Source organism: Aythya ferina (assembly GCF_964211825.1).
Source record: "Aythya ferina genome assembly, chromosome: 1".
NCBI lineage: Eukaryota > Metazoa > Chordata > Aves > Anseriformes > Anatidae > Aythya > Aythya ferina.
The window spans coordinates 55,232,014-55,303,546 of NC_140296.1; the positions used below are offsets into that span (position 1 = coordinate 55,232,014).

At 44.4% G+C, this 71,533-nt stretch overlaps 1 protein-coding gene and 2 long non-coding RNA genes across 3 annotated transcripts; 2 read left to right on the top strand and 1 right to left on the bottom strand.

The window, feature by feature from the left end:
• Nucleotides 1–1,469: 1,469 nt before the first annotated feature.
• On the top strand, nt 1,470–31,896 carry RAP2A (RAP2A, member of RAS oncogene family). The gene is made up of 2 exons (XM_084521580.1): nt 1,470–1,793; nt 27,884–31,896. Exons 1-2 carry the CDS (start codon nt 1,480–1,482, stop codon nt 28,119–28,121), a joined length of 552 nt encoding a protein of 183 aa, XP_084377706.1. The 5' UTR covers nt 1,470–1,479; the 3' UTR covers nt 28,122–31,896.
• A 3,730-nt stretch (nt 31,897–35,626) lies between these two features.
• Nucleotides 35,627–40,589, bottom strand: LOC311437838. The gene is made up of 2 exons (XR_014693750.1): nt 40,471–40,589; nt 35,627–35,942 (listed from the first exon to the last, which is right to left on the bottom strand). It is a non-coding gene; the product is annotated as an uncharacterized lncRNA (long non-coding RNA).
• Nucleotides 40,590–65,306: 24,717 nt separating this feature from the next.
• On the top strand, nt 65,307–68,844 carry LOC311430302. The gene is made up of 2 exons (XR_014688682.1): nt 65,307–65,831; nt 67,423–68,844. It is a non-coding gene; the product is annotated as an uncharacterized lncRNA (long non-coding RNA).
• Nucleotides 68,845–71,533: the final 2,689 nt, after the last annotated feature.

Sequence of the window (71,533 nt, forward strand, 5' to 3'; positions counted from 1 at the left end):
TCTTTCTTCCAGACGGGCTGAAGCTACAGGCATCCTGCTAAGATAAGTTTGTTTTGAAGCTTTGTGGATCGAGAAGAAACGCACAGAAGACAGGCTATGACAGCAGAAGGCCAGAAAGGTGGAAGCTCTGCATATGGCAAGCATGTAACCAAAAGACTCAGCGAGGGGACAAGGTTCAGCAGAGCCTCAGAAATATATTTGCTGCCACCAAAAACTCCACGTTAAGCTTGGAAATAGGTCAGAAATAGGAAGTAGAACCGGACCCGCCTGGAAAGCAGGCTGGGAGCAGGCGCCTTACCCAAGATGAAGGGTTGATAAAGCAAAGGGGAGAACAGCACAGTGAGGAGCCCAACCCGGGAGGGAGCTGCTTTGCTGGCAGCTTTCAGGAACTACCTGACTGGCTCTGGCTCCAAAGGGGCATAAGCCTTGAAGGGAAACAAAGCCTTTTCTCTGTATATTCAGTTGTTTTGGCCAGTGATGATGAGGAGAACAAAAATTAAGGGTTAAGGAGGCACACGGTGCAAAGACACACATACAAATGCATCTCTATGAACTGACGCTGGATCCCACGAGAAGTTATGTCCCCTCATCAGGCGTTTTCCTTTCAGATATTGTTAATTTGTAATTATTCCCCTCAGGCTGCCCCCCAGCCCCCGCTGGGGGTGTGACACACACCCCCGTGCGAGCCCACACCACCACCACCACCACCACGAAGGACACTCAAGCAGGACCGTTTCAATACACTTTTTATTAATCGTATTTTACATCAGAACACGCTTCAAACGCCGGCCTGAAGTCCCGGCACCCCCCAACGGGGGCACCAACAGGCGCCAACAGGCACCAACGGCTGCCAACCGTCTTCCCCCCCACCCCGGGCTCCTCTGACAGACACTTCCGGCCGCGCCGCCGCCCCGCCCCTCGGCTTCCCATTGGCTCTCACCTCCCGGCGCGTGACGGCGGCGCGCCCGCTGATTGGCCGCGGCGCGCGGCGCGTGTCCGCGGAGCGGGCCCGCCGAGCGGCCGGGCGGAGGGGCGGGGCGGGGCGGGGCCGCTGTCACCAGGGCGACAGCGCCAGAAGGCCGGGCGTCACGTGGGCGCCGGCCGCGCCCTCCCATTGGCCGAGCGGGCGGGGAGGGGGGAGAGGGAGAGGGGGGGAGAGGGTGGGGGCTCGAACTCAAAAGGCCGGGGGAGGCGCCACGTGACTCCCTCCCCCTACCAACCCGCGCGCTGCCGCCGCCGCCGCCGCCGATTGGCTGTTGCCATGGCGACCGGGGCAGGAGGGGGCGTGGCCTGCGCCCCGCCCCAGCCGAGGCGCGCCGCGGCCCCGGCGGCCGGGAGGAGGCGCGGCGGGAGGGGGCGGCGGCGGATGGCGGGGGGGTGAGGGGCGGCCGGCGGGGCGGCGGGAGGAGGAGGAGGAGGAGGGAGGTGGTGGAGGAGGAGGAGGAGGAGGAGGAGGTGGTGGTGGAGGTCGGCGGGAGGATGCGCGAGTACAAGGTGGTGGTGCTGGGCTCGGGCGGGGTGGGGAAGTCGGCGCTCACGGTGCAGTTCGTGACGGGGACGTTCATCGAGAAGTACGACCCCACCATCGAGGACTTCTACCGCAAGGAGATCGAGGTGGACGCGTCGCCCTCCGTGCTGGAGATCCTGGACACGGCCGGCACCGAGCAGTTCGCCTCCATGCGGGACCTCTACATCAAGAACGGGCAGGGCTTCATCCTGGTCTACAGCCTGGTCAACCAGCAGAGCTTCCAGGACATCCGACCCATGCGCGACCAGATCATCCGCGTCAAGAGGTGACGAGGCGCGGCCCTTCCCCGACGCCAGCCCCGCGGGGCGGCTGCACGACCCCTCGCAGGACGGGGATGGGGCCCCAGCTGCCCTGCCAGGGGGTTTTTGGGGCGCTGTCCCACCCTACACGCGCGTATCAGGGTGGGTGGGGGTGTCCCGCGCTCCCTAGGCACGTAGGTATTGCCCTCGGCATCCCACCGGGCTGTGCCTCGCTGAGGAGGTGGTGGCCGTGAGGTTCAGGCCTTGCAGGCGCCGCTGGGTATCCCAAATATCGCCCTGCTGCTGCAGGGTGAAACACTGGTACGTGATGCTCAGGTCCCGGCCAGGCCCCCGCAGCCTGCAGGGCTGACATCGCAGCGACCCTTCGAGCTGCAAAAATGCTGCCCGCAGCTCATCCCCACGTCTCTTCCCCGCCATGGAGAGGGATTGGGGTTGTGCCACACACCCAGTTTTATCAGAGGCTCAGCCACCTGAAAGGCAAACCCCTGTAAATAGCCCCCGCCGGACCGCAGCCATGGGGTTTGCAGCCCGCCGTGCAGTGCTGGCAGGGGCTGACGGGCTGGTGGCAGGAGCTGCTGCTCCAGACCGAGGCCCCAAAAGATGGGTTTTGAAACTGGGGAGCAGGGTGAGCAGGGGAAAGGCGAGGGAGGAGGCGAAGCTCGGATATTTTCAGAGACTCGCAACTTCCTCACAGCAGGCGTTTCTTAATATATGTCCTAACTTTGTAACGGGGGGGGGGGGGGGGGTCTGAAGGCTGATGTAACAAAGTTATCTTGAACTTAGTAGGGAAAATGCATTTTCTGTATCCTCACAATCCTCATCATTCACATGTGCCTTATAGCAGACCAGTTTTTCTCCTGCTAGTTAAGGTGGACTTTGGTAAATGCCTTTGGTTTGCCCGTGTTTAATCGCTGCTCTGCATTCAGTCAGTGCCTGAACGCGAGCTGCAGCTCTCTCAGCGTGCTCCGTGCCTCGCAGCGGAGCGTCTGCCTCCAGACCCGAGCTGCCAGCCTGTAGGTAGGTGAAGCAGAACAGAAAGCAACTCACACTTGCAGGGTTATATTGACTCAGCACTGCTCAGGGTGGGTCTGCACGCCGCTCGTCGCTTGCTGCTGTCATGGCTCTTACTGCAAGACTTCAACTTCTGGCTGGCAGCGAGCTACTTTGTGAGAGACACCCGAGCAGTATTTTAATGCTAAATTTCTCTTATGCAAAGCAATCCAAAAGCAGCTGAAATCCAGGTTCTGGCCAGTCCTGATTTATTTATTTTTTTTAATTGAGGTGCAGTTGAAAGGAATATAATATCGACGTGCCATACTAAAGAGTGAATTACAAGATCTCAGCAAGTGTACCAGGTCTTCCTTGGTCAACTTACCTTGTCTTCTGTTTGTGGGGTCTGCTGTTTTGTTTTGCCACTTGATGCAAGTTCAAAGGCAGCATCTGAGACCTGATATGCCGTTCGTTTAACCAGTAAGAAGGATGCAAGCGTAACTGGAAGAATGCAGAGGTACAGATATGTACCTCTGCAGGGAGTTCTAAGTTATCATTTACAGCTGCACAAATGCATTAATGAGAGAGAAATAATCACAGTCTCATTTACTTAGGTGTTTTGGAGGAGATGTGCCTGAAAACTGCCAGTGTTTGCTTATATGGGTACAAAACCGTGATATAAAAGTCTCTGAACTTTGATTGTACCTGGAAACTGATTGACCAGGTCCCCAGCTGCTGGGTACCTTTGCATTTTGCATGTCCTTACTATTTTTACTTTTTCTGATGGAAGAATTCCCATGCTCTTACATAATTAGAGATAATTAGAGGATAGTTGTAGTTACTGTCCCAAGAAGTAGAAAAGCTGGGGGGAAATTCCCTCTGCAGGCTGAGAGATGCGGGCTTGAGTTTTCTGCTTCCCTGGCCTGGCCACCACATACCAGGCCAAATTAAGCTAAGGGAGCTCTTCATTCCTCCCGAGGAAGTTGATTAACTTCACAGGAATGAGTGACATGTTTACATGGCCAAAAGAGAGGGGAAAAAGTGGACCTTTACTTAGCTCTGAAGCCAGTCCGTAGAGGCTGTCCAACAGATAGCTGTTGTCAGGTTAGCTTCTGTTCTCATTAAACGGCTATTTAATATTAAAAAAAAAATGCATGAATTTCCTCAGAAACAGGCCCGAAATCCAGGTCGCCCAGTTTGCAGAGGAGTCTCCTAGTGGCACGACTATAAAGTCAGGATTTCTTTTGTACTGCGTGGTGTGGGAGCCTTGCAGCCCTGTCAGGCGTGGTGCACGGCTTTCACAAGAAGAGCAGGGGACGGCTCCGCAGCCTTCAAGCAGGTAATTAAAGTTCCTTCCTGGAAAATGCTGCTTGAAATGTAAACCACCTGCTTTTCCAAGGAAAGGCAGCGTTTTTTGTCTGGCTTTCTCTGGGAACAACTCAGGGCACTTCACCCTTGGTGGAGGAGCCCTGTCAGTGCTCAGGTGCGTCTCCAGCAGTGCTGAGCAGGCAGGTGAGGAGAAGGGAGAGGTTTTAGAAGCGCTGTGGGCTGGAGTTTCCCACCTTTACACGTGCTGCCAGCTTTGGATGCACAAAGCAGGGGATGCCTTGTGCTGCTGGGTGAGGGGTGGAATCAGGAGATTCCTAAGTTCCCTTTAGCCTTTTTGTGTACAGAACCTGAGTGCTGCTTTCCTGGCTGCTGGTGAGAAACACAAAACATTATCTGTGCGTTTGTAGGTACTGCAGTTCCGAGACCTCCTCTCCTCCCAGAATGGATTAACAGGTTTGGCAGCAAAGAGCTCTTCAGCTTTTGCTGCGGACTGAACTGTTTCCTGGAGAAACTTTTTACTGGTGAGAACAAGACTGACCTGGATGAGCGGGCCCATGCTGGTGAAGGTCTGCAGTGTAGCGAGAGCAGAAGCTGTCAGATGAAACAGATCGGTGGTGATACACCCCAGTTAGATAGCGAGATTCGCAAAGAAACAGCGAGGATGTAGATGAAGAAGTGTGGAATAGTGGTTTGTTGGTTTTGGGGGGGGGGGGTTGTTTGGTTGTTTGTTTGTTTCGGAGTGGAGTTGGATAACTTCTAACACGGTTGTGTTTGTCTGTTGTGTGATTAGAAAGCTCTCTGAAGCCAACCTCCTGATACTTACCATATACTGAATTTCAATTTTGGATGTGACTTTGCCAGTGTTTTATTCCCATGAGGTATGCTTAAGCATCGTCGACTGTGTCCTCTAGGCACTTGTGTAGCTTTCCTTCATGAAACTTCTCAATCTGGACATATTAAGGATTGTTGGACGTTTTTAGGAGAACCCCGTGAAATAGAAAAGTGTTGTTTTTCCAGCAGAATCTAAAGCACAGAGGGGAAATTCTTCCAGACTCAATTTGCCGTTCTTCACTTGTTGTGGTTTCTGTAGACCGGTGTTTTAAAGACAGGACTGTTGGGCTCATCTTTCGGAGAATCCGCCAGATTTTACTTCAGGCAGTGCTTTTGGGAAACGCTTTATTTCAAGTAGTGGGAAAACAGGTAAATATAAAACTTCTAAATAACCTATTGCCTAATTTCTCTAGGAAGCAAAGACGAGAAAACATTAATTTTGACTGAAAGTGCAGGCTAACCAGTATAGGTATATTGCAATGAAATATCACAGAAATGTGGCTGAGTTGAGTGTTCTTCATGGCAATGCTTACCATCAGGATGAGAATCTGCCTCCCAGTCTAGGGATTCTCTGTGGCAATTCAAAACACGCGAGAGAAGCAATTATTGAAACGTATTAATTGTGAAATCAGCATCTCGAGTCAATGATGATTGATGTTTTTAGTGTCTTAATGGTGATTAAGTCTGCAAAACTATACTTGAAGTTACAAATTGCTCAAATGTCTAGTTTAAAAATGTTGTTTTCCTAGTGCTGTGAAAATTAAATATTTTTTTACTCCAAGATCACTTAGCACATTAGGGTCCAGTTCCTTATTAAATCTCAATATGATCATACATGACTGTCAATAGAGTTGGGAAAGGATTAAATAGTTGGATTTATTCTTTAGCTCTTCAACCTGGTTTAAAGAGTTCTTACAGCAGTGAATTTACCAGTGTCACAGAATTGTTTGGGTTGGAAGGCACCTCAGGAGGTCATCTGGGCAAGGGTTCCAGGTTTTATGTATTTTTCATCTCTTTTTAAGAAACTGCTAGTCTAATTTTAAGAACCATGTAGAGCAGTATTCAAGAAATGCAGCTTCAACACTTGTGACGAGTATGGCTCAAGCCTTCCAGGAAGAAATAGCAAAAGCAGTTGAAGTGAAACTTGGAAAATATTATTCCTTCTAAAGTACTGTACGCAAAAGTGGAGGGACTTTGACAGATGCTCTCCATGTAGGATGGTAGAAATACGAAGAGACTGAAATCCTTCAGTCCTTTTTTAGCAAGAGGTGGGTTGTTTGTGTTGTTTTTTTTTTTTTGTTTTCATTTTTTCTTCCAGTAATCGTGACACAGTGGATTGATTACTCATCTCTCAGTGAGAAAGGCAGGGCAGGTAATGAGCACGGTCCACATCCTCCGTTGCATGGCTTGCCAAGCTGCCAGGCCTTCCTTGTGTGCTTGTCAGGTGAAACTTAGCGCTTCATTGCAAGGATGGATTAACAGACTTTAAAATCCCATCAAACAGGTGGACCTACTTCTGAGGAAATGCAGCAAACTGGGTGGGATTTGGACACGCTGCAAGCTTCAGACATTGTGTTAAAATATCACCAAGTGTAAAAGAAGACCAACACTGACCCTTTGCCTCTCTTTTTTCCCCCCTATTGGAGGGGATGCTACAGATGGCTGTTTCTCAGGTGAGAATCTCATGGAGTGAGAAGAAAATGCAAATATTTTATGTATCTGTGGAGATGTAAAGTGGTAAACACAAGTTGGCAGTCTTACCAAGTTGACCCTTTATGTAACACCACGTTTTTCAGCTCTTCAGACATTTCTTATGTCTTACTGGTGAGCTGATACATTGACTATCCCCTAGAAAGTCTTTAGAATGGAAAGAGTACCTGTTTGCAGGGAACAGGACTAAATAAGTTTTACAGTAACGTCTTAAACTTTAGTTTCCCTTTGTAGTTTTCAAACAACTTTGCCAGACTTCTTTCTGGCTCTTTAGAATGTAGATTTTTTAATTTATTTTTTTAGTCAATCTACCTTTGTTTTAATATGAAGTTAATGAAATAATTCTGTCAGACAAAATTATAGGTTTCTTGATTTAACTGCGGAATTCGTACATAGACAATCCCCTAAAAAAAAAAAAAATCTCTGACAGTGTGCAATTTTAAGCCATAGAAGATTATTTTAAAATTGCTCAGCTTGGTCTTAAAGTCAAATATTTCAAAGTGTTCATGCATCTTTGGAACATACCACCTTTAATGTTTTCCTGTAGAAGCTTTTTAACCGAATTCCATACTTGCAGAGTTCTCTTGATTCTTCTTTCCCTGCTCCCTTTCTTGATGATCTGAAGTATTCATGCTACTTTGAGTTACTTTCTGTGGAAGCTGTGAAAATTTGAGACAATGCCTTTAACTAGAGTCTTCTAATGTTTAAATTTTTTTTTGTCTGCTTCCATCCTTACCAGCTAATCATATAGGTGGATATTTTCCAAGATTTATTTATTTTCCATTGTAAGGTAAAATGATGTGACAGTTTGCATATATGGGCACTGAAAACAAATCACAGAATCATCCATCAGGAGTCATTTAGGTTGGAAAAGACCCCTAAGACCATCAAGTCCAACCGTTAACCTAGCACTGCCAAGACTACCACTAAACCATATCCCTAAGCAACGCATCTACACCTCTTTTGAATACCTCCAGGGATGGTGACTCAACCATTTCCCTGGGCCCTCCTGCTTTTTACCTGTTCTTTTTAGACTTACTGAAATGCGTGCTCCTTTTGTATGCACGTTCAGTTTAGTTTGTGCTAGTTTAGAGAACGGCATTTCTTTTCATTTTTATTTTTTTTAGAGTCATGCCTGTGTCACTCAGCATCATTTTCTCTCTTCAGGTCTTAATTGCTGCTGCAGCTCGTGTTGTTGCAGAGGTGCGTGAATACATGTGGATAGCTAAAATTGTCAAACAGTAGAACAGCATGTGGCAAGATTTCTTAAGTTTGTTTTCAGTGCTACTTGATCACGTCTGCATAGTAAAAATGCAGTTTAATATGTTAAAGAGCAAATATAATAGTGACTTCAATGGCTTTCATAGTTTAGAACAGTAATACTTGGAGTTTGTACGTTAATGCTTGGGGCTCAATATTTTCTATCTTGCTCTTAATTGTGCTTAATTAGGGTTTTGACAGATTTTGCAATGATTACTTGGAAAATTCTATCCAAAAAGTCACTGCTTACCAGATTTTCTGTTTTCCCTTTGATATGTAGAGGACAATAATTCTCTAAATACTTTTTTTTTTTTTTTTATATAGCCAGCACAGTTGGCAGTAACTTGTGTGTTTTCTTTCAAAATAACCATGATTGTCTGCTCTTCAGTTGGCTAGTGTGTGTAAGAAACAAATTTTGTTGTTTGGGTCATAAATAAAACATTCAGAATAACAGTAGGTTTCCTTAAAACTCTTCTGTTAGCAGGCAAACTCTTTGGACTGAGACTTCAATTGTCATTCTATTTTTAAGAGTTTTTAAATGAATAAAATTTGAAATGTCTGAGCGAGTGGCTGTGCCAAAAATCATTAAATCCATTCCTTTTCTAGTTTTTCACTTAATTCACTTCAAGATTTCTTTTGCAACTAAGAACAAACCTGTGGTTACTGGTTATTTCATCTCAGAAATATTGCGGGTGTTGTTTAAAACACTTCTTCCTTTTTTTTTTTTTCCTCCCCTCCTTGTAAATTGTGTAGGTGGTATGTGATGATAACGTTTTGAGAGAGAATTGGGAAGCAATTGGGACTGCAGCGCTAAATTATCTTGGCACGTAGTGACTTGCACAAAGATTTATGTGATTAAGGTAACAAGAGCTATAGCTATCTGCTTCTTCATGTCCTCTTATTCATTAGCTTCCTGCTTATTTTTTTTTCTTGGCTGGAGGTTTCCAGTACAGGAGTGGTCTTCAGTTTTTGCTGCATTAAGGCAAACGGTATAGTCTAGGTACAGTTACAGCGACGGATACAACTCAAGTGCTTTTCTTTGTGGATGGGTTGTGTTTTAGCAGCTGTGTTGTCTTAAATCCTAGTCTAGACGAGAGAATTAAAGGTGTGATAGGAGCATGTTATCCTTTCCCAACAGTAACGTCATGGGGCTAGCTCAATTAGTTGGTGCAGTGGTGACGGTGTTTAATTCTTGTCTTGGTTAGATGAAAGGCTAGACTAGATGAAAGATCTAGCGAAGGACAAAAAAGGGAAAAATGTTTTCAGAGTTGACTAGCTTGTTTTTGAAACACTGCTCCGGTCACATAGACAGAACTTTAACATCTTTTAAGTTGTACTTGTTGTCTTCTGCAAAAAATCAGGGTAACGAGGAGACGTGACTAAAGCATTTTAAAGTATTGGAATGTAATCGATGAGGATCGTTGTTTGTGCTAAAATAATTCTGGAAAGTAAGGGTTGGTTGGTTAGTGGTTTTGTGTTGTTTCCACCCCCCCCACCCTTATGTCTTCCCCTTACTGTTCTGGTTAACAGGTAGCCAGCCACCTTAACTAAAGATGAATGGTGTCTGAGATTGTGGTTGAGTTGATACTCACGTGGCAATTTAATTTGAACTGGAAATGAATTGGATCCCTGTGAATTGGATAAGGGCACTGAACTTGAAGTGCGCTGAGCGTTGTGAAGAAAAGCTTCAGTCCTGGGTTTCTGATGAGTTGCAAGAAAAGATGCTTTCAAGAAATAGCCACATAGATCACGTCTGGGCTATAAGGGAGCCTGCTGTGACAAGCTAGTTTTGGTTTTGCTAGGAGAATGTTTGTGCTGTTTGCCCTCTTACTCCTAATACATTTCACAGCATAGAGGATAAGCCAAGACTGATCAACCTACTTTCCTTGGAGTAGATCTGCTTGCAGTTTCTCACATTGCTAAAACATCTTTAACTGCTTTGCAAAATCTTACTTAAAGCATTTTATAAATATGCAAAAAAAATCCTGTATGCTTTTTCTTTCAGAAAGACATGAACTTGGTAAGAACCATTTAGAAATGCATAAATCTGTTCTGAAGATGTGCTTTTCTTCTGAAATTTCCTCTTCATGTTTTAAATTTGAGAATTTCATTGTTTTTGTCAGAATAAAATAATGGATGTGAAGAGTTGTTTTTACACTATTTCCCTAAAAAATTATAAAAGGTACAGGGGGAAATCTGTTGTTTTTTGTTTGTTTGTTTTTTCACCCATCTGTGTTTTACTTGGACGTGACGTGGAGTCCTGCAGGTGTGTGTTTTGTGAACCACAGGACAGCAGTCCTATTTGTATACTGCCACTATAATGTATTTTATGAAGATAAGTTTTTTTTCAGTCTGTGTATTTTCTACTGCCAAAAAGACTCAATGTTGTTAAGGGCTTTCCTAGTGGTAATCTCCAGGTTCGCATTTTTGCTCCTCTTTCACTGTAGTAATTTTACTGAAAACCGGTCAAGAGGTGGTGGGCTTTTTGTTTCGGTGCTGGTAGTGATTTTTTTAATTAGGAGTTCAGCCTTTTTGAAAATAATTTGGAAGGATGGTCACCTTGCATGGCTTCTTCTGGAGCATTCTCTCAGATGCCTTTGATAGCCTCAAAAAAATAAATAAAAATCTCCTAACTAGTCTGAGTGCCTCAGAGTCTGACCAAACCCGGGCTCTCTGTCTCACTGCTTAAGGAAGGCATCTGCTCTGCCTGCCTCAAAAGCAGTCAGATTCCTTGTGGCTGACATGCAGGTTACTCCCTACGATGCCTGGAAGAGAGGAGCATGAGTCACCTTCTGCTGGGTTAGCGCTGCGAGCCGCAACCAGAAGCCAGGCAGCAACTTGGAGTGAATTCTCCCATCGCTTTTCCTTGCGTGTTGATAAGGTTTTGTGGGGAGAGGGAATCGATGTAGTACAGCTTAAACCTCTTTCATCAGCTGTGGGGTCTTTAACAGATAACCTCCTCAGTATGCAGCAGGGGACTTGGGGGCAAAGAGGGGATGGCTTCATTTTTGTACTAAGCGTACAGGATGCTGTCCGAAGCAGAATGGATGCAGCGAATCTTGGCTTTCATTTTCTGAACATGCTATGCACTGGAGATGCTTTCCCCCCCCCCTTCCTTTTTTTTTTTTTTTTTTTTTTTTTTTACATTCAGTTTCAGCCTTCTCTTTTCTCACTTTCATTGAGAAATAGGGAGGAACTTAAATGGGAAATGGCTCTTGCAAAAGAGCTTTAGGAGTCTGCTGTGCTCTGAGGTGTGTGGTCCTCTTGCAGCAAACTCCTTGAGCTATCTCCTTACTCATGTAGTATCCCACCTCTTCAGAGGCAGGCTCTCTCACTAATTAAAACACTTAAAAAGTCTAATAGTGAGGAAATAAATGGGAACCACTGTGCAGTAATGGAGCAACAGTTGAGCTTTGCCTGAAATGTTGCAGTCACCTGGGTGAGTGAAGTCTTCTGGTGACTGTTCAGTGTTTGGGATATTGATTTTGCATTTTGCAGTGACTTTTCTATATAAACAGTATCAGGGGATCTCTGGGTTTCAGTCCCTGGTATTTTTCCTTAGGTCACTGTCCATACTACCTTGTACACCTCATCTTTTTTCTGTTGTTCCCTTGGAAATTGTGAGTTTACCTTCAAGTGTTTACGTATGCCTTGATAGTGGCTCATCTTCAACAGGAGGGTTGAAGAGTGTTGTTTTTTTCCCTCAGCTTTGCTTGTAGCATAGTGGTTATGGCAGCCTTCTGTGAAAGGCAGGTGACAAACTCCCGACTGATGAACATGCATGTCCAATGAGTGAAACAGCATTGCCACTACTTCTTATTCCCATGGTTTTGCATGGAAGTGATATCTGCTGTGTTTTTTATCGAGTGTTTTAGCATTGTCACGTTCGTAGACGCACAGAGGAGCGTTCAGTGAATTAGGCCTCCCGAGGGGCTGAGCTGCCTGCGTGCCTAATCTACAAATCCCACGAGAGCTGAGGAGTGTGACCCTGTTGCGGTTCCAGCACATGGCTCGGCTGGGCTAGCACAGTTTTAAAGCAGCTATATTGCTTTGGCAAAAAAATAGCCTGAGATATATGCTGCTTGTCAGGAGCTGAAGCAGGTTGGCAGCGGGTCTGTGGAGCAGTCTCTCGGACATGGCCACCTAAATCCTTCTGGAGGCCTAGTGTGCTACCTACCTCAGGCCTAGCGGTGTTTGCCACCAAAATGGTTTTCCTCATTCACCTCCTTATTTTTCAGTTCTGTTTCATGTTTTGAATTGTTTTGAGCAGTGAAATTCCACCACATGATTGTGTGATCGCTCTTAGTATGGACAAGCAAGTAGACCAGAGGCTTGATGATCATAAGGCCCACGGCATGGGCTTGACAGTTCCTTTACCTGGAGCTGATCAGCTAGCCTGTGGTGCTTTATTATGCTTCAGAACTGCATGGGACCCTTTCCTGGCTGAGGTTTCATTGGGTTTAAGTATTAATAAACCCAGAATGCCATGACCCAGAGACTTGCCAATGCAAAATGGGGAAGCCTTTCTCTTTGGACAGCCGAGAGTTCTTTCTCTCCTTCTAAAATTGTGTTTCCACTATGTGTCAGTCACTAGGATAAACTTCATTGCTTCCATGAGAATATATTTAACCGTTCTCAGATGTCTTCCTTCTCTAAAAGCAAGTTTTATGCACAGGTTGCTGATTAATAAACTGTATTTGGAGTAGAATCTACTTGGGTGGCTATCCTTGAACAAACAGTTGTCTGAGGGATGGTAGACTCTTTAGTAGGAAGGAACTGGGTGAGCAGATGATATCAAGATAGCCTGTTGAGAGCCCACAGCTTTTAAAGTCAAATATCAAATCTGAGGAAAGTTGGTAGACTAGTCTTCACATGTGTCTCTTTGTATTTCCCCTAGCTTGGATATTGGCAGCCTCACTTAACATTAAAAGCTGTGGATTCTTAGCAGGCTGTCTGTCATCTGCTTCTCCAGTAGTTATAGGTTGGCCGTGTGAGATAAGCAATGGCCTTCTGCTCTTTGATCCTCAATCACATTGCAGAAAATGTAGCTAATTTAGCTGGATCCAGATATTCCTAAATTTTATTCAAATTGTGGAGAAGCTAATCCCCCTGTTCTCAGTGGGGTGAACATCTGGTTATGTCGTGATGGGATTAGGTTTGAGGAACACTGGGCTGCCTTTAATAATAATATCATGGATTGGATCGTAATTTTTCCTATGCTATTTGAATGGATATCTAATGATCTCTATCTGGCACTAGGTACGTTATAGACTTTCCAGCTGGGTTTGTGGAGCCTCCGTCACTTGCTGAAGTATCACTGTGCTGTTATGTAGCTGCTGCAAATCCCTGAAGAATCTGTTTACCATCTAGCAGCTTTTAGTCAAACCTCCTCTAACCCTTTTACTTCTAGCACTCTCTGTAACCAGATTTCATAGCAACCACATTCAGATGCTGAATCTGCTCATCAGATGAGTCTGTCAGCAACCGTTGGCAAGAAATGCTGTTCCTGTTACCACTCCAAGTACCAGTTTTTACTTAAAGATCTGCAGCTATTGTGGAAATAGCCCTGCTGCCTCCAGGCCTTACACTTTGTGTTCTGCATTGACCTCTGATTCAGCAAACAGGAGGATTGCTGGACTTGCTCTGCACCTGTGCTGGGGTGGTTTTCAAGAACCACAGTGAGCAAATGCAGTCCTCGGACAGCCTCCTGATGGGCTGGAGCTAAGGCTCTTTGCATCTTTTTCACTTGCACTGTCAGTTACATTTGTAATTCCCCGGTGTTCAGCTACAGGGCAACGGTAACAGTTTTATCTGGGACACATGAGGTGAATGAATATGTAACTAAAACTGGGGTCCTGTTTCAAAGGAAGGAAGTGACTGACACTGGGAGATGTTACAAACCCCCAGTCATCCTCCTGAAGTGGACATGTTCAAATACATTTATCTGCTAAGCATTCTGTCACAAGAAGCTCATGATTAGCATTGTGATGATCTGATCTGATGATGGAAATGTTTGTCTTCTTTCCCCTTATGTAATTCTTTGATTAAACAAATTCACATAATTCTGTTTTTACCTACCAAAATTGACCAAAATTTCACAACTCTGTTCTGAAAAAGCAAATGAGTTGTGCAGAAAGTTGAGGTCAGGATACTTGAACTTAGAAGGTCAGGATTGCTATGGATAAGGAAGAAGGAGGGAGGGTGTCATACATGCCATGTACTGCAGGGATTACTGATGTATCCCCTAGTGCTACCCCATATTCCTTACATGAACTCTCAAGAACTTGATCACTTAATATAATTTGCCGTTTATTGCAGGATGTTGTATATTTATTTTTTATCCTGTTCCAATTGTAGCAACTGTATTTGGCTGAAGTATACCCAAAATAAAAAGTTGTGTTTTTTTTTTTTTAACATTGACATAAGCATAGTCAAGAAAGAGGACAAGTCACCTACAGGTGGCAAATCACTGAACTCAAAAGATGTTGAATTCTCCTGCAGCTGGCTTTTATTCCAAAAAAAAAAAAGTGACTACAGTCGTGGTAGCTCAGTCTTCTGGAGGGGGACAATGGAAAGCTCAGTCTTGGATGAAAGCTGAAAAGGCTCACCTTGAAAGTCACTTATTATTCTAAAATTAAGCAATTGTATTGCCTTCCTAGCTGGGATAATTGGGCCGGTAATTGAAGTCTACATTCTTCTCCCAGAGATGATCAAAACACCTTCCTTTGAAAGACTTCGTCTGTCAGCAAGAAACGCGGTTAGATTAAAAGGACTGGGAACAGCCTGGGCTTCACACCCCCACGCACACCTTCATATTAATTGAAGTGGCCTTTCTGCATAGGACAACTTAATGTGGAAAAAATAATTAGTGGACTATTTTCAGGAAATTCTGGTTACCAATTAGTGATTCAACAAAGAAGGTGTTATGGACACTGGGTGTGTGGTTCCTTCAAATATAGACTCTTTCTTAAAAGAAATCCAACTTTTTTCAAATGACTTCTTAGCATTTTGAGTGTTAAGTACACAAACTGCCATCCTTCCTGGATGAAAATTTCATCACCGAATTACTTTCTGAACAAGTTTAGTTGAGCCAGTATAAAGCCACATTGTTTGATCCCACTTCAGATAAATGTAATCATTTTCCTCACTAATTTAAGCAATACTGAGAGTGGTGTCCATGTCGGAATTTGTGACATCTTAAATGGTTGAGGTTGGCTTGGCTTCTTTTTCTTTCCTGTGAAAAAAATTCTCTCTGTCTGAACAGTATGGTCTTTTGCTGAAAAGTCTTTTCTTTCTTTTCCTTCCCGTTTCATGCAGATGCACGAGTTCTCACCAAGAGCTAGCAAAACATATCCTTTTTGTCAACCAAGCTACCACCTATTTGACTGCAGCATCCCACAAACTGGCTGTGCCAGCAGCCGTGGGCTCTGACTCTTCTGGGGAAGACACCAGGGGCTGTCTTCATAGATGATAAAACATCTGTCCATCATGTTAGTAAAACGTGTCTGGGAAAAGGCAGCTTTTATTCCTTTATAACCTAGGCCAGACCCAAAGAAATTAACATTTGTACATGAGTTGAAACATAAATAACATCTGGGCTGTTGAGTATGCCCAAGTTCCTCATTCTGGCTGACGTCATTTTTAATACTTACACAAATATTGGATTTGAGATATACATAAGGAAGAAAGTATTTACATTTTACTATTCTATGTACCTGATACCTTATATCTGGTATCGTTTTATAGGTATTAATTTCTTCCTAGGAAAGTTCTGGATGCTGGGATGGTTGAACTTTTTGTTCAATGTCTTCCAACATATTCAGGATGCTGATTTAGAATAACATAATTCGTGAGGTATTTTTTTGTAATGGGTACTTGTCTTTACGTAGGAAGAATAAGTTCCTGAGAAACTTATTTCAGAGGTTTATACTCAACATAGAAGAGAGGTTATTAGTTAATCATACTTGGTATTCTCAGCATAGCAGTAGTGTGCTGGGAGGCACTACCTTATACCTGGTGAACCAAAGCATTTTTAAAAAACGAAACCAAAAAAAAAAACCCACAAGATTTTTGGAAGGTCATAATTTATATATTATTAATCTTTAGATATGGAAACAGTTTCACTTAACTGGCTGATGTGCATTTTATTTCTGGAGTTAAGGAGCTGAATTGTTAAACACAGAGGCCACTTCTGAAAACTGTGGAGAAGAAACATTCTTGGTGCTCTGTTCATCCAAAGCAGTCGGACTGAACATTCAAATTATTTAAACCAAGCTTATGGTAATTAAATAAGTTACTCTTTAAGGTGAGGGCTACCAACTTTCTGTGGTCATGGCAGAATGGTTTTCTTTCTCAAGTCAGGAGTCAGAGTTTCTGGTAGAAACTCAGCAGGAGGGAAGAGGCTTCCAGAGCATCTGCTAATGAAGCAGTTGGACCTGTAACCCAGAAGTTCTTGGGCTTCTTTTGCTGAAGACAAATTTTACATTGGTGAAAGAGGCCTTGAATATAATCAAAAGGATATGAAATCATAATACTGCTTCTAAAGTAAAAGACAAAATGATAAAAGTCAGATTTCTGTCTCCTGTCTGGGTTCAGTATTCTTGTGTTGCCACTCACTTAGAGTTTCTGCAAAATAGCCCATCTTACAAATAATACCCAGAGTTGTCATATAATACTACAGTTGTGAGGAAAATCTGTCTCAGCAGAGCATTTTTGCGAAGTTTTCTTAGAAGCAGTGTAGGGTATTTTTATTAGCTTGAAGGACATTAAGCTGTATTATTCTGTGGTTACTAGGGTAACAAGGAAGCCTCTGCTTCGTGCGAGGCTCTCAAATTCTCTTCAGGCTGTGCCACGTCACATACGCTCTGGTATCCATCTGCCTGAGCTTCTTCTACGTGGGGACTGATGGGAGAACAGAAATTGATGCCAGGTTGGTTGCTGCTTAATTCAGTTTTTATTTTTTTCTGAAGCTTTAGGTGACTTGGAGCTAAGTTCATCGCAAAAGGTCAAGTTCTTTAAAAGTAAATAAGTAAAAGGCACTGTGGAAATTCAGTTTATAGCCACATGCAGTGCCTGATTGTACAGACGATGCAGATAGTAGCAATCAAATTGTCAGAGGTGAATTTAAGCCTACCCAGGGACACAGGTGTTTGAGATCAGACTTCGTGATCGTTTGGGGTCCCTTACAACCCAGGCTGTTCTGTGCTATCTGTGAGTTTTGTGATCCTGCAGCTATTTCTAAAGGAATATGTCAGCAGCCCTGAGTTACTGGAGAAGGCTCTTAGCTTGATGTTGAGAAGAAGCTGTGTGGCTCTCCTAAATTCTGATCCTTCAGAAGCAGGTGATGCTACTAAAAAGGTTTTGAATTAATTGTTAGGCCTGTTCTTAAAGACTGTAAAAGTGTAATTTTAACGAGCTAGAGAAAATCCTATTAGAACAGTTATTTAAATAAGTTTTGTAGTTGGATTCTTATCAGTGATTATGAGTTGGTTCAAGGAATATAAGAGCGTTTTCAATTTGAAGAGTGAAACAAGGCCTTAAGGGAACCGTGGTCTTTTGACCCTTTTAAAGGGCTTATGCATTTGAATATGCTAGCCCAAGTTTTTACTTTGTGTATTCACTAATGAGTTCCCCTTTCTATAGATTTAACAAGGATAAAGAGGTTGAAGTCGCCATTAACTTATGGAAGGAGCTCTAGTTAATTTTGTAAAATCTCATTAAGTCGCTTTGCTTTCATAGTGATAAGATATACGCCTACCTTGAGTTGTGTAGGTATGGTTGTCAGTTCCTCAACATAAACTAGTAGTTGCACATATTTGTATAGCTTGGAGATTTACAGATCTGAGGGTGGTTGAGGGAAAGAGTACTAGGCGGAAGGAAAAACTGGAGCTTTAGGTACAGCATTGACCAAATCTATAGGAAAGTAGACCTGCCATCACCCACATACATTTTTTTTGCTAGATTCTGTGCTTTGCAGAAGGGCTAGATGTTGATTCTGCTTTTCCAGGTGGGATACTAACAAAATTTTGGTCTCAAAGGTTTTTCTTTAACCTAACTACAGACATACACTTTGCTATATCTGAAGTGGTACCAATCTATTTGGCATCTTTCCTTCCCCCTGCTTGTCAGTGCTTCCTCGTGCAGAAAGTTTACAGTACCTTTTATAACATTACAGTAATCCATCTGAAGGTTTGCATTTCAAAAGGTACAGTTCTGAGAGAAGCTTCTTGTGACAAAGCGTGTATTGCTAGATAAATGGTAGCACCTGCTAGGGTCACGATCTCATAAATTAGAAGTGTGAAAAAAATAGGCTCTGTAAACTTGCTGTATGATGTTCAAGGGGCCTGCATGCATTTTTTTATTGCCTTTGCAAAGTGTTGTATTCAGTCCCACGTTGTCGGAGTAGGTAGGCTTCTTGACCTTGTGCAAGTTTTGTATGGAGACGCGAGGAGGAGGACAAATCCTTCAGTGTCAGTGTTTTAAGATACCATGAGCTCTGCTGTTTGCTCCAGCCTGCGCAGCTGAAGTGAGGTAGCAACCCTGGCTTCCTCCCCACTCTGGTGTTTGTTCTTTGCTCCTGCTCTGAGGCACACCTCATCTAAAGGCTCTACTATCTCTGCTGGCAAGCTTGGCGTTGGCACTGAATCTGTCTTCATGTACACATTCGGGATGCTTGTAAAGAAAAACTGAAGGTTTGTGCAGTTATGTAGCAGGTTGCTGAGAACAGCTGGGGTGCAGGTGACCAAGGATGGAAGGCCTCAACAGTGGTGACATACCTTAGGCTCTCTGAGGTGAAGGCTGATGGCAGTTCTTCCAGGTGGAGAACAGAGATACAGAGTTTAAAGGACTTGTGAGAAATCACTCAGGAAGTCTTTTAGCAGGGTTTGGTACTGAACCCACATCGTGCTGGCACTCCTCTCACTTAATGTGTTTTATCCCCTGACACCTTGTAGAAAATTTAATTCTAAGTGGCTACGTCTGGAAGACTTTAAAATAAAAATCAAATATCAGTGGTAGACTCTGTAGTATTTTCTGTTCTTTTTAACTGTAGTATCTTCTGCGTGTTGTACATGTGGTATGCACCAAAACCCTTGACACATCCAGTCATGCCCATTGAGATAAACATTACTATATTACCATGGCATATGGCCTGAAAATACTTAAGGTCAGAAAACTAATACAGTCATTAAGAGTAATTTTCAATTATGGATACAAAGTTCAAAGACATCAGCATGCAGCCTAATTTTCAAGATGCTGAGCCATTGCTACAGGTAGTAGCTGTACTCTTTATTTATTTTAAACTAGATGGTTAGTTTTAGAGTTTCTGCAGTTTTTGAGCGAGAGCTTTGTACTTAAGCAACCCTACTGTGCCTTATCTGTTCGGAGCCTTTGTGATGACTTGACTTCTTTCAACACAAACTGAGTATGAGACAGGAGCTAAGTGAAAGTGATGCACCTGTGAGAACCTCAGGTTTGTAGGACATCCTGATTTTTCCTGCTGCTTTGGAAGTATCATGTTAGAAACAAGAGAACTAGTCACGAAGAAAAAGGTCAGGTAAAAACACTTGCCTTGCCTTTTAAGCTCATGGTTATTGGTGCTATCAGATGAGACCTTTGAGTGGTATAGAGAGGGGATGCAAGGACTGAAATACTATACATGTATGCATGTGTTCACAGCAAGCCTTTTCAGTGTTGGTAATTGATTTCAGCATTAGATACGAATTGGAATGATAGATACTTAGGGAAAGGGATACTCTTTAAGGTGAAGGTCTACCTTTTATTTGCAAAGGCTATCGAGTGCCTGAAAGGGTGAGACCTGGTGTTACTTGGGTCATAGGCTCCCTGTTGTCATCCCAGTGCAAAAAGGGCTGTTTGTCTGCCTCTTGCCGTGCCAGAACCTTTCTTTGAGGGGAACTGGTAATGCCATTGGATGCAGTTTAAACATGGATGGGCTTCTGTGAACTTGCTGAGGAACAGGTCTCCCAAGGAACTTGAAGATCAGTAATTTCTCTTTAGGACTGGCTTGGTACGTTAAAGTGGATGGTGATCTCTTCTCACATGGGGCGTGCTGGCAAGCTATTGAATTTTCAGGTAGTCTTGCTCTTCTATATAAGCAGGTGATGGAGCTGCCGGCAGAGACTTTATCTGCAGTGACCCGTAGAAGCAGGCTGAACGTCTGGAAGGAGGTTGTCATTGCACTGTTCCCACGTGAGATCTTAGATGTGGAAAATCCTCTGTAAATGAGAATTTACCTCTGACGTGACTGGAAGTACCCTGGAAAATTCTTCAGTGCCTTTCATACATAGATAACACACATCATCTGTTGCAGCAAAGGAATGTAGGTTTATGAGGTGGTGTACACCTTTGAGTACATGTAAAGGATAATATCATCCAGCATTCGTGTCCCTAGCAAGTTCTCAGCTGTAAGCTACCAAGAAATAACACGTTCAAGTAAGAAGTGCTTGTAGGAACAGTTGGGAAGCAAATATATTTGTGTGTGTGTGTGAATACATATGTGAATTTGTGTGTGTGTACACGTAAACATGTATGTATGTATATATAGGGCTTCATTGCACTGGGTTTTGTTGTTGTTTCTTGGGCTTTTGGTTGGAAGACAACTATTTCCTCTAATACTACCTAGGCACAGTACCAAAGGTGAGCCTGTCGGACAATTTCAGTGAAACTAGGATTGGCCGAGACTTCAGTTAGACCTTGAAACCAAACTGGAAAGTGTAAGTGGACTACAACAACCAGTGAACTGAATTGGCCTTTAAAGTATTTAATTTAAGCTGAGGTGATTATTACCAGCAGGTTTCATGTACAAGAGCAAGGATAGTTTCTGAAGTCTTCTCAGGAGCAATGTGGTGTGGTGGTTATTTATTATACTAATATTATTCTTCAAGTCATTTTACAATTATTATTTAATTTGATGTCCTATGAGTAAGTACAATTAACCGGACAGTTATCCTCAGCCTACCCATCTGCGGAGTTTGTTTCCCGAAGGCTATATAGGGAGTTCATGTCAAAGCCTCGAATGAAACGTTAGATCCCTCGTCCCGCAATTAGGCCATACGCTGTTCTGTACAGCAAAATAATTCATGACTCAGGCACCTAATTGCAGTGGGACTTCCAATAAGCTCTTTAACATCTACTCATTTAGAAAAAACGATTTTAAGACTTTTTTTTTTTTTTTTTTTAGTTGGGAGTTGTTGCTTAACTAATTAAATCCTTACACAATCTAGCTTACAAAACTGAATATTAAATGCAATTAATTGGCAGACTGGAATGACTCGTTTGTATCATGGTGGTGTGGGTTTTACAGCTGTTGGGTATGGATTTACCCGAGAAGCTGCAATAATTTTCATGTTGCAAAGAGCAAAATGTGGAAAGTTTAAACTTTGCAAAAACCTACTTATTTTTGTGTGTATATATATGTATATATATATTTCTCTTGACACATTTGATCTATGTATACAGGTACAGGCACATCTTCATTGGTGTGTATTTGTTGAATTCCACAGGGAAAAGATAGAGCCCTACAGACAGGGCACGTGCTGTTGATTTAACCCATAATGTTAATTTTATTTTTAAAACTACCAAAATGTAAGAAATTGGGGTCTGGAAAAAGTGAAACATCCTTTCAACCTAAATTTCTTAAGGTGAGGTAGTAATGTAGTAAAGAAGTGCCTGTATATATATATACACATAATAAAAGTGTAGAATAGATACCTCTTTTTCTCCCGTTGCTTTGGTTCAAGAATTGAAAGCTTTAAATAAACATTTCAGCTTGCATGTTTGCACTTGATGATTCTGTAGCTTTGCTTCTTCTCGTCCTCGTGTCTGAGAGGCTCAGCACCAGACTGGAGAACACTCTGTCTCTTTTCTTATTCTCTGCAGCTGAAGTGATTTGTAACTATGGAGGATTTTACATTAAATATCCAAGAAACTGTGTTAAAGGGCTAGAAACAGTCTTGATAGTTAAACTCAGAATAAATTCTTTCCCTAGTTGAGGAAACTTCAAGTTAAGACAGACTTCACTGCAGGCAATCAAAGTTTGCAAGCTGCATTACGAAATAATGTTTAGTAATAGATGCATATGAATTTATAAACAATCTAATGGATTTAACTGCTATTTTTGGTACTTCATATTTCCCAGAACTATTCTACTGTGTCTTTTGGCAAGATTGTTATCATAATTTTTTGGAAGTCTGAAGCGAAGAATACTTATTTTCCTGACATTCTGATAATGTTTGTATCATCATTTTCCCTTGTATCCTTACCACTTTACAGGCTTTCCTTTTTGAGCTACTATGAAAAGTGTCAGAAGCACCCTCAGAAAAGCAGGAGGGAATAAACTGTGTGTAAAAGAAGACGATAAAGGTGGTTTCAAACCAAAGATTCCTCTGATGATTAGGAAATGTTACCATGGATAGATACCTTTGCATTTCAGTGGTCACAGTGTTTAATGTATAAAGCTAGAAATCCATACATCTTTCCATAAACTTCAAAAGGAATTAAGGTAGTCATAAAAATAGTCTTTAAGAACACATCTTTTTTTCTCTTAATTTGTATTTTATTATACAGAAAGCTTCTGCATTTTGGTTCAACATGTCCAGCTCTGGTATGGAGCTCAGGCAAAAATCCTAGAAAAGATGCAGCGTTTCCTGAATGGGAACTAAAAAGCAGGAACCCCTTTGCACTTTTTGTCTTCTCCTGTTCTGGTCCAGTGCTCTACTTATTTATTTTCCTGTTCTAGGGATACGGGGCAATCTCTAGTACAGTTTAAGGGAGTCAGATCTGTTTATCAGCATCGTGGAGTATATTTTTAAATTCTTAATTTTTTTTTCTTCATTTTATTTATTATTCTTCATTTTATTCTATTTTTGCTTCACGTCATCTTTTTCATCTTTCTCCAGTGACAGCTTCAACCAGAAATCTGAAAAGTACCTTGTAAATGTAAAAGAAATTCAGATGTGATGTTTGTACTGCCCATGTTTTTCTCTCTGAGTAAGACTGGAGGTAGAAAAAATGTGAGGTAGAAATCTATGCAGGTCATTTACATACCATTCATCTAGAGACTTTCTAAATGTTTAACAAGTTAATTAAGCTGTTACTCAAAGTATACATATTAATCTAAACAGAAATGCGGGTGGACGTGCCATGTGAGGTAAGATAAAATGTAGAAACTGTTTATCACTATGTCATGTAAGGCTGTGTGGTCAGCGGTGCATAGCTGAGCTGCATTAAACATTTAAAGTCTGTGTATTTACTGATCTTGTGTGGCTGTGGTGTCCATCCTCAGGAAAACTGGGGGGATTTACCATGGCCTGCTGGTCCCAGAAGCTTGTAAAGATGGATATCAGGGTAGTCTTTTAGCATTGAATAAAGTTATCTGAGACTGGTAAGTACATATTGGTTATCTTTTAAGGAGCAAGGGCTGAATCTTGCCAGAGTGACATTCTAGATATGATGGTATTTGACTCTGCACTGGTGTCCTTCACGGGGCTGTAAATGATCTCAGTCAGGTTTATATCTTCAGGAGCTGCCGCTGCTCTGTACCCATCAGATTGGAGCCTAAGATAGTGAGATCATTTCAGCAGGGTGAAGTACCTTGTTCTTTAAACACGTTCTGCAAACACGTGTAATTGGTCTTGCAAAAATTTCCTCCTGAGGTCCTGAAAAGTCAAGTCTTCCCGTGCTACATTGGAGTATATTTCTTTCAAGCTCTGCTGTGATGTTTGCCCTGGAATACATACTTCACCGCACCGAGACAGAGGAAACTGGCAGCAGCAGTCCTTATTTTCAGGTGGCCCTCAGCCTTTTCATTAGGAAAGATCAGCGCTGCTCGGAGCTTTTCAGCGGTGCTGAGAAAATTGGATTTTTCTGCTCCAGGAACGAGGGGCAGGAACGTGCTCTTTCTCCACCGTGACGGGGACAGGCAGGGGGAAGCAGGCCATGCCGAAAGGCAAGACCTCTGCACAGCTCCCGTGGTGGATAGCTGCCCTCTCACACATCCAGGAATGGCAGCAACAGCAATTTGGTTGTGTTTTGTTGTGTTGTTTTTTTTTTTTCCAGGCTCAGGTATAGGTAGTGGGTTTTTAGCCTCTCTTGCTCTGCTGATACACAATTTGATAGGTATATGCTGAGGCAGAATTGGCTGAAAGCTGAGGCAGAATTTGATGGAATAAAAAGCACGCTGGCTGTTTCAGGAGCGTATTTGTGAGTGGGTTAGATCCAGCTTGAAGCTTTTGGAAGGATTTGTGATATCCTAGGCTTGATTTTTGTGGTTATATGGGAAGGATCTGCATTGCTGCTCGGGTGCCAGATAACCTAATAACAGCTCTTTATTTTATTTTTTTTCCTTTCATAAAGAAGCTGTTTTCCTATTGGGTCACTGAAATCCGCAGGGTGAAAAGCCTGGGGGGGGAATAGATGTTCATCTTCCCTTCAAATTTCATTAAAATCCCATGGTTCTGCTGCATCTGACAAATCTCCCTTTCTCACAGCGGGCCCGTGCTGCTGCCCACCACCTCAGCGGTGTGCCAAAACCAGGGCAGGCCGAAGTCGTGTGTGGGGGGGACCTCTGAGAGCAAGTAGAAATAGCCTCCTGTGGGATCAGCTGCCACTGTGAGGAGGGAATGGGAGCGGGGAGCTCCTCCATGCTCAGCAGAAACAAATCTGCCTGGGTGCTGAGCGAGGCAGGAAATCTGGCAGCTCTGGGAGACAAGCATGGAGAGCCAGCCTGACCCTCAGATCTCGTAGAGACGTTTAGTCAATAGCCAGCTTTAGGGTTTCTAGGTTTTCTGCGGTGTGTTACCAGAACCCTAAAGCTGGGAAGTACTCTTCAGAGACCTGTAGGGCCTTTGATGATAGCAGGGGCTGACATGGAGCCACGTAGCTTCTGCAGAGGCCTGCTAGGTCAGGTGTGGCACGGCCCAGCGCACGGTGGTCCATCATCGTCCTGATCTACAAAGAATATAAGGCACAGACATCTCTGTGATACTGAGTAATACTGAACTGGAGCTGATCAGCCCACACTGCAGCCAGTCTTCTGCTTGGTGTCCATGGACTATTTGTGGTATTCCAGTTTGCATTCATCTAGATGATGGATGACAACTTTTGTGTGTAGAAAGACAGGTAAAGACTCTTTTCATACAGAATATACGTATACATTGTGTATATATATGTATAAAACCAGAATATAATCAGAATTAATACATTCAGTGTACCTTTTAAAATATATGTATACTTCACATAAAGTAGTTGCTCTGTAAATTTGACTGTTCAAAGGTGAGGTAATACAGATGTGTGTTTTGCAAGAGCAACCTTATTTTTGCCCTTTGAGGAAGTATTTGAGTAAAACAACGTGAGGGTTTTGCAGAAACATTTTTCGTACAACTCAATGTTACATAGTGGTCATCAGATAAATCCAGATTATGAGGTAAATACGGCTGTTGACTGTAGGATTCTCATCTCATGTTACACAGTGAAGGTAGGTAGTGAATAGGGCAAACACAAGCCCTGAAGGCAGGGGAAAAAAAAGCAATACAGAAAGGTGATTCAATCTGTTCCATGTAATAGTTCTTAGATAGTCCTGTGCAGATAAATTCAGTTAAGTTTTTTATATCTATCCCATCAGCTCATCAATTCCTCTTTTGTCATCTAGCATGAAGCTTCATAATTTCTGTCCCCCTATTTCCCAGATGCTAAGCACTCATAGAAAACTGAATATCCTTGGATATTTAGTTGCACAGCTTTTCTAGGGTTCTCAAACCATTCAAAGCACTAACATGTTTTATTTGAACTATCTGTAAATCTGCAACAAGTGTGTGGGCTTTTCTTCCCTCTGTGTTTCTCAACAAATTGAAGTGATCTTGCAGAACAAGAAGAGAGGTGATCCTGTGTTTTAATTCTGGCTCAGCTACTTCTTTGCTGAATGCTTCTCAAGCAACTACTCTGAATTTCTCACGTTTTCCCACTTGTAAAATTGAGAAGAGAGAGAATATCTATGGAAGCTGGAAGAAAAAGGTTTGCATTTGGGGCCCTCAGATATTCAAGACATATAGTGAAGGTGCAGCTGTTTCCACTTCCATTAAAGGTTTTTAATGCTGTACAGCAAATAAAATAAGACACATGCACGTGGATAGTAAAGATTAAAAAAAAAAAACTGAATTGCTGTCTTATCTGTTCAACACCATCCATCTTATGTAATTAAAGACTATGCCATCATGTGCTGAAACGCAGGAGGACAGATTTCAAGATGCTTGTGTGTATTTTGGTATTTAATTAATGGCAACTTAGCTCTTATAAGAGTTCCAAAGGTATCATTGTGCTAAATACTGTGCATCTAGAGAGTCAGAAATGGATTGCGGCTGTTCAGGTCATAAACAAGGATAGGATAAATGGTGAAAAAGTGAGGGGAATCCTCTACAGTTCCTGACCACAGCCTTAGACTCTGGATTAAGTGATGTTCTCGGAGAAGAGACATTATAAAGCTTAGAATTTCACGTGCATCTTATGACATAGTTGGACCAATTTCAGATACTGAGTTGGGGTGAGAAGTTCCTGTACTTTTATCCTTTGACTCTGGGATCGAGTTGACAGGAATACGTAGATTCCCTGTTTCTGTGCAGAGTCTCGACAGCTGAATTTCATCACCATTGCTGGGTCACACCAAGCTGTGGAACCACACGCACCAGCTCCGCTCTGCTGCCCTGCCTGGGAGGCAGAAAGAAGAGAGGGATAAATAAGTCATTATAGGTGGCTTTAGGACAGTAACATCTTAAACTGCTGCACTTGTTAACAATGAATGTCTTGGCTCAAATTGTTTGACTCAGAACAGCACTGCTGAGCTAATACAAAGTAGAAAATGAGGTTTAAATTAGGAGGGAACCAACCATCTTGTTTCTCTTAGATGTTAGTTTAGTTCAAGTGTTAAAAACCATAATCTTTTTTTCTCTTAGTCCTCGTTGCTTTTATGAGAAAACCAGTGTAAAAGCATTTTGGAAATAGGCCCAGTGTTTTCTTCTCTGTTGTGTCAAATATGTAAATTTAAAACCTGACTAAAGACTTGCTGAGATCCATGTTTAAAGAAGGGTTTTATGCATGTGAGGATGGGGGGGGGGGGGGGGGGGGGGGGGGGAAGAAAAAAAAAGAAGAAAAAAACAAGACAGGCATTTTAATTAAAATAATATTAATAATAAAAATGGCAAGGATCCCCTCACAAAGAGGTTCAAAGTAATAAATTCCTTCAAAGCTTATATGATCTGTTGTGTTGTCCAAGTTGGTGATGAAGCAGAACTGTGATAGCATTGCCTGGTACTTAATTTTCTTTTCAGCTTGTGTAACTCATATAACGATGTGAATGCTGCAGGGAAAAGCTGTATCTTCTGCGTTAGCTAATGCCTGTTTTTATATAATACTTCTGTGTGTAGACAGGACTTGTAGGGGGCTGCCTGGAATTCCAAATGAATTTACTGGCACTTTGGAGTTCTCCCATTTATTGTTCACCCAAGATTTCCATGTGCATTAACTGAAGGTAGATGTACCTTTGAAAAGGGGGAGTGATGCATCTTCCTTATCGCAAGCGAGAAATGCAATGTGAAACCTGTTCAGGAAGAAGGAAGATGTAATGTCGGAGAGAGGGTAGTACCACGGTCCTGTTCTTGTGCCCTAACTGAGATTAACAACGTAGAAAAGCTAATAGTGGGCAGGTTTCCTGGTGATGAAGAACATTCAGAGGAGGAAGAACTCTCTTGAATTTTAAGGAAGTTTTGGGGGAAAGAGACGGGCAACAAATGGTGCAAAACATGCAAAGCATTTTTTTCCAATGTAGAGCGTTCACATTGTCCAAACGCCTTTCTTGTTGGGCCTATACTGTTCGTAAATAGATGTTTGCATCTTCAAATGTTGTTTCTTTTGAAGTATAACGATTGCTGCTTTCTTTTTGTTTGGTTGTGTTTTTTTTTAACTGCAGGTATGAGAAAGTGCCAGTAATTCTGGTTGGTAATAAAGTGGACCTGGAAAGCGAGCGAGAAGTGTCGTCGAACGAAGGCAGAGCCTTAGCCGAAGAATGGGGCTGCCCTTTTATGGAGACCTCTGCTAAAAGTAAAACAATGGTGGATGAGCTCTTTGCGGAAATTGTTAGACAAATGAACTATGCAGCACAGCCAGACAAAGATGATCCATGCTGTTCTGCATGTAATATACAATAGCATTAAAAATGACCTAACCTGGACTTGATTTGCAGAAATTTTGTAAGGTGGTAAAACTGTCTACTTCACTTCCTGGTTTGTGGGTCACTTGAAATACATCTGTAGTGAAGTAGCATCATTAACTCAGAGCTGAGCATTGGAAGTCAATCACTGACTCTGGATATATAATTGGGTTAAATGACCACATCTCACCCGTTTTTCCCTTTGAGCACCTGCAGTTTTATGGCATAGCCAGTTGATCTACAGGGTCATTCCAGTTGAGCGGACGCGCGTTGTCACGTCACACGGCAACAACAGTCACCGTTTCCGAAGAAGTTAGAAACCCTTTGGAAATGGGAAACAGAAGCAGTGGAGAAAATTATCTCTGAAGACCATTGGCATCTAGCAGGAGCGCAAAAGGAGAGCCAAGTCTTTCAAATCGCTGTGCTTCAGGTGTGTGCTATCACTTGTGGCCAAGTTCTTTCAGTCAAATGTGTTGATTTCACCTGAACTTCTGACAGTGTTAGAGGAAGAGGTTACCAGAGACCTATATAAGTTCGGATTTTTTTCAAAAAGTGATGCTATTATTTCAACACTTTATCCCACATCTTGAAACAGAAGACATTGCCATCGGTGTGTGAAACGAGAGGCAAGATCCGAAAAGAAGTGGCAGGTGAAGAAACAGTACGGCATGGGAATGTTTTGAATCTTTTGTTTTGCTGCTCAGAAATGGAGGATCGCTTCAGGTTTTGGTCTGCAAAAAGCCAAACAAACCCTCTGTTTACAAAGCAGGAAGCATCTTTATTTATCACTTTACTGAACCAGGAGGAAGCAACTGTGATGAAAAAAATTGCTGAGCCTTACTAACAAGGAACACTTTAATAGTTTAACTAGTACCATCTTGTAAGGAAAATTAAGCCATGTTGCATCCATATGTTCCCTTCTGCAGAAACCTCATGGGACAGTATGAACATCCTGCATTTTTAAGTTTGTTGAAGACAACAGTTTTTCTTGCCTTGAAGGGCTATGTTCTCTGGTGTGATCCCTAACTAACCTTTGAAAATCACGTTTGCTCTTTCGTAGCTTTAATATTGAAAACGCAAATTGGATAACCACCTGAAATCATTTGGTTCAGAGGTGAAATAGTTGCAGTTATAATTCCTTAGGTGAGCGTGGAAATGGCTCTTTAATTGCCTGACACACTATTCAAAGGTTTCCCCAATTATTGGAGTGTTAAATGGTGGGAGCAAATGTTTTATTTTGAAAGGATGCTCGAGCTCTGGCTTGCTAGTTTCATAGCAGTGAAGTATTTATCATTTGCATGACTAATGGCACAGAAATACCTATTCTGAAGTCTTACAATCAAAGTATAGAAAAGTTTTCAATCACAATGTTTAGATTTTAAATGCTGGAGAGATTGTCTTGAGCTGGATCTTTTATAGGTAAAATTGGCCATAAAAATACAGTCACTGAGCCTGTGGTCTAAATAACACCATGCATTCATTAGTTTTTCAATCTTGTGCAGTAACAGTGTAGTTCCTTGTGTTTCAACGAGTGCAAACAGGGGTGCTGGGGTGTGCGTGTGTGTTGAGTGTGTACGTGTGTGTGTATATGGCCCTTAGAAATGCTGTAATTGGAGTTAGGTTCGAGAGTTTTGCCTCCATCTGCAGAACTGCCTAAAATGCTCTCATCTTCTACACAGGAAACTGAAGTGCAACACGCTTTGCAGATTTGTCATACGTGTTCTTAACGTTTTAACTTGTAGTTCGGTGGATGGTGAACAAAGGAGATCATGTTGACGGAAGAGAACTGGCCATCTCTGCCCTTAATCTTTCAAAACCTTTCCACCGCCAACGTCTGGAAGGGCATTAGATGTCACACAAAATGACGCCTTACTCGAAAGTTCATGTAGCCCTTTTCCCTCCCCTACCCCCCCCCAATGTCTACCTTACGGAGCTTTTGTTACCGCGCTTTGTTCTTTCTCTTCGAGAGGTATTCACACCATTTATTTCTGGCATCTGAATGCCCGTTTTGGGGTGCTCCGAATCGCCCTCCTAGAGGCACCTACCTCTTTCCATTGACTATATAGCAAACGTAGGCTTTTAGTTTGGGTCCACAGCTTCTATGCCTAAACTAGATGGTATGAATGTTCTCTTCCCCCCCGCCTGCCGTGGCAGCCACCGTGCTGAAGCAAGATCAATTCAACAGCTGAAGTCTTGCTTTAGTGACAGTTTTTAGGAAATCTAGACTGGGAAATGGATTATTGGGCAGCACAAATTGCCAAATAGCTTGTCGGCATGAGATCCACTGTATAAGCACTCAAAAAAAAAAATCAAAACTGTTTAATTGGAAGTGCAAAGTGCACGTTATGCAACATTATTTACGGAGGTATTAAAAATCTTACCTTGGAAATTGTTAATTGACCACAAAATGGCATAAAGTACAATATGTGGAGTTCATATTGTAAAATGGATCTAACGCAGGAAAAATGGCACAGTACAATTCCTTACAGAAAATATCAGTGACGATATTTTCCCAGTCTTGCTTTTTTCAGTACACTTTCACATCTTCAAGAACCTAGGCTGTGTTTGCCACCGTACCGTACTGCGGGGGGGAAAGCGTAAGTGTTGTGTTTTTTTTTCGTGTAATTCCGAGGAAGTAGTTATGCACTATTTGTATTTCCACTAACGTGAAGGTAGTGGAGCTTGAATCAATGACAGTTGCACTTGACAAGAGATTTTTTCCAAAATCCAGGGGTAGCAGAAACGCAGCTGAGTGAGCCACACGGCGCTTTTGTGGCCGCCCCGTGGGAGTCATTGGTCGGTGTTTAATTTGTGCCCTGATCGGATTACCAATTATAGTATTGGAAAGTTTCTTATAACATGCCTTAAAACGTTATGATTTGTTCCAAAGACCCGCTTTTTCCTTTGGCTGTTCTTGTAGAGCTTTGTCCTTTTCTACAAAGACAGCATTTCTCCTGTTTTATTGTGGTTTTGTTGTTTTGTTTTGTTTTGTTTTTATATATATATAACGTTGCAACTTTTATTCTTTTAAGCGATGATAGTGATAGCAACTGTTTCCTCTTTCCCTTAAAATGCACACAAGAAACTGGTCCAAGCAAACAAACAAAACGGGAATCAGATCTCGAGTATTACACGTGGTTGCTTTTGTTGTTGTTGTTGGTTTTCGCCCCCCCTTCAAAGCATCAAACCAATTTGATGACTTCTGTTCTGGTTCTAGCCTCTCCCTAACCCCAGTGCTACAGTTGCCATTACTTTTCTGTGGGAAAACTACTGGTATTTGCTTTCCTGTATAGAATGTTGCCTAAAGATGTCAGCCATTTGGTTGGGGGGGAGTTGTGCATGTTTGTTTTTTATTTTTTTATTTTTATTTTTATTTTTTTGCCAGTGTGCTGTCCAAGCACTGGCTAGGCTTTAATTGTGAAACTCCGCGACAAAAGCAAACGTTGGACAACTGCAGGAGGCTTTATCTGCATTGTTGTGCATCTGTTAATTCTTGATCAGGGTTTGAAGAAAGACTGAAGTGGGTGCTGGAACCAGGCGTAACGCTGTTGATTTGGAGTTTCCCAGAGGTGAATTAATGTATTTCACAGATAATTGTTGAGCTCTAATACAACTGGCAACATAAAATGGGGCAACAGTTTGTTTTGTAACAATGTCAGTTGTTTAAACCTTGATGTTTCAAATAAAACAAGAATTGTACATAGAACTCAATGCAAACTCAGCAGTTGTATTTGGAGTTAAATTATTTTAACAAATAAATTTATTTAATGAAACTGCCCTTGGATTTTCTGTACTGTCCATTTTGGTTTGGTCATAAAGTTCATCCAAAGCTAATAACAAGAGCTGCCCAGTCATTTCAAACATGCTGTCAATTATTCGGGGATTCAGCGTAGCATTTTTTTGCCAAAATGCTCTTCTAGTACAAATTAAGAAGCAATAAGAAAGGATATATTTTCATTTTAACAGATGGATGCATGTTGTGATTTAAGTTAATGCTTGATAATGAACCAAAGCAAAGGTTTGGGGTTTTCTTGTTTGTTTTCTTAGAGGAATATACACTCACAACAATCATCAAGACTTGGTATTTGATAAGATACATATCTTGTTATGGCAGAAGGATGATAGTTCCTGTAAAACAGATTAAAACAATGCATGAACTTGGTCAATATATGATACAATCAATATCCAGTGGTACTTTTATAACACTGAGGATTACAAAGGGTTACAAAAGGGATCGTTCCCTATATCAGCTGTTCAATTGATGAGTGTTTTTGCAGGCTTTCATTGCAGCACAAAAGGAGTCAGCGTTAGAAAGAACTTCAAACACAATTAGCATTGCAGAGATAAATGAACAGTTGAGCTAATGCTAACAGGATTATTCTAGCTAATTGGCATTGATCAGCAGTTACATTTTGGTCATGCCAGTATCACTAAAATACGCTGTTCTCAGTAATGATGGGTGCTTGATGCTCTCTTGCTTTCATGTCATGTGTGCCATAAGGAACACGAAGCCTGAGGCTGGCACATCTTAAAAGCTCCTGGTTCTATGGATAGTATAGAGGGCTGGCACACACTGCTGTTTTTGTGCTTCTGATACACCAATTCATTCTGTGAAACAGTTCCAGGGGAGCTTGCGTGGACAGGTTCTTGCCGTACTGCTCATTTATTAATATTTTTTCTTTTTGCCCAAGAAGATACCTATACAGAGACAACAGGAATTCATTGGGCTCTTCTAAAGAGTTCAAAAAAAGTTGGTGAAACATGCTCTTTACAAACACAACTAGAAATCTTTGAACGTTTTACTTTTATGCCTTCCCTGAATCCTCTTTATTTCATTTTTTTACTTTTAGCTTGTGCAGGAAGCTAGCTGCCTCTGCGAAAGGTTTGTAAAATGTTTTGATTGGAAATAAATGTCTTATCTATCTTGCACAGGTATCAGTCTTACTGGATCTAGCTGCACTACTTTCTGTCTTCTCACACTGCAGATAGAAAGTACTGCATGAGTCTAACATAGTGCTAAGATTTTTTTATTTTTATTTTTTTCTTTGCCTCAGCTCCCACATTACGTTCATCATGTGGCCTCTTAACATTTTTAAACAGCACTTTTGCTTGAAGAATGACCATAAAAGCCCTGTCTGAGTGGCTGGACTGCCTAGCAGCCTTCAGAGCTGTTGCTGTGCAAGCTTTGCTAGACTTTGTGCCTATTTGCCTAGCGAAACCAACACGGCGTGGAAGCAGGAACTGGCGTTCCTCTAGCTCTGTCTGGGCACGGAGCAGGCACAGCCCACGCTGACTTTCAGACAGGAGGCTGCGTTCAGAGGCTGGGTTGCAAGTGGGTGGCAGGGGAGCAATATTCCTGTGAACCAGACACCGTGTGGTACTGGAATCACTAAAACAGCAAATCTTCATCCTGCTCTGATAGAGGTGTTTGTTTTTTTTTTTCTGTGTACTTACAAGCACGCACGTTTTGGTTTGACTTGAATATGAAACAGCTTGGGGATCACTGAGAATTTATTGCAAACTTTCCACGGTACGGTGCCCACATGTGAAGGCAACCGGGTAAGATGCCTGCCTGCTCTTCCAAGGAGCGCGTCTGAGGTCCTGCAGCCACAGAGGAATCCTGCTGAAGGATGGAAAAGTGAGGTGGTTGGATGGGAGCGGAGATGGATCTGCCTGGAGGTGAACATATACAGCTGAAAGATTGTTAATAATGAAGGTCGATGGAGAGAGTGGTAAGCACAAGGGGAGAAGTACAGCCTGTATGGCTGACCAAGTCTGTAAGTATTCCTGCACTAACACAGTAACGTAAAGGCAGCTCCATCAGAGAATTGTATCTCAAAAAGCAGCATTCTACAACAAATTTCTTCTATCTGAAAGAGAGATAAAGCTGCCTTGATACAGTAATGGGAAATATTCTACATAAATGGATTTTTCATTCTTGTAGAGTCCTTGTACAGTTCAATAACCAAAGGAAAAATGTTATCCTCAAATACCTGAGACGTGTCACCTTATCTTTCCTGTTGTATAACAGTTTAGAAAAATAAAACACACCTCCTACAGCTGAGAACATACCAAAAAAAATAATAAAAATGCTATAATCCAGTATATTAAGTAAAATGGTTCAGTTGTTTCTCAGGATAAAACAAAGGAAGATGCATCATCATTCTGCATATGCAAAATTCTTTAAAATAGTTCAAGATCTGGCACCTTTCTGGTTTGAACCATAGGGAAATTACCCTAAAACCACTGTCTTGGGACATATTTATAAGCTGCTGAGGGGGCGGGGTACACTTTAGTCAGTACAAAGCAAGTTAGAAGTTGGCATCCAGAGTCTTCAGCTGCCGCAGGCAATGCTTTTGGCCCTTTGTAGTTCATTTATAGTAACTTCTGGGCGCAAGGCACCTTGCACAGTGCATGTGAGCGTTCATCCTGGAATGGAAACTGCTGAGCGAAGCAATTTCTTCCCACTCTTTTTCAGTGCTTGGAGCAAGCGATGTCGCAAGTCTTTCTGCTGCTGGTAGCATAAAGCTGCTTCTCCTTGGAGGAAGAGGGAGGGAAGGATTGAAGGCAAGGAGCAGGCGGCCTCGTACTAGCTGGGATGAAGGATCTGCAGAGAAGCTGCTAGGGAGGGCGGTATGTATTTATATGCAGTGGGTGGGAGCTGAGAAATAGAGTGGGAAAGAGTAGGATGACACCGTTCAGCAGGGAGGATTCCCAGCCGTACATCTTAACGTATCTTGCTGAAGAAGCAGAAATTGGGCTTGCTGACAGTGAGGTCCCCTAGGAAAGGTTTGGGGGTGGACTTCACTAGCCCCAGGGGTAGGGGCCTGGTCTGAGGATGCGAACATAACCTGCCTCATGGCTCATGACCAACCCTAGGACAGGAAAAGCTTTCAAACAGCTTTTGCTCTCCTAAATTAAGTCTTGCTCTCTTAAATTAAGGCAATGATAAATTAACCTTTACAGTATTTCCGTATGAGATTTTGATTACGGGAACACAAGTAATTGATCAATCAAAGAAGATGGGGTTCTGCAAAGCAGAAAGGATGACACACAAGTGTCTGACTGATAGCAAGTGAACGAATGAGGACTTTCAATGCAAAACAGAGCAATGCTCTTCTCAAATTCTCCACGAAGCCTCAGGAGTTGTGCTGGTGCTGCTGTAATGGGGTAGGAGTCTGTAAAGGCCTGTGTGTTTCTCTCAGTCAATTTTAGCTGAAGTTCACATTGTTTCCTGTGTGGCTCTACTGTAGATTTGTTCCAGGGAGGGTGACCTTGTTGATTTTCTATTACGGTTTGTGTTTTAAGATGGAAGGAGATAAAACCTCTGCTGGTTCTGCTTAATTTACCAGGGAAAGATGCAGCTGTGAAGATTCAAGATTTTCCAGAAGTCTTCCTAAGAGGTGGCAACTTCTCATAAGATAAACTCAAGCACCCATTCTTGATGAAGGTGGTATTTGCAGTTATTTCTGGGAACTTGCTTACTCAAACAGTTAAAGACCATTAAGTGTGGGCGTGCACTTGCAGCATGTTGTTTACTTGCTCCACTATGCATGATGGTTTACTCAGATTATCCCTGATTTCTGCCTTTAAAGAGGGAGTTGATCCATCAGGTGGGCATCCTTCACTCAGGAGGACAACATCCACTTGGAGACACACTTTGAGATAACTGGGGAGGGGGCTTTCATGTCTGCTTCAGATCTAAATCAAAATGCTTATTTTCTGGTTCACTTTTCACATTTACAGAAAGTCTGAAGAGTAATAATATTTTCTCCCCATCAAGTGGTGGCAACTCCAGTCTTAGAGCTCTTTGGGTTGTCTAGAAAAAAAAATGGCAAAAACATCATATTTGTCAGTATAGACAAAGAATAGCAACAGGGCTACCTCTGCCACTGGATGAACATCTCTTTCCCAGGTTCAGCGTTTTTTCCTATGTGGAAAGCAGTTTTTTTCCGTTAGAGACATTCTTCCCTTCTTCCCCTATACATTCACTTTTTTTTTTTCTTTTTATTTCTTGTCTTGACTTTGCACTTCGCAGCCACGCTTAAGCAAATTGTTCTGGAAGCAAACGCTGATGGCAGAAACTGCTTATCCCCTGCTCTCAGAAATGAACAGAGAGCCTATGGATCACTGAAACTATACATAGAGCTTGCTTGCTTATAAATGGCAACGTTTTCCAAGAACTGAAGACCCCTCTTTTGGAAAAGTTTGTAATGCTGCCTCCTGTTAAGATTTTCCATTTTTTCTTATTTTTGGCATCTTGGTCTAAAATTTAAAAAAATACCCGCACCACCAAAAAATAAAAATAAAAAATAAAAACCAAACAAACAATATAGAAAATAAAGCTTATTCCCATTTCCTCATCCTGGTATCTGCAACAAAGTTTCTGCTACTGTTTGTCTCCTATAAATTTGAATAAAGAGGAAAGAAAGGGGTAGGCTTACAGGGGTTTCTGACTGCTCATTGACTTTGGATGGCAATATCAAAATTATCCATAAAGATCTCTGATCAAGTATAGAAAGATTATGAAAGCAGGTTTTCACTGGGCTTAAGGGTGGTAATAAAATTGTTTTCTCCCCCACATGCAAGTCTCCCTGCAAAGAAATGCATTAACAACTTATGTCTACCACACAGTAATTGTGCTGGGTGATGAGTGGCACCCTCCAACAGTGGTGCTGCGAGCACCAAGAAAGCTGGATTAGCATTGCAGCAGCTGCTAGATTCACCGTCTTTAGCAAAGCTTTGCTGCAGACCACAGCTGGGACTTAGTAAGTTTAGAAATACACAGCTATTTTAATTGCCTATGTAATCACCTAAACCTGCATTTTCCTTACAACCCTGAGCTGCTCTCCATCCTTCAGGTGCTGTCCATCACAGAGGAGGGCTGGGTGTGAGGTGTCCATCACAAACTGCAGAACAGTGTACACTGAATAATCACTCCTGACCAGCCACACATCACTATGGGCCTAAACTACTTTCAGACTACCACATTTCTTCTGCATGGGCGAGTCTTAGCCAGAGCTGTCTGTATCACACCTTGTGGTGTATGCAGTAATTGACTGATCCAAAGATCACCAGGTCGCTCTTTTTACTCTGTGTAAGAAATGTCTGAGATCAGCCCTCTTAGACTAATTAAGCAGAGATCCCCCTCTAATCCCCTTAGAGCAGACCTCCCATTGCCCTGGCTTTGTGTGGACAGACTCTGTAGCAGCTCTGTCCATTATGTGATTGATGAAGCAACCACGCACTGGCTGAGGTAAACATGCTGCCAAAGGTGGATCTGTGGGATAATAGAGTCCATAGCATTGGATGTTAGGATGCTTGATGCAGTAATTTTGCTGAGTTGCACCAAAAGCAAAGTGCCTTGATGACCCAGAGCGCAGTGCCCTGCTTCTGTTGGCCTCTAGCACTGTGAAGTGCAAGTGATACTGCACTGTGGGAGTATTTCACAGCATATCCTGAGTTGGAAGGGATCTACAGGGATCATGCAGTCCAGCTCCTCATTCCACACAGGACAACCCCAAAATCAGCCAATGTGTCTGAGAGCATTGTCCAAGTTCTCCTTGAACTCTGACAGGCTCAGTGCCTTGACCCTTTCCCTGGAAGTCTGTCCCAGTGCCCGACCACCCTCTGGGTGCAGACCCTTTCCCCAGCCCCCAGCCTGACCCTCCCCTGTCCCAGCTCCATGCCGTCCCCTCAGGTCCTGTCGCTGTCCCCAGAGAGCAGAGCTCAGCGCCTGCCCCTCCGCTCCCCTCCTGAGGGAGCTGCAGGCCGCCATGAGGCCTCCCCTCAGCCTGCTCTGCTCAGAGCTGAACAAACCCAGGGGCCTGAGCCCCTTTTCATACATCTTGGCCTCTAGGCCTTTCACCACCACTCATGACCGGCTTTCTTAAGGGTGTGCTCCTCCTGTGCCTCCCCCTGACAAAATCCATGCACTGCTGCCAAAACTCAAGCCATAGGCCACAATGCTTGGCCATGCTTGGACCCTGTCCCTCAGCACACCTGCTGTACACCCAAGCCAGATCTGAAGCATCCTGTGTCCTTCAGGAAAGCATCAAGCAAGATGCAGAAATCAGTTCTCTGCCCGAAGGTTTTCAGGACTTGCCCACCCACAAGTCACCGAAGGCACAGAAGATGACAGAAAACCTTGTATCAGGGTAGCACACAGGATGTTTTCCCTCCTTCTCAGCATCTCTCTACCAGTGTATCTCAGGTTCCTCAAAGGATGGGGGCATTTCCCTCAATGTGCACAACTTACTGGCATCACTTGCAGATCGCTCGGTGTCGGCTGTTCCAGTGCTGACCACAGTAACTAGCTTCGAGTGCAGAACAGGAGGTTTTCCTGCAGCTAACTGAAGGGCCATGAAGACCAGAGGGCTTTCTGAGACTCCTACAGAAGAGCTAAATTAAAAATCGAGCAAAACTTGGCATGGCTCCCCGCCTGGTGATTGCAGTGCAGCAGCGTTTAACATGCTCTTGCCAGGCCTGGTGAGCCGCTGATGGTAAAAGCAGGCTTTTGAAGGCCTATCTTGAAAGCCTGTCAAAAAGTAAAATAACCTTGGTAATGTATGTTTTTAAGAAGGTAGTAGTTGATCCTCAGTTAAAGCAAGGTTAGTTTCCAGCCAAGAAGACTGATTTTTTCCAACTTCTTTCTTCTGTGCTGCTATTGTAAAAGGTCTTTGGAAAAAATGAGCAGTTGGCTGAATGTCTCAAAGGTTAGTTAAATTCAGGGCCCTCAGGTCAAAGTATCTCAGGTGGCTTGTCCTTCCTTTCAAGCTTCTTTTTCCTGTTAGGGCAGGGAGACACCTCTGCATGCATATTGTGCTCAAGCCTGGGAATAAGAAATCCTTTTCTCTGCTGATACTTTGATCCATCGGTAATTTATCTGGACACACACACAAACTTTATCACCATCCTTTTGTTTTAATGGCCCAACAGTCTCTTGAAGGGAAATACATCTAAAAACACAGTTTTTTTTGACTTCTCGTTACTGATATTCTAGTCTATGTTGATATCATGCTCTCGAGCAATGATCTTTAAACTCTTAAGTAAAATGAGTGCCTCATTTCATGCCCATGGGAAGTCTCAGAGGGAGTTACTCATCCAAAGGAGCACTCCGTGGCCCAGCAGATCCCCAGCCTCACATTTCCAAGTGACATTCCCTCCTGTGATGAACACAGATGTGGTAGCAATAAGCAACAATAAAAACTAGACTGAAAATAAAGGGACTTGGAAAAGCACTGAACCACCCTGCTTCTGAGGGTATTAGCACACAGAGAGCGTAACGCAACAAGGCAGGAAATGAAGTTTGCATTATTTTTGTTTGTTACAAAAACTTGCAGCTTCGATATCCCTTCTTCCCTTGCTTTAAAATCCCAGTGAAGTAAGAAGTAGCTTTGTAGGCCTTGCACTTGCGAAAATAGGCTGGGTAAACAGCGATTGTGTTCCAGTCCTTTTAGTGCTGTGTGTGAGGAGAGACACAAAGCATTTTGAGTGCTCAAATGGGGAATCTCCTGGAAAAGGACAGCCTGAATAGAGCCAAGCCTTATGATTCCAGGAAAAGAGAAGGTCAGGCTTAATAAACTGGCTAGGATTATTTAAGAAGAGCTGTTATAAACTGAGGAGGGTGCGTTTGTGTGCAACAGCACATTTTTGCTTGCAACTGTAATAGATGGGGGAATATAAAATGCTTTCTCTTGGTTTTTGTATTCTGCCCTGGTGAGTTGGAAAAGAGGAAGCAATGAGGGGACACGTTCCTTTTATACATTTTGATCCTACATACCGAATGCTTCAGCAATGGGGGGAAAACAAGATAAAAAGAAAATAAATAAAATAAATGGAGCAATGCGCTGTAAACCTGATATATAAAAGCTAACTAGCTGGTGGGTTTGGCAGCATGGTGATGAATAGCAAGCCCCTTGGGAGCCTCCTCAGTCCTTACCCAGGGATGTATATCTTCCTACAGCCAATTATTCAGACTACAGATACAACTCAGGCTGGTTTAAAAACGCGCAGGATATCCCAAATGGGCTGAGGAGAGAGTGACTCCACAGACAGACATAAGCTTCCCCCCTACCCCCTAGGCAAAACTCAGGAGAAACAGGGGGAAGCAGTTCATTATAGCAAAAACTGCTTTTGGTGATAGAGAGGTTTGTAGCTGGAAAGTGAGCAATAGGAAAAATGCTACAGAAGAGAAGTCAGAGTGTGAGCTTCCCACAGAAACAATAGCAATCCAGAGGAAAGGAAAAACAAACAAACAAAAAACCTCTAAATATTTTTTCTTTCCTAAAGAGGAAGAAAATGAAATCACTAAAAAATAAAAATAATCCAGCTTGCTCTACACCCACCTGCTTTTGAGTTGGACAAGGAGGAAGAGGAGGCTCAGACTGAGGGCAACCACTGCTAGTTAGTGCTACAGCCCACCACTGTAGGTCCTATGGGGTGGGATCCCAGTTTAGCTTTAACTGGTGCTTTTGCTCTAGGTTTATTTTATCTAATTAATAATATTGATTAATTTAATTAATTAGCAGCTTTAATTGTTAGCAGCTGGCCATGACCATGGCCATGAGCACCACAGCAGAGCCATGGGCAGCTTGGCTTTGGCTGCACCTGCATCCTGGGTGTTGCATTGATTTTTGGTGAAGTGAGACTTGGGAGGCAATTTAAAGAAACGGAGAACCGGACACACTGAAAAATGTCCTCTTTTGCTCTCAGCAGCAGCAAGTCATTTAAAGGCCTTGGTCATGAGGAAAGGGAAAGTTTGTGTTTATCACAAATCCCTCAAGACATCTCTCTAGGGCAAGCCCCAGGGGCTGAGAGGAATCCTTGGCCATGATAATGCCCTTCCAGTAGCTTTTTCCCACACTTTTGCAAACAGCACATTAGGGAAAACCCACAAAGTGGGAAGCAGGAATGCTGTCCTGCAGCACATCTTGTGGGACACATACATAACCTGGCCTGGTGATGAGGCCTCGTCTGCCACCTCTAGTTTGGTCTGTGACAGGGTAGATGAAGGCTGCCGCCAGGAAGGCTCCGGTCCTGGCAGCCTGAGCAAGTGGCACATTCCCTTTGCAAAGCAAAAATGACTTTGCAAAGATGTTTGTCTTCAGTGAAGAGAAGGGAGGTGCTTTTCAGGTGGATGCAAGCTCCTCTGAGGCCACAAGAAGAGCATGGCCTCCCCATCTGACCTCCCTGCTGGTGGGGTTGTCCTTCAGTGGATGTCAGGAGCTGGGCTTCCTGTTTCATTGCACTCTTCTAATATTTTCAAGTTAAAATCCACTTTCTGGGAAGCCCTTACAGACTCTGTCTTTCTTACCTATTTAGGCTGGCGATAATTTCTAGCGACAACGTGCTCACCCGTTCCTCCACGCCACAGGTTTTGAGTGAAAGCCTTCCAGCTTAGCAAATGCTCGTCTAATGTTTGCTGCGAGCTTCGCTGTGACTAATTGAGATTCACGTCAGCCAGGCAGTGCTGATTGGATGCAAGGGCACGAGGTGTATCTATTCCCTGATTGAGCACAGCTTTTTAGGAGCGACTTCCTCGTGCCAGTGCTTGACATGAATTCAAAATTCACTTCCAGAGTGTATTCTGCAGGCATCTAAGAGTCTCCCATTTGCGAGCTCTCCTGCTGGTTGGCTTGCTGGGTAGTGAAGGTGCTGTGTGCCTTTTTGGGATGCCCTCATCTCCACAGGCACGAGCATCATGCAGGGCGGTGGGATGGGATGAGCTACCCTTGACATTTGTGAACATAGATGAAGTGGTCACCAAGCTTCAAGAACAGCCATCGGATTGTTTTCCTGGCTGTAAACATAGGAAATATCACCACCAGCGCTGAATGGGGAATACGTTCCCGTGCTTGGATTAAATGCCACGCTACTTGCTCTGCAGGCAGCTGCTGAGGAGTTTATCTTCCCACTGCTCCCCGCCCAGCCTGGAGCTGGGCTGCGTGCCCTCCTCGGCGCTGACGGCACCGGGACTTAGTCAGCAAAACCCAGCAGACGGAGGAGCTGGCTGGCACTGTCAGATCTGTCAGCCCTGCTCACTCCGTGAAGGTACTCAAGGCGCTGAAATTGCAAGAGCAGGCAAAAGATGTTTCTGATTATCAACTAAAACAGGCAGGAGACAAAGTGGGGTGGGGAGGGAGGAGTGATTCATTGTAATGCAGCAAGAGGTGAGGAGTTGGGTAGGCTCTGCTACCAGGCTGGCAGCAGTGATTAACAGAGCTGTTAATGACCTGGAGCAGAGCAGCACCGGGGCAGGGCTGGCTGGAGGCAAAATATACAGTTAACTTCATAAACACCGGCAGCTTTGCTGCCAGCTGGGAAAACCAGACAAATAGCACGGTGGCAGGTGGAGCTCCTTCTCAAAACGTGCATGGGAAGGGATGACTTGAAAGCATTCATTATATGCAGACTGTGTGTCCCACGCTAATTCAAGTTGCTTGGATCCAGCCGATTGCGTTTGGTAACCCAGCCTCCAAAAAGACAGCAAATCTGAAAACCAACAAACCGCAGGGCTTCTTTCTGAGCAAGTTGTGCCCCCCATGTGAGATACTATGCAGAGGTGTTATTTCGCAGTATCCATCGGGAACAGCAAAGCGAGTCAGAGACGGGGCCGATAAGGATCAACGACAGGCAAAACTTCTGCTGCCAGCAGTGGAAAAATGAGAATTGTTTGAGTTGGAGATGAGACCGATACAAGGGGCTGGCAGGGGGAGGTGTAGCAGTCGGGGAGTCGTGCAGGCCCAGCAGAGCCCGTTCACCGTCCTGTTCCAATATCAGCAGGGAAAAAAACTGGAGACAGCGCAGCTGCAAGGCAGTGGGGTTTATTCCACTTGATAACCACAGTCAAGGAATGAATACATTGCTTCAGCAGCCTCAAAGCGCAGGAGCAGGTGATCTGAACAGCTTGGGAGCTGCTCTGTGGCAAGAGCCACTGTCACCAGCAAGCAAACCTGGGTCTGGCTGGGTGGCGGAGGGATGCTGAGCATCTCACATCTCCCATCGGGTCACCATCTGTGGCCAGGGGAGGGAGCAGGGCTTTGCTGGTGTCCATCTCCCCCGGCTCCACTTCAGCCCATCACAAAATGGCATGGGGACACAGCAGCCCTGGACGGTGCAGCCCTCTGCAGAGCACATCTGTGGTTGGGGAGACGTGGGAGGAAGAACAGGCCCCCTTGGATCCGTTCTGCCCCCTCCTGTTCCCATCCCCAAAGCACTTTAAAAAGGATGCTTAAGAAGTCATTTTTCAAGAACAGGAAATTAATTTGGAATGAAAAAAATGCACCATCGCTTCCCCTGTTCAGGCACAACGGGGTGACTTGACTTATGTTCCAGCAACTTGTGAAGTTAAAGCGAAGCCTAATTATTTCCTTCTATTTCTAACTCCAGCTTCACGTCTTTGAGTTAGAATAGACAAAACGAGCCGGTTTCCACTTTGTACCGTTAGAAAAATGTGCCTGGCAGTCTCCCCAAAATGCTCATAATTTTTATTACAGCGTTCATGTTTGTTTTCACTTTCCCCTTTGTTAACGTTTTAGGCAACTCAAGTGAAGCCCTCACCATCAAACCAGCCCGTTAGTGGGAATGACATAAATTACATTGTTCTCCAGGGCGCAGAGCACCCAGCTATTAAATCTAACCATGGGAGCTTGGCAAATCTTTTCATACATGAAGCAGCTGGCTCCTTTCTCCCCTGCCTCCACTCTCTCCCCCTTTTCTTGCCTTGTAGGAGTGCGATGTGCACGCTGTGGAGCACCATGCTCCCAAAACCCTTTGCCCCAGGTGCTCAACACAGAGCTGGGTGCCTTCCTAAAATGCTCGGCGTCCCCCTTCCCCTGGGGATGGACGTGTCCCATGGAGATGCACCACATGTGGCCCCAGCACACGGGCTGTCCCCAACCATCCTTACCCCAATGTGGCTGTGGGGCAGGGCAGAGATGGGTCAAGGTGCTTGGAGATGTCAACCTGCTCCCTGCCACCATCCTTCCCCACGCTACCATCTATAAGATGTCACCTACAGGCTTCACGAGGGAAATGAAGAGCCCTGAGACTGCTTTGGGCCAATCTGCAATGAAAATAATTGGAGCCCAAACCCCAGGCTTGTTTTCCTTCGGTGAGTTCTGGCACAAGCAGAGGGAGTTCTCTCCCGATGAACTTTTTCCTCTGCGCCAGCCACTGAAATAAAAAGAACAGCACTTAAATGGGATTTGTTAGAATACAAACAAGGTTAAACAGGTTAAATTGTGGAAATAAAAGTCTCTCTGTTCATATCTCCGAGCAAATAGAAGCCTGAAAGTCAGAAGCAGGGATAAATGTCCCTGTGAGATGTGCTTGCCGGCACTGCAGTGCAGAAAGGCAGGCTCTGCAGCCCTCCGCCTCAGCAAACAAAACCTACCTGCACTCAGAGGGAAGGTGCGGAGGGCTGGTTTTCAGCCAGAGATCAGATGTGGCAGTAGTGGCAAGGAAAATGTACCTCCCCGGTGGCTCAGCTGGCACCCGGTCAAACAGGGAAGCTGCACGAGGCTGCCCTGCCCTGGCAGATGGAGGTGGGGAGAGGACCACACACGTACACAGATGCTCTCCCCAGACACTGATCCGCACCTGATAATGGGGGTAGGGGAACTCCTAGTAGACCCTGGTAGACCTGGCTGCTCCAGCCTGAGGAAGGATGGGGTAAGTGTTTATGTGTGGGGGGCAACCATGAGCTTTTGGCTGGAAAAAAAGCCTCTGTCCACGCACAGCATGTCTGGGTTTACAGGCATCGTCATTTGGAACACCCTTGGAGGCGGTAAAGGTTTTATCAGCTGTCAGAGGAGGGATTCGGCTCCAGATGGTGGCCTCCTAAATTTATGCCTTTCACCTTCCAGTGGACACTCAGCTTTGGTCATCTGAATCATTCTCCAGGCTCCATTAACCACAGTGAGGGTGTAGATACCTGGCTCACCCATGGCTGCCTACATTTGGATGTGCATTCAGGTGACTGTCCCTGAGGGTGAACCCCAGCCCAGACACCCATTTTTGCCCCTTGGCAGGAAACCACACAGGCAGCCTCACTGAGGATCACATGAGCACGCCTGCCCTGTTTCAGTGCAACATCCCCAGGGATTTAAGAACAAAAGATCAGTGTCTGCAGAAGCCTTTTGTCCTGAAGGGCTGTTTTCACATCGCCACACCAGTTTTGTTCTTACTCAGCTCTCCTTGGATTCATCACCTGCCTCCGTGGCCTGAGACCTGAAAAGCCACGGGCACCAGTGGACCACACACCGCAGTCTGCTCACGGGTTGAAGCAGGCAATATTCGAGTTCAGCAGCTAAGTGCTGAAGCAGGATTGAATTCCAATAAAATCTAAGTGAAAGTGAATTAACATAGTTAATCTACTTTTCAGCCTGATTAGCTCGCACCAGATAATCAGCATTGCCTTATAAGTTATTGATAATAACATTGGAAAGGAGAGGTTGCACTTCCCCGGGGAGCCAGGAAAAAGAGAACACGTGTATTATCCCTCCTGGTAGCAGGGCATGAGCTGAAAGTCACCAAAGTCTTGCTGCAAGAGGAGGCATTTTCAGGAGCAGGACTCCTTCCAGGAGCAAAGGGTTTCCCAATAAATAAATAAATTAATTAATTAATGACTCAGGTAGATAGAAGATGATGGATGGATAGAAAGAACAAGTGACCAATCTGTGAACAATTAGGAAAACAGAGAAACCAGAGTACAAAGAGGAGTTACTGCCTCCTAATCCCGTGAGAGATTAAGGAAAGAAGGGCTGTGAAAAAGGCCCTGCTGCACACTCCTAATGCTGGATTTAGTTAGAAGTGGGAGAGAGTTCTGTGGTTTTGTCAGGAAGAGATGATTTTGGGAGTCACATCCTCACAGAGAGCTGGAGTACACGGTTACTAACTGGAAAATAGCCCTACCAATAGTAAGCAGCACCAAGTATGCTCAGATGCAATAGCTCACGTGTTTGAGCCAAGCAACAGCGACATTACTTTCATTAATTTACTACTTTACTACATTACTACTATTTTAAAGACAGATAAACTGCTGGTTAGTTGTAGTTAGATATACTGCAGGTTGTAGAAAAGTTCCTAATAGAAGATGACCTTGTACCAGGTGGATGTGAGCTGATTGGGTTGAAGTTAAAGGATTGATGCAGGTGTCTGTGCACCCTCCTAGACCAGGGGGACAGCATGGTGAAGAAGAGTGTTCAGCAGGCAGAGAGAGGCTGAGGAGGCTGGCTTGGCTCTGGCAGCCAGGAGAGGTTGAGGAACAAAGAGCATGTGGTGATCAGGGAAGGTGTCACATATGCCACATACAACCAGGGCAGAAAGAGGTGGGAGGCACTTGCAGCAAGGGTGGGATCACAGGAAAGCTAAGGTTGGAGGATTGCTGAGCCAAGGTTGAAACCAGCAGCTTATCCTTTCATTTGAGGGGCTAGAAAGAAGGTCACAGAATCACAGAATCATTAAGGTTGGAAAAGACCTCCAAGATCATCTGGTCCAGCCATCATAAGCTCATTTTCTCAAAGATGAACAAGAAGTTGTGCAGGAGCTGCAATGCTTGGGCTGGAGGCATTGCACTTGGCTGCTGTTGGGGTGGGGTGGCTGCAGGGACAGCGGCCCCTGGCCAGGAACCCAGCAGAGCCTTTCGTCCTGGACTTGCTAAATCCCTTCAAGCAGTCAAACAAAACTGCATCAAAGCCACTCAATTTCTCCCGTTGGTTTCCCCTCCTAAATGAAATTATCTGTGAGATCCTGACATTCAGCTTCCTGCTCAGGTTAAAAGGAGTAACAATTTATTTAGGTCTCAAAAAATAAGAGACTAGCTTGCCTCTGCAATTCAATAAGAATAATTATCTAGACTGCAGGGTCAGAGCCAGGATGACTAATGGAAATGTTTAGAGAAATGGAAATTACCCTGCTGCAGACTGAAGCTAAACTCGGAGTTTAATATATTCCAGCTAAAAAGACCAGATAATCTCCATCCCCAATGCTGAGGGAACTGGCCCATGAAATTGCCAGCCTGATAGTAAGGATTTCTGATCTGTCAAATCAGAGATAGATACCGTAAGATGGGAACCCAGCAATTGTAAGAAATGGGAGAGAGAAAGTGACCCAAGCTGTCTACACACTCATTAATCCACCCTAAGAGGTTTACAACCCCGTGAAACAAATTTTGAGTGAGCCAAGTAGCTGAAGACATGGAAGAAAGCGGGGCTAAAATGCAGCGTGAGCCAGCCAAGGGATGGCCAGAGGGCAGCCTTCCTGGCTCCAGTGGTTGGTGTCCGTAGGCCTGTGGGATAACTATGGGTTACTGGCTGTAAATGTGGGAGCAAACCTGCTGCCTCTCCCTCAGCTCCTACAGCCTGCTGACCGGCACCTGAGAAGCAGAAGGCTACTTCAACCAGTTCTGATGTGGTCCAAGCACATCACCTGCAGATGAGCAGCTCCCTCCCTCCAGTAAATCCAGGCCTGGAGAAAACTAGCATCCAAAAATAATGAGGCGATTTGGTCAGAAAGCCCATGGGTATTTTGGGCTAGTGGGTGAGCGTGAAGGCACTGTTGCAAGCTTTTTTAAATAAGTCCATCTCAAAAGGAATTTTTTTTTTTTTTTTTTAAGAGCAAAGGTACTTGAATCAAGGGCTTGTGTTCATAACAAGCAGGCAACTGTATGGCCTCAAGCTCATGGAGGAAGGGCTGAGCCCTGCTCTTCCACCAGGGACCATTTTTATTTTTGGTGCTCAGGAACTTAATTTTGAATGGCTTTGTTGACATGCACAGGGTTGGTGTCTGCCAACAAAAAAAAAAAAAATACAGATTTCTAATGCAAGACAGCATAAATATTAGCAACTCTACCTTCCTCTAACTGTAGCTTACAATGAGTGATTTTTCTCCTCTTGCTTTTTTGGAAGCTGTAAACAGAGAACATTTACCGTAAGTAATTTTTTTAACGTGGAAATTTTGCTTCACCCAACTATTACACCTTTAGAAATGGTCCCCATGTCTGGTCTCCTGTGAGAGCAATGGCACGGCAGGGCCACACAGACATCGGTGCTGGGAGGTGGCAGGCAGGGTGACGGGAGAAGGAGAGGAGGTGAAGTATTGTCCACTTGTATTGCCCCGGTAACATTTTTGGGGGTATTTTGGTCATTGCCCAAGACAGTCTCAATCTGAACGAAAGATTTTCCACATCTTATAAGTCCTTGCAGGAAAACCTTCACTGAAAATGTTACTGATAGCCTGGTGTGGATGCACAGAGACGGTCAGTATGTCACAGCATTTCCACGGGGCTGATCCTCCTGACTGTCCCACACCTCATTGCACCTTACTGCCAAAACACTCTGGCCCTCTTTTAGCAACGTGCAAGCCAAAATGAACTGTGAGATCTTCTGCTGCTACATCACTCAATTATTTCTGAGCTCTGTAGCTCCCTCCTAGCCCGTCCATAAATCCTCCATGGACAGCATTACTGTAGCCAATAGGTATGCCGAGAATTAAGGCTTTAGCCTTGCATTACTTCTAGTAATAAAGACGAATTAGAGCAAGATAAAGTGGTAAAAAATATTAGAAAGTATTGCTGTGGGTGTGCCTCTAAACCCACTTTTTTTTATTTTCTGGACTGATCAGTGATCTCAGAACAGAACAAAAAAATACAGACATCTCCATCTCCATCTCTATAAACATACACAATAGGTGCTCATGTAGATCTGGACAGCTGGAAGAAGGCTCTCTGTGGGACTGCTTTCCCATATCCCCTCACTTCCCTTCCTCGCTCCAGATGCTGCATTTTTCAGAATCTCTGCCCTTGTTCTTCAATGCTTTTTGTGCTTTTACTACTTTATGTTAACAGCAGGGCCCTTGTTGCACCCAAGCTCAAAGAGCTCAGGAGAGTGTGTGCACTCACCAGAACTGCTCACTGAAGCTAGGAATGTGTCTGCTATAAGTAAAATCTGATTACCTTACAAGCTGCAAATGTTGTGCTCTTAGAACATGATGGTTTTCATTTTAATTGGGGGAGGACATTAAAAAAAATAAATAAACATTTTGAGCAGCTTGTAAAGTTACCTCCTTATATATTTTCTTTTACTGTGGGGATTTGTAGAGAAATGCATTTTCTGACATATATTTCCAAAAACTATGCTCCAAAATCTTTTTCTGATGGAAAGGATTCCAGCTCTAAACTGAAATGATTTCTTTTTCTGACCCCAAAGAGATTCTTTTTCCACCAGCTATGTGATCTCTGGGGAAATTTCAAGCTCGCTTCAATTTGGAATGAGAGCAATGTCAAAAATCTTGGAATCTGTCACAAGCTGGAAATTTGGACTTCCCCCAAAGAAGTTTGGAGACTTCTCTCCCCCGTGAGCACACTGGGTCATGTAGGGCTGCTCTACCCTACACCAGATTGACACCATACTAGGTGGAAAAAGACAAACTGAAAACCAATGGCTGCTACCACCTCCTGATAACAGGATGTGGGGGCATCAGTCTTGGCCAGGAGCCCTCCCTAACCTTCTGGATGTATTAATGCCATCTGAGAGTCATGAATTGGCTGAGGTCTCCAGTGTCAACATCCCACCACACCGATGGAGACTATGGCCCTGGGCTTTGCTGGAGAGCTGCCTTCTTCCCTTCTGCCACCTCTAAGACACAAAGGGAGATGAGTGGGCAGAGCTGAGGTCTCCCAGGAGCTCATCTGTCTTTCAGAAATAACATTTGCTGGTTCAGAAGATGGGGTATGGCAGACTCAGGCACCCTGAGTATCAGCTATCCCGTGCAAGTGCCACCAGACAGATGCTGTTCAATGGTATCTGATGAAAGTCATCAGAGCATCCCTCATTCTGTGTTTTTTACTTACACTTTTATGCAGGGAAAACAGCAGTTTTCTTACTTTGGCAGCTATGTGCATGCACAAAACTGTCCAACTGATAGCCAGCCTACTCACAACGCCAGCAGACAGCAGTGCGTGTTTGTGCAGCTGAGCTGTAATCCCTTTGACTGTGGCGCTACCAAACCCCTGTCTTGTATATATTTGGTTTATGTAAATAGGTATTTACGGATTTTATACATGTATATATATACACACAGGCATACATATAAACATGCTTCCTTATATTTACATATATATATACATATATACACACATTCAATGCTTGTTACCTGTAGTTTTAAGCGCAGTCACACCCTGAGCAAGCACCGTCTCACTAATGGCCAGGGTGAGTCAGACATCCAAGCACATGAATACACTTGTATTCTGCCTGACCTCATTAGGTACCTGCTCTGGATGTGATTTTACAAAGGACGGTGCTAGGCTAAAGAAAGCATCTCCCTCACAGCCTTGAACAGAAATACGGGCCTTTGAGTGAAACCAAAGGAAAAAGAACAATACCAGCAACCAGATAAAACTGAGTATTTAGGCCACTGGGAAAACAACAAAGTATGGTACTTCACACAGAGGTTCGGTCCTCACCTGGCAGCCTCTGGGTGATGTCCAGCTTGTCCAAGCAGCCACCAGGGCACTGAACCAGCCCCGTGCTGACCAAGGGGGCAGCATCATCCTGGGAACGTGCCGGGGGCCGAGCATTTTTTGGGAGATGGATGAGGAGCAGGAGCACAATTTTGTGACTACATGAGAGGCTCATGGAAGGAGGAAGTCATTAAAATCATAGAATCATAGAATCATAGAATATCCTGAGTTGGAAGGGACCCTTAAGGATCATCAAGTCCAACTCTTGACACTGCACAGGTCTACCCAAAAGTTTAGACCATGTGACTAAGTGCACAGTCCAATCTCTTCTTAAATTCAGACAGGCTCAGTGCAGTGACCACTTCCCTGGGGAGCCTGTTCCAGTGTACAACCACCCTCTCTGTGAAGAACCCCCTCCTGATGTCAAGCCTAAATTTTCCCTGCCTCAGCTTAACCCCGTTCCCGCGGGTCCTGTCACTAGTGTTAATGGAGAAAAGGTCTCCTGCCTCTCGACACCCCCTTACGAGGAAGTTGTAGACTGCAATGAGGTCTCCCCTCAGCCTCCTCTTCTCCAGGCTGAACAGGCCCAGTGACCTCAGCCGTTCTTCGTACATCTTCCCCTCTAGGCCCTTCATCATCTCTGTAGCCCTCCTCTGGACACTCTCCAACAGTTTCATGTCCTTTTTATACTGTGGTGCCCAGAACTGCACACAGTACTCGAGGTGAGGCCGCACCAGCGCAGAGTAGAGCGGGAATTTTCCCTGCTGAGGCCGATGTGAGACTCTTACACACGTTTGCTGTCTTTCTGACCTGATATAATATTATTTTAACGTGGCTACTGCTGGCAAAGAGGAATCTCCAAGCATGCACCAGTGCATGGCTTCTTTTCACACACTGTCATGCTTACTGAAGAAGCAATCAGGATGATTTTGGTTGTTTGTTTAAATAAACTCAAATAAATATATTTCTTGCTTCTTAACACCTTCTTTTCTTTGCATTTACCTGAGAGCTTAGTTTCTTTTCTGTGTCCTTTTATTTCTGTTTCTCAGTGCTAGAGGAAGGCGCTGAGTATTTGTATTTCCAAACTACTTTTGTTTCATTCTTTTTCCCCTAAGGATTTATTTCTTCTATGGTAAAACTGTAAAGCTTAGAAGGCAACAGAGGTTGAATAAATGCTCACCAAGCAGGAGGCTCACAAAACAGCTTTGAGAGATCTTTTGTCCACGTATGTGCCACATTTTGAAACACTCCTGGTGGTTTAGGTCCACTGGTCAGGTGGCAACAGAAACTGATGGGCAGCTCAGAGTGGGGCAGCACAGGGGCTCTTTTAGCTCGCGTGACCTCATTCCAGACCCATGGAAATTTGTTTCACCCTCCACAAGGACTATGTTAGTGGTGTGTAAGTCTGTATCTGTTATCATGAGATATTGTCTTTTTTTTCCCCTTTTTTTCCCCTCTTCTCAAGCCTGCAAATGCATGCACTCGTGTTTAGCTGAACGCAGAGAAATCTCTGGCTGCAGTGAAACTCATGACTGTGCCAGCGGCCGACAGCAGTGGCAGGCAGCACATCAGAGAGGGTTTAGCCTCTCTTTGTGCAGAAAGGTAGAAAGAAACAATAAAAACAAAGCCCAAACAATGACGGTGCCGATAATCAACAAAAGGATTTTTGTCTTCGCAAACTCAGGTTTGGGGCACTGCAAAGGGAGATGATTTCCCCTATTGAAAGCTGATCCTGAAAACAGTTGGCTCCAAGATGAGGAACCGGGGATAAACAACTGCAGCAGGGAAGGGACTTCTGTGGTGGACTTACTCTGGAAAAGACCGGGGATATGATGAGCAAAGAGAAGAGCAGAATAAAAGACAGGAAAGATGATCTGGGAAAGCCATTAAATGCCGCACTGGGGGTTTTGAAGCTTGTGCTAAACTGCAGGCTGACCTGGTGAAGCGAAAGGAAAAAAATTTGAGCTCTGAAGGAAAACAGAAACCCAAGCAGAGCAGCAGAGGAGTATTTCTGTAAGCCCAGCACAGACAGTTTTGCTGAGCATGGGCAGAAAAGGGATCTGCATTTTTTCATTGTCTTTCCCAAAAGCAATTTGAAGATTAACCAGCCCTGCCAGAAATTTCCCTGCAGCTGAGCTGGTGCCCACCCTCTGCAGGAGCCATGTGGGGAGGAGGCAGCCATGGACCTTCAGCCCCTCTGGCACATGCTCTGTGAAGATCTGCAAAGATCTGGGCATCACAAACATCCTTGTTGGTGTTCAGGGCCCAGATGAGGAAGAAGCTTCATGAGATCCCACTACTTCGTTGGGGAGGGTGGTGGCATTGGCATGGGGCTGGTACAAGAAGCACAATAATGCTCCTCAGCCCTAGAGCTTGCTCCATCTTCTTCTGCATCCTTGTTCAGCTCCATCATGAGCCTGGCAGCACCACTCGGGTGGTAAGCAGCCTCTGTTCTCTTCCATTCCTTCTGCTGAACCTGTGATAATAAGACATGAGAAAAGGCAGCATCCAAAAAGCTCATCACCGCAAGTAACGAGGTTGGCTGCTGTTAGTAGTGAGGACAGGGGATGGTCTGCTCAGATGTAGAGCAAGCATCAAAGCCTGAGGGCTGGGGGAGAACAGACCAGTAAGTATGTCCCTGGAGAGCATTTCCAGACCTTCAGGCCTCCAGGTTACCAGTGCTGATACTGCTCCAGCCGTGGTGTGGTGAGTGACAGTGCCCAAGAGACCAACGCACCTAAAGCAAAGCACAGCCTTGTCCCTATATACGCATGCTGGATGAGAGCACGCCCCAGCAGCAGCAGAAGCCCGAAGGCTTCAGGAATGAGGTGGCTGCCCAAATGCCTGAGTTCTAACCCAAATACAAGCTCCAAGCCCGAGGGTCTTGTTCTGGGAAGAACAGTAGGAAAGTGAGGGCCTGGATTGTGGGATTTCAGTCCAGCTCTATTTTGGCAACACTTCACTCTTCTCACAGGTAGGGTTTGGGTATTTTTTATTAAAATGCTGCCATTAGCAACAGGTCAAACAAGGAATTCAGCTGGTGAGCCTGCTGGGTCAGGCATCTCACACCAGTGGTGAGCCCCAGGGCACGCCACAAACTAAAGGAGCTGGTAATGACAGAAAACTCCCGTTCTCCATCCGGTTTTGTCAGAGAGGCACTGGGCACCCATCACAAGCACAGTGCAAGCATATGCCTCTATTTCAGGCTGGGAAGCACCCACTGAGCTGCTCAGTCTCAGCCCAAAAGCCTTGGAGGAAAGAGATTTCCTTGCCCCAAACGTGTTGGGCTTTAACCAGGGGACCACCAGCATCCACCTGCTGTTTGCCACCATGAGAGCTGAGGACATTGGGTGAGCAGGCACAATGACACCAACCCTTCTGCTGTTAAAGCAGCTACAAAAGAGAACAGCAACTTGATATATATACACTTTTATGTATAGATGTAACTCTATATGTATTTTTTTTCTGTTATATACCAGTAAGTATAGTTAGTGGTAGGATGATGATGCAAGCCCAGGTGGCCTCGCTGCACGGACAGGAGTTGGTCAGCCCCAGTCACCCTCGGGGGCAGGAGTCCCTCCTGCCCCTGCTGTGTTTAGCTGTGTTAAGTGAGGCAGTGTTTACAAAACCAGGCCAAGATCCCAGAAAGGCTCGGCCTCGCAGCATACTGAAAACAGGAGCGTGAGAACTGGCAGCGCAGGGACTCAGCCAGCACGTGCCGCTTGGGTGAGAGCCCAGCCTCCCACAATGGTGTCCTTGCTTCTTGTCCTGCTTCTCTGGTTGAGCGTTGGAAATTTCCTTGTTACCTTCCTGTGTTTTTTTGGCAGGGAGGAGCCGAGCAAGCCACCCACTCTCCCCCATGCCACAGTACGGGCACGCATGGGCTGGTGTGGCCCAAGCGCTTCTCGGCAGGGCCCTGTCAGCGGCTTGCAAATGCATTTCGGCAAGGAGGGAGAAGGGTAGGGCAGGACAAACCTGGCCAGACTTGCCCTTTCCCTGCTGCAGAGAGCCCACGGCAGCGCTGCCAGCAGCAGAAGAGGTGTCGGTGCTCCAAAGCCAAAGAAAACACCCCTCTGAACACACTGTTTTTACAAGCTGAACATCCCCATGGCATGCTGCGCCTCTAAACTACCACCTGCAGTAGTTTTAGTGGAGATGCTCTCAGTTTTGATGCCATGTAGAAAAAATATTAGCACTTTCACAGGCATTTCTTTCATTAGAGAGAATATAAAGGTCCATAAGTAGGGAAGGGAACGTGGGGAGCAGCCATCCAGGGCCTTGTACCGCTGATGCCCAAGGAGCCCCAGTTGGGCAGGGTACAAATCGGTGCATAGAAAAATGCTTTGGGGTTGTTTTTGTTTTGTTTTTGTTTTTGTTTTGGGTGTGCGTGTGCATGGCTAATACATTTGTTGCTGAAGGTTTATTTTTAGCTAAAAGAGAAATCATCGTTACGCCATGGCAACCAGAACTAGGAGGTAAGTTAGAGCAAGCTGGTCTGACTAAAATATATCTGAAACCATCCAAATTGATTAAATATCCTAAAAATAAAGATGATGGCTGTTAGCACAACACAACGGTGATGTTTGTGATTTAGAAACACAGGCCGTTTCTGTTACAGCATGTTTTTTCCCCCAGTTACCAGCTGTGAGGGGAGGCCTGGGAAAGCATGGCTGATAGCCACAAATGACTAATACTGCCGAAGGATCTGCAGAACGGGTGGGATGCTCTGCAGGAGACGTGAGGAAATGAGGCTTTAGCTTCAGAGGCACAATTAAACCCTCCTGGAGACCCCTGCTTGAGTAATCAACAGTGCTGTGCTGGGCGGTTGGTGGGGTGCAAGGTGGTGGGTGGGTTTTCCCCTTCCTCACAGCACAATTATTCAACGTGTGCTGAGCATATTTAACACATGAAGCAACATAATGGTGGCCACTGAGTGTGGGGACGGCCATGCACAAACCCTGCCTTGGTCAGGGATGAAGATACTCTGCCCTTGGGAGCTCCATCTTGTGCTGAGATGGATGGATTTGAAGAATCCCAAACTAACAGCACCAGGGGGCAGGGGTTGGGAGATTCACTATGGGGCCATGTCCACTCTAGGCTGTGGCGTACCCATCCATGCTGAAGCACTGAGTCATTTAGGTGGGAAGGCAGCTCAGGTCTCTCATCCAACCTCGCACTGAGGTCAATGCCAGCATCAGTCCAGGTTGCATTGTCCCGTTGGGTGATGTTCTTCCATCATCCGACCCATGGGTGGAGACTGCTCAACCTATCAGAGTAACCTGTCCCATTGTTTTATTATCCTCACAGCATACATTTTTTCCTTGAAAGTCCCAGCATCAGGCTCTTTCATCCAAGCCATTTTCCAGTGTCATATACATTTAAACTCTTCCTCTTTACACCCTCTTCAAATCCATTCATAGAACCTTGAAAGTCCTCCATACTTGCTGGCCCTGATCCTAGAGCTGAAAGCATTCAGATAAAATTACAGTAAAGGCCCTGGAATTAAGCCTTCTTTCCTAGCATTTCATAATTTCATACTGAACAATTTTTACCATTCAGATTCTACTTGTTGAAAGCAAAAATACTTGGAGATTATTGCCACAATCCAGAAAGCAAATGAGACCATACTTTCTTGTTCTTCTTGCAGCAGACTATCTATCTGTTTTAAAGTATTACATCTTGACAAACGGTGTCAATATTTGTGAATAACTTATCATTTTTAAAGAGCATCTGACAAAATCTAGCATGTTTTAAATGATATGCATAACACAATCCTTATATTTCAGACTATGAAACCTTAACTTATCCTTACTTCCAGATAACACAGAATCAATAAAGATTGCAGGGTTTTTAATTATTATTTAAAATCATATCCCCAAAATGAAAAATAAATCTCTTTCGAAGTGCTCCCTGTAATTAGACTCCTCTTGACCTGCTTTTTACAGATGTTTTTGCACTTTGTACTCATATTGGTTTGGTTAACTCTCTGTTCTGATGTGTTCTGTGCTCAGTTCTGAGTTGTTCCTTTGCTTTGACACAGCAGGAAATGCTCTTAATGACTACATTAATAATTATGTACTCAGAAAACCAAGTCTGAGCGCTAAGGTGAATATCAGGACTGAAACAACAAAGTTTTCACATGAACATTTCAGTGGGTTGCAATCATCTATTCTGCCTGCAGTGCCTACAAGGATATGAAGCATTATATATATATATAAAGACCAGCTTTTGGTCCCAACAGGTTACAAAGAAATGCCTTGATCTTGCAAGTGGCTTTGAGCAGATTCCTGAACCAGCATGGAGCCAGTCACAGCAGTGTGAACGAAGGGCCCAGACACAGCTTTGTGCCTCAACATTTTCCTAGTCTGAGGGCATGGATGTTAACCTCTATCCATGTGCCAGGAAAACCATCCTCTTCCTCACTGCAGGTGGTTGTCCTCACCTCTCCAGCCTCTGTGGGCACTCTGGTGCCCATGCAAAGGAGTAGCCTTGCTAAACATTACAGCTGATGAAATACTAGTGGCTGCTGCAAGGGAGGGTGGTGGTCATGCTCAGCTAAAGTTTTCTCTCCTCACCCTAGCCCATGCTCAGCTATGTCTCTGCCCCAGTCCCCAGGCAGCACGAGGGGACTTTTCTGCCAGTTTACCTCCCTGAAGTCGTGCAAGGGCACTGGCAGGATGTGGGGATGGGAAAGTGTTGATGGCTTTTGGTGGCTGGTAGCCATTAGCTGGGGTTAGCTGGAGGGTGACTCCCCATTCCTGTTGCACCAGGAACAGGAGCCGTAGAATGAGCTGGACCTAAGCTGTATTCTCTGAGGCCATGGGTGTGCACTTAGAAAGTAAATACAGACCAAGCTAAAGGTGACCTGAGCTTAAGGTGAGACATTATCTAGAGGGTTTTGCTGCCCAACGTCTCTAGGACGTGTTTTCCTAGGGCTGTAAACAAACAGGATGCTTCTGGGGGGTCAGCATCTGTGGGGTCTCTTTCCCCCAGAGAAGCTGGCTAGTGGCACCAGGACAGCACCCATTTTGTTGTGTCAAATAACAAAACCCAGGGCCTTCAGCATCCCCATCCTACCAAGTGCATGGTGCCCATCCCACAACTCCTCCTACCACCCATCTCCCCCCGGAGGCAGGCTGGCTGCCTTTGGTCTCCACTTGTACAGCTCCTGTCACCACCCGGATTCTCGGATGCTGCGATAATGAAAATAAGATGAAATAGTGCTTGGTTCATTTGGCAAACTTCTATAGGGTGAAGGTAAAATTGATTTTTAATTTTTAATAGGTTGACTCACCACTCGTGGGCATTGCAGACAGTAGTTAAAAACTACTTTGCACTGGAGTCAGAAAGTCAGAACTAATTAAAGAATATGTCCACAAAAGGACTGCTAATAGACTGAAGGGAAGACCTTAATTAGAAATTTGGGAAGTTGTAACCCTCCTGTTAATAAAGCTTAAATGACATTTGGGAGCCATGCAAAATAAGTAAACAGCTCCTCTCTGCATAACTACAGTCAAAGACAAGGCACCAGAGGAAAAATCTAAACAGGGCCCCAATGCTGCTACTCCAGAGCTAAAACAACTCCTCCTTAAAGCAGTTTTCAGCCATGTTCTCCACTTAGTAACAAGCAGCACTGCAGCATTTGAAAAAATCTGTAGAGTACGGCAGCAAGGTGACTACAAGGACTGCAAGGCATGAGCAGTAGTACGCAGAAGCTAAAACACCTCGGCTAGAGAATGAGACTTAACTCTGCTCTTAAAGCAAACATCCAGGTGCATCTTCAGTGATCTGGCATGCAGAGCCAGCCAGGACTCAAGAAACTAATGAAATATTTTAGGCCTGTAAATGATGATGCAGTGGTTTGGTGACGACCCGTGCATGGCAGCAAAATGCAAGGCTTTGCAAGATTTCCTTTCTGTTTGGAAAAAAATAAATAAATCTGATTGTAGCATGCCCACCAACATGAGGGTGCAGTCGGAAACATTTGCAATTATGCATTAACAAACCGGGACAATGCTTCAAGGCAAAAGCCATGCTGCTGTACTCTGCCATCTCTGTGCCCGGAGCAAGCAGCCTGCTCCTCTACACTGCCTTCTTCACTTGTCTGCAGCAAGCACCAATGCTGCTGCCCACTCAGAGGCCGACAGTGTGGTGTTGCCTCAGCATGCAGAGCCAGCTCTGTCCGTCCCAAGCTCCTTTTCCTCACCCTGCTCCACCCAGGATGGCAGCACCTGTGTTGACGCAGCTGTGGGGCACCAAAGACCCCTGTGCGAGCTGGGGTGGGGAGCCCATTGTAGGATTCACCTTTCAACGAGTGCTGTGTCAGAGCTGAGACAATGAAAATAACTGCTGGCATGTTCAGGCATGATATCTCTTATACTAAAGAAGGACCGTGAATTTCTCTGTACCTTTTGTGTTCTGGCTGCCAGTACAGAAATCCACCCAAATTATCATAATGTGAGGAAAAGAGGACACCATGCAGATTTAAAGCAGGATAGAATAATGCAAAGGAGATGGTGTCATTCATTTTTAGTCCATTACCAGAGGACCGAGAGCCATCCCCTTTCACTTCTCTCCCACGGGACAGCAGTGGTTTGAAGTTTGTGGTGTTGCATGGTTTCTAGGTTCTGTGGGCACAAAATATGACAATGGTGGTTTCTCTGGTCGCTGGTGCCTGATGGTTTCATAGCACCCTTCTCAGGGAACTCTTTGCAACTAGGCATAAATACACAGTACCACATATATATTTAAAAATGGAAAACTTCATCAAGGTCATAGTTCTTGCATCGTTCTGATTTTCATTAGCAAGCTGATTTTATTTTAATTTTGTGAAATTTTCAAGTAGTCATTCAAAAAATAACCAATATGGGCAATTACACGGAAACCATTTCTTCTACCTCAACAAAGCAGCCTCCGTGGCATGAGGAGCAGGAGGACCATTACAGCCTGGAAGTTGCACCTGGAGCTTTTGGGGCAAAAATTAAATTAAATTAAAAAATTAAAAATTAAAAACAAAACCAAAACAAACAAAAAAGGAACATGAGCAGTTGAATTGTGGCAGGATGAAGAAACAAAGGTGTTGTGGCACTACACAGAGTGCTGCATAAGATGGCTGCAACCAATGTAAGCCATGGAGATGGGTCATCTCCACACTTCAAAGCCCTCCTTTGGGACATGCTTGAGCCAGAAGAGAGCCTGAAGTTTCTGAGGTCTTTACTTGGATGTAAATTGGTGGCCACTTGTCTGTGGGATGTGTCAGAGAGTAGCCACAGCTGCCAGCTGCCTGAGCTCGGCACTGTGTTAAATCCCATTCACTCCCAACCCTTCCTTCTGACACCTTGTATGAAGGCTGATGAAGACCCATTTGTGTTCATGTAGGCCTGAGAGGTGGGCCCATAAGAACCTCATGTAGTTCAACAAGGTGAAATGAGAGGTCCTGCACCTGGGTAGGGACAATCCCAAGCACAAATACAGGCTGGGTGATGAATGGACTGAGAACAGCCTTGCTGAGAAGAACTTCAGGGTATTGGTGAATGAAAAACCAAACAGGAGCTGGCAATGTGTGCTTGTAGCCCAGAAAGCCAACCATATCCTGGGCTGCATCAAAAGAAGCATGGCCAGCAGGGCGAGGGAGGTGATTCTCCCCCTCTGCTCTGCTCTTGTGAGACCCCACCTAGAGCACTGTGTTCAGTTCTGGGGCCCCAGCACAAGAAGGACATGGACCTGTTGGAGCGAATCCAGAGGAGAGCAATGAGGATGCTCAGAGGGCTGGAGCACCTCTCCTATGGGGACAGGCTGTGGGAGTTGGAGTTGTTCGGCCTGGAGAAGAGAAGGTTTTAAACTTAAAGAGGGTAGGTTTAGTTTAGATATTTGGAAGAAGTTCTTCACTGTGAGGGTGGTGAGGCCCTGGCACAGGCTGCCCAGAGAAGCTGTGGGTGCCCCATCCCTGGAGGTGCTCAAGGCCAGGCTGGATGGAGCTTTGGACAACCTGGTCTGGTGGGAGGTGTCCCTGCCCATGGCAGGGGGGTTGGAGCTGGATGATCTTTAAGGTCCCTTCCAACCCAAACCATTCTGTGATTCTGTCTCAAATTTCTTTTTGAGCCATGGGGAAGCTGGCACCAAGAGAAGCCATGGATGATCTCCTGTGCCTGCACTTCACAACAGCTTGCAAGAGAAGATGTGGAAGGAACTGCAGCCGGTTAGCATCAGCCAGCCTCAGCCATTCAGATGCCTAGCTGAATTATCAGCTTAGTCTGAAAAAGAAAGGATTCAAAAACAGACCATTGATGGTAATTAACAACTGCACTTCATGGGCTTTCAGTCTAATGAATACACAAATGAAAAATCAATGGAGGAGGCTTCCAAAAATGAACACGGCAACAAACTTGGATTTGGCTCAAAGACAGTTCCTCCCAAACCAGCTCTAAGGCTGTGGTCCTATGATACGTTTCTATTATTTCATTGTACAGCTTTCCCTCTGGGGAACTCATTAGTCCTTTTTATTGATAAAATAAATACGAGTCTAATTTTGAAATTAAAAAAGCATTAAAATAATTACATCTCCAAAGCCGTAGTTCAGAAATGATAAGAGATCAAATCAGTCAAAGGCTGAATATGATTCCACATCTTCTGAAGGCCATTTGAAAAATTTGCTCAGAATGAAGCAGCCACACTGAATAAAACTTTAAATAAAGAGGATTAAGCTCTGCAAACCACCAAACTCAGCTGAAGCTGCAATTTGACATTATAAATTGTCAGCTTACTCTCTTTTTAGTTGGAGAGATACAGCATACATTTGTCTTTGTTACAAAGGGGCCGTGCAGCTTTAATTTGCTGTAGGATAGGGCAGTGGCTGGTCACATCCACAGGGTGAGGGCAGGCACAAAGAGCATCGCCAGGTCTTTCCCTTTGGGTTCATCACACAGGCTCTATTACCTCTCCATGGCATAGTCGGGCAGAGGTCTGCTTCTAATCCAGTAACATTTCTGAATTACGTCTTGCCTAGAACAAGGTTTTGGCAATGAAAAATCCCGTTCCAGCCAGACGAGATACCCATGAATTCTGGAAGTCCTTGCTGCTTGAGAGAAAATCTGAGACGTGTAACTGCCAGTCAGAAAGCCATGCAGGACAGGAGGCACTCCCAGTGGTCAGGGTGTGATTCTGAGATGTGACATGACTTAAATTTCCTCCTTTTGTGTGTTTCTGTGCCCCGATTAGAACCTCAGACTGTCTACATCCTCCATTTCTACACTGCTGAAGATGACCCCATCACACCCTACTAATGCTTACCCAGACATTGCTCTGATTAAGATAGTGCATTACATGTGCCATTTAGGATTTGAATATAATATTTAATTTGATTCAAGAAGTACTTTATATTTGTCCAGAATTCAGAACTATTTTGTTGTGGGGTGGATCCAAAATGAGATTTTGCATTTTGTGTCGTCATGATACAAAAAAAAGCAGTGATTCCCACAGCTGCTCTCTTTCTGAAGCAATTCATTCTGATCATACAGGGCATATTTTGTGCTGCTGCTGCCTTCATTAATTAAATTCTTCTTCAACCATGAAGTTGCATCCATATGCAAGTTAAGGGAAAACTTGGCATGATCTTTCAGGTACTTTGGGTCAAGTGATAATTTGGCTCCCAATAGCTCAGAGGCAAACACCATTATCCACTCAGCAGCACTTCATCTCTATCAGCTTTCCAGCTGCAGAAAAAGAAAAAAAAATGTAATTTTAGGAGGCTTTGTGACTAAAAGCAGGGGTTGGATGCAGACTCAGACAGGGATTTTTAAGTGTGTTTGTTGCTTATGGCCAGTATACATTTCTTGCTTTCAGCACACTCAAAAGAGAGTGAAGAGCAGAAGCAGCAAAACTCTCCCACCTCCTGCACCTTTTGAACCTGTCTCAAGCTCCTGCTCCTAAATTTGTGTGATCTTATCAGCACGCAAACATCCTTTATGGTTGGTTAATCTCTGCAGCAAGGATAAGGACCCATCCATTGGTTTGTGCTCCATTTCTTCTGGTGCTCACTTGTTTTCTGAATCCATGGCTTGAGCAGGACCACTCTGTCTTCTATGACAGAGTGACGCGCTGGGTGGATGAGGGAAAGGCTGTGGATGTGGTCTACCTTGACTTCAGCAAGGCTTTTGACACCGTCTCCCACAGCATTCTCCTCAAGAAACTGGCTGCTCTTGGCTTGGACTGGCGCACGCTTCGTTGGGTTAGAAACTGGCTGGATAGCCGGGCCCAAAGAGTCGTGGTGAATGGAGCCAAGTCCAGTTGGAGGCCAGTCACTAGTGGCGTCCCCCAGGGCTCGGTGCTGGGGCCGGTCCTCTTTAATATCTTCATCGATGATCTGGACGAGGGCATCGAGTGCACCCTCAGTAAGTTCGCAGATGACACCAAGTTAGGTGCGTGTGTCGATCTGCTTGAGGGTAGGAAAGCTCTGCAGGAGGATCTGGATAGGCTGCACCGATGGGCTGAGGTCAACTGCATGAAGTTTAACAAGGCCAAGTGCCGGGTCCTGCACCTGGGGCGCAATAACCCCAAGCAGAGCTACAGGCTGGGAGAGGAATGGTTGGAAAGCTGCCAGGCAGAGAAGGACCTGGGAGTGATGGTGGACAGTCGGCTGAATATGAGCCAGCAGTGTGCTCAGGTGGCCAAGAAGGCCAACAGCATCCTGGCTTGTATTAGGAACAGCATGACCAGCAGGGCTAGGGAGGTGATCGTCCCCCTGTACTCAGCTCTGGTGAGGCCGCACCTCGAGTACTGTGTTCAGTTTTGGGCCCCTCGCTACAAGAAGGACATGGAGGTGCTTGAGCGGGTGCAGAGAAGGGCGACGAAGCTGGTGAGGGGCCTGGAGAACAAGTCCTACGAGGAGCGGCTGAGGGAGCTGGGCTTGTTCAGCCTGGAGAAGAGGAGGCTCAGGGGCGACCTTATCGCTCTTTTTAGGTACCTCAAGGGAGGCTGTAGCGAGGTGGGGGTTGGCCTGTTCTCCCACGTGCCTGGTGACAGGACGAGGGGGAATGGGTTTAAGTTGAGCCAGGGGAGTTTTAGGCTAGATGTTAGGAAGAACTTCTTCACTGAAAGGGTTGTGAGGCACTGGAACAGGCTGCCCAGGGAAGTGGTGGAGTCACCATCCTTGGAAGTCTTCAAAAGACGTTTAGATGTAGAGCTTAGGGATATGGTTTAGTGGAGGGCTGTTAGCGTTAGGTTGGAGGTTGGACTCGATGACCTTGAGGTCTCTTCCAACCTAGAAAATTCTGTGATTCTGTGATTCTGTGTGATTCTGTGAAGAGGTGCCAAGGAATCTGAGCTTGCCACCTCCCCAGCTGATGGCCATGATGCTCTACCTGGACAGGGTATGATGGCCAGATGACTGTGACAAGACCATAGGGGAATGGTTTTCCTTCTCCTTCACCTGTCAGGGGGCTAACAGTGCTGCCGACCTTCACCTTTGAGCTCTGCATCACTGTTTAAAGAGATTATTCACAAATAGAAAGTATAGGCACATTGGAAAGCAAAGGCAGAAACTTTTGACAACTACTTTAAGCTATGAGGCAAATAACATAAACTTATCAGCCAAGAAGTTCAGGTTTAATTCTGTTGCATTTCAGTGAAGACACAATAATTAAAATCAATCCTTCTTTGATTTAACCTTGTTGATTCATGATGTCCTTTTTCCATAGTCACTGGAGGAACAGTACCTTGGAAAACAGCTACCCTACTCTTAGCTCCCAGCCTCTTCCAGCCCACGCCAAGCACAAAACCTCCTTTTCTCTCAGCTGCTGTTGGTATAGCAGGGGTTCCTCTGTTACTCTGCGGTATGCCCATCCCTCTTTTTTTTCCTCCTTCGTGGGGAATCTGCTTCTCCTCTTTTTCAAAAGTACCCAGCAGAGAAAAGGTCCTCTCTCCCACACAGCTCACATTTGGAGGGACTCAGCAAGGAGGGGGCGGTCTGGGTTGTCACGAGCTCCTAGGACTCGTTCTGGAGCTTTCAGTCGTTTAACAGAAGTGAGTGACTGTTGTTTTACAATGGTCCTTGGCAAATTGCAGCATAAATTGTGGCTGTTACCCACACTGTTTCAGTGATGTTTGGTCCTGACAGCCTCTACACTGAGCTACAAGCAAGCATCCCTCTTGGTTTGCCATACCAGGGAACTGCTGGGTGAGATTCACAACTTCAGCAGTGCCTATTTCACTCCAGCTTCACCGCTCTGAACTCTTTGCAACTTTGAAGAAGCAAGTTGGCAGATAGACAGGTAGCCTCACCGCACCGTGCTTGCACTACTCTTGGTCTTCATCTAGAGCAGGTAGCTCAGACCAGCCAAGAGAGAGTAAGCAAAGGATAGTCTGAAACACATCAAAGCTGGAGAGTGTGTTGGTGCCTCACCAGCAGGGAGAAGTTCCCAACTCCCATCTCTATGAAGTAGAGCAGGAAAGCATAGCCTATCCAGATAAAAGGACTTTCCTCTGAGAATGTGAATTAACAAGAAAGTTATAACTGGTGCCTGTGCTTCTGGCATATGATTAGCTCAATTCATGCCCCTTTTACAGTTCTAAAGCCATGAAAGCCACCACCCTGGTGAGATCGGCATGCCAGCCCCAGCTGGGAAGTGTTGTGCCCCCACAGCACCCACCTGTGCCCCCAACAGCTGTGCCTCTTTTCAGGCAAAATGCAGAAACAAAACCCACAGAAATGCAGCCTTCTGCTGTGGGAAAGTTGGGTGGAGAGCTATTACCAAAATACAAGAGTTCTGCATCATAATAGTTCCTTGCTCTTGGAGACATGTATAAAAGAAGTTTAATGACTTCTTGCTCTGAAGTGTAGAGCAGCAGTAGTTAAAGCTTGTTAGGCTCTGAAGGTTTCAAAGCGGTTGAGGGGTGAGATGACCCTTCTCCAAGCCTCTGTGCTTGGGCATGGTGTGGTGGGAAGGTGCTGCTAGCTCTGGGCTTTGCTCAGCTCCCACAGAGCCCAGTGACCCATCAGTAGCAGCACATGCACGGGGACCAGAGCAACTTCGTTGTTCCTGTTGGCAGTGCTATGTTTGGTGAAGGGAAGACTCTTTCCTCTGTACAACTGGCTGCAAGTAACGTGTAGTAATGCTTTTTGTGGAAAGCAGCTGCTATCTGAGATCTTTCAGACCTAATATTTCACCAACAGTTGTGCCAGCACACTTTGAACCTGAGCTTGATCCTTCTTCACGACTATCTTCAACCAGGAGGCATCCAAATCTATAGGTAAGATGAACTCACAAAGAGAATGGGATGGCAAATTTTGGGGCAAGGGCTGGAGCTGGCCCCAGGTGTTCCCAGACTGCACTGAGCGCCTTAATACTGTAATCAGTAGGGATGAACAACATGCTAGATTAGCTTTACTTGAAATAATGTTTGAGTATCATAAAGCAGAACGGTGCCCAGGTTATTGCAGCAGCACCAGTACATAATGACTTTACATTGATCTACTCAACTGTTTAGAAATTTTGCCTGAAAGACTTTGCTCCTCTGCAGATAGTTTTTTGGGGGGCAAAATATAGCTGCAGCGTGGAAGTTTGTGGTTGTTTTCCACATCTCCAAAACCAGGCTGATAAAGCTGACATCTCGCCCCAAATTCTGCAGTTCTGGGAGGGCCACGTGGCCGTGCCAGCTTGGTGCTGGTGCCTTCGTCATCCCTTTTGCCAGCAGAAGCACACAGTGGAGGTGGCAGCCTGACTCGGAGAAGCCACGGCAGCCAGCCGGGGGCCGTGCCCTCCCAGTGCCTGCTTCCCCGCGGCCACTCCTTCCCCGCAGCCCCCTCCTGCTCCCTGGCTCCAAAAGCCTGCTCAAGTCCAGCCTACACTCGCCACACGCGGTGTAGAAATGAGTCAGTCACCAGGGCTTAGGAAGATGACGCAGGCACAGCTGACACGCGCGCATCGAGCGCGTGGGGTGGGCGAGCGGCAGAAAATAATGTTGTGCGAGTGAGTGATGTGCCAAATGTGTTTTTCACTTGCTGCAAAGAGCAATTTTGTCTGCTATAGGTGAGCGATAGACATTTTTATTTATTTATTTATTGGTAGGTAGGTACAATTGCATAGAAATCTGTTCCATGAATGAATCAGACCATGTTCTTATGTGAAAGAGCATGGTCATTTTTATTTTTTAGAAAGATCAAGAATACCAGGCATGTTCAGCGACTGTACTTCATGTATTTTATTTTCCTGTCTTTCCTGATAAATGGACATTTGATAGGAAATTTCCTTCATTACTTTCCTGAAATTCGGAGGGGATTGGTTTTTCTCTTATGAAATTATTCCTGTGTGCCCTGGTTAGTAACTGTGAGTCTTACGATTGCAAAATTAAGATGATCTCAAGTGGTAACCTGGATAACAAAGGAGAGACCTGCTCAGATTTCACCCTTCTAGGTGTAGATACTGAATTTTACATGCAGTGTGGTTCACCTGTGTTTGTTTACTTGTTTTCGAGAAGTTAACAGTGCCTCTGTACCCACCATTCACAGGGAAAAGCTGATTTTGTGGTACATAAAAGATTCGTGGATTATTATGCTTCAAGGTAGGAGTTACTCTCATGTAAGACAGCCAGCCTTACTTACATAGAGAGAGACATCATCTTCCACTCAGATAGCTTTGGAGCCACTCAATAAAGTGCAGCACCCACAGGCTGGGTTTGCAGACCTACCTCCTGCTTCCACCTATTAGTGTTAACCTCTCACCTAAATAAATAAATAAATGAAATTGCTCATTTTAGCAGATACAGCCCCAGTCACAATATTTATGGACTGAAAAGTCTGTGAGAACCTGCTGGTTGTGTGGTTTTTTTTTTCTCACACCAGGCATCTTTCCCTTCATCCCAGGCTGTGGTGGTGGCTAACCAGTGACGCGTGATGCCATCAGACAAAAAAGTCACATCACCACTTTCTCCCAGCATTGAGAAAAGATCCACACCAGAAAAGCTGGGTGATGCAATGCATCCCCCCTCCTGCATAGAAACATCTCCCAAGACCCCATCTAGTACCACACAGGCTGGTCTCAGTGAAAACCCTCAGCATATTTACAAGGCACAAACTACAGTGGGTTGCATTATATGTGACTAATACAGGCCTTTTCACTGTGCTGTCCTCCTGTATTGCAGGAAAGCATGTAAAGAGTTAAAATACATTAAAAGATTTCACAGCCCATTTTCTATCTTTTTTACAAACACCAATTTAGATTTATCACACCAAGCTGGGAACATTTTATGGGACCTCTGACTTAAAACATTGGCAATGCATCACCACAGAGGTCTGCCTTTCTTTTTCCAAAAAAAAAAAAAAAAAAACAAAAAAAAAAACATGGAAATACTAAGCTGGAACAGGCTGAGATGGCCAGCCAGCTGTCTGCTATTTGAATCCCATGAAAACCCAAATACAGCTGCAGATTCAACTTTGTTCTGGTCAAGTACAGCAGTCCTGGAATGTGCTCCTTTCCACTGGGGCATGAATAGTGTCAAAATTAACGCTGTTTTCCTAGCAGTATGGATAAAAAAGCTGTGTGACAGTTTTCTAAAGGCATGTGTAAATGGGAAATTATTCAGGAGTGGGTTGGTTTCTAAGGAGGTCCCAACAAGATCAATTCCTGACTCTTTTTCTACTGAAAATTTTAATGACTGTTTTGGGGGGGCAGGGGGAGAAAAGAAAGGAAGAAATAAATGAAAGGAAAAAATCAAAGAGAAATCATGACTGAAAAACTCAAGGTGGCAAAAAAACTTGTTGCATCAAGCTGTGGTCGGGGTCAGAAGAGAAAGAAGGAAGGAAGGAAAGAAGAAAATAAAGAAAGAAAGAGCAAAACAACGATATAAAGTACTAAATAATGTAATGATCCAGGAGCTCCACCAGTTTTCCTAAGCAGGAGGAAGAGTATTATCATGGTCCATAACTACCAACCTATGGAAGAGGATTTTGAAGTCTCTTATTCTGCAGAGAAAAGCATAACAGCAATCAGTGGCTTGGAGATGAAAATAGAAAGCTTAGATGGGAAACAGGTCACCAATCATTAAGTATGTAGGTTCTCTTACTCTGCTTAGCTTGTCGGCTTCTACAGTTCTGGAAATTTTAAAATCAATTGAATTTTTTCTAGAACAGATGCTCTTGCTCCAATTAATTTGAAGAAAACTTATGGTCTGCCATATGCAGATAGCCAGAGAGATGGTCAGTAACGGTTCCCCCTGGACTTGTAATTTACGAGAATAAAACCAAAATTATTACACGTACTTGCTATATATTTGATGCAACGCAGAGCTCTGTCACCTAGGTGTGAGTGCCGATATAATTATGCCCGTGATGGATTTGTAGCTGCTACAGCAGGGCTGGCTTGCTCGCTTTTGCTTGCTTACACCGCGATGCCTACATTCTGTTCGCAGCCTATTTCGGGCAGCATCCTGTGCGGGGGCACGCAGGCCTCTCGTCCTCCCACCCCAGCTGCCTGGGAGCTGGAGCAGGGCAGGCTGCCTGAGGTTGCTTGTGTTGGCTTGCCAGGGACCGGCGGGACACCCCATGCTCCATGTGATTGCACCAGGATTTGGGAATAATAAAGATTTGCATTATGGTGAGTGGCCTTGGTGCGCTCCCAGATGCTAGAGTTAATTCTAGCAACTTGCACGCGGCTTGTAGCAAACAAAATGAGGTCTACAAAATGCTCTCGAGCCTGCCTAGTGCAAGGAACAAGTAAAGCTGCAGGAAAGGTTGAGGCGGTAAGATCTTGTGGTTAGATTTGTTGGTAATGCTGACATCCTGGATGCATCACGTTGCTTTTCTGTGCTGTTTTGGTTTTTTTTTTTTGTTTTGTTTTTTTTGTTTTTTTTTTTTTTTTGTTTTTTTTTTTTGTTTTTTTTGTTTTTGTTTTTTCTTAAGAGTCCTGTACCCTTGGTCAGAAGGAAATGCCACCTCAGATGAGAGTACAGGAAGCATACAATGCGTTTTATTCGTGTGGAGGATCCTAAGCCACTCCAATGCTAACAAATTGAAAAAAAAAAATAAGAAGAAGAAGAAAAGAGGAAGCTGGTAAATGTGTAAGGAACATTTAGAATGACACACCGCTAATCCAACTAATTCCCTCTCCGAACAACTTTGGGTCTCACAAAAGCGTTTCTCCTTTGAATAGAACAGCCTGAATGAGCTAAAAAATTATGTCTCTCATCTAACCTTTCTATGTGAATGAATCATAGTTCTGGTGCAGAAAGTTTAAAAAAAAAAAAAAAAAAAAGTCTTTTAAACAAATTTACAGTGCGGTAACCATAAAATTTATGTGTAAAGCATACAATGAGTTCCTTTATTAATCTTTATCTTGCAAATCAACTGGTATTATTCCCCCCTGATTTGATCTCGCTTTATTTCCTGTTTAAAGCCAAAAGACTGCCATTTGAGGGCTGCTTTAATGTATGCCCTGAGTGCAATTATATTTGCATAACAGTACCTCTTGTTTTTCACCCACTGCACTGCTTGCTTGCGCTGGATGAAGATCTTGATTAGATTTATGGCCGATTAAGAATTCCGCGTGTGAGGCACCCAACCCTGCAGATAGCTCAACATATCTTCATTTTCATTAATGGTCCCGTTTGAGTAAACACAGCCACGAAAGGGGACATAGTTTGGCAGAACCATGCGCAGGCTCTTGGGTGTGATTACCCATTAAAAGTTGTTAGAGACCACGGATCAAGGATAGAGCGGCAAGGATGCCTGTGCCAGCCCCCTGTGGGAGCTCCCAACTATTAACCTCATCCCTGTTTGAGAAACATTAAGGGGAACTCAGTGCAGATAACGAGCTGCTCCACGGTTTGATCCTTCAGCAATGCAGACCCTGCAGATAGTCTAGCAATGCTCAAAGTGAGCATTGATGTTATATTTGACTTGCACGGTTTGGAAAACAGGGTACATTCATCATGGACAAACGGGTTGTTCCGAAGCATTAATATTCTTCACCAGTTACTTTTGACAGTAGATTGATGACTAATGGATAAAGCCAATCTACTACTGGTGATTGATATCGAGGAAACCTTACGCATTTCATGTTGATTAAATTATAGTTCTTTCAGAAATAGCTAATACTTCAGTTATTAATATATCCAACCAGAGAAAAATCACTAAATCAATCATGACAGTGTTATCATGGGTCCAAAATAAAGACTTGATTGAAATCTAGAGGGAAATTATTTATCTACATAGGAAAAATTACCAATGAACTTACAGCATGGTTCATCGCTTCTGTTAACAGAGCAGTTCAAGGCAGATAATTTATTTCACAATTGACACATGAGGATATCCATGCTAAGCCATTGTGCAATATTAGAGTATCTTTAGTTCATAAACTTCTGTAGCCTCCTGAGCTAACAGCAAATATCTCACAAAATGCCTGCAAATAAGGTACCACCTTTCCGAAAACATTTTGCATTTTGGATTTGGAAACTTGCTGCTTCTCCCTAGCCCTCTGTGGGTGCAAGAATGCTAACAGACACACTAAGGGGCACTTATTGGCTTTCCTTGAGAAAGATGACTTGAGTCTGTCCCACCAGCATCTTGCAGTAATTGCCAGCAGCCTCTCGAGTGCGGTGTGCCAAGGCCTGAGTCCCCTTCCCACACAGCAGACGAAGTGTGCTGGCCACGCTTAGCAGAAGCCACAGATGCTCATGCTCCAGGAGGAAGGATGCCCGGCCACGTCACCTTCCTGGCTCTAACTTGCCTCCCTACGACGCACTGAGAACACACCGTAAGCTATTTGAAATCCACCTGCATGCCATCTTTCATTAGTCCCTTGGTTTACAGCGCACACTGCAATATCTTGCCTCTCTCATTGTGCTCGTTCCCCGTTAAGCAAATCACACATTATCATAACAAGCAACCCTCCCAGCCCTCATTGTTCCAGCTATTAGGTCTTCTTCAGCCTCTCTATTACTCAGTCACACAGATTTGC

What these genes read in the sequence shown, in the direction of transcription:
- RAP2A (XM_084521580.1), top strand. Translation starts at nt 1,480, where the DNA reads ATGCGCGAGTACAAGGTGGTGGTGCTGGGCTCGGGCGGGGTGGGGAAG. An exon ending in CAGATCATCCGCGTCAAGAG is followed by an intron (nt 1,794 to 27,883) that starts GTGACGAGGCGC and finishes TTTTAACTGCAG; the next exon opens with GTATGAGAAAGTGCCAGTAA.